Source organism: Miniopterus schreibersii, assembly GCF_964146895.1.
Source record: "Miniopterus schreibersii genome assembly, chromosome: X".
In the NCBI taxonomy this organism is placed as follows: domain Eukaryota; kingdom Metazoa; phylum Chordata; class Mammalia; order Chiroptera; family Miniopteridae; genus Miniopterus; species Miniopterus schreibersii.
In genome coordinates this window covers 84145295-84217383 of record NC_138104.1, presented here as the reverse complement: position 1 = coordinate 84217383, position 72089 = coordinate 84145295, and the positions used below count along the sequence as shown (strand labels likewise).

Genomic DNA, 72089 nt, shown 5'->3' with positions numbered 1-72089 from the left:
ATCTACTTGGAACTGCTTTATGGGTAAGGTATAATGAATCCAATTTAATTTTATTACCACATTTGGACAATGAATTTCATATAGATAAATAAGTTACACATTTTCCACTGATTAATCACTCTATCTTTGTCACATGCACGGATCCTATTTATTTCTCTGTATCTTTCTGTGCTTTGTATTCTTTGTTTTCTGCTTTTTTATCCCTTTGCCAAAACCTCACTTTCTTGACCACAATGAATTTTTGTAATATGTTGTGATAACTGAAAGCACAGGTCTCTGTCACTGTTCTTTTCCCCTCAGTTTGCCTTCATTATTATTAGTCACTTGCCTTTTCAAATAATTTTAGAATTATAATAGTAAGTTTTACAGAAACAGGGACTGGTGGAATTTTTGTTGTAACTGCCTTAAAATTATAGATTGAAGTATAGCTGATATCTTCACAATATGTGGCTTCTCATTCTAGAATATGATATATAATTCAAGTTATCAAACTCTTCTTAGAACCTTAAAAATGGTAATTTTATCCATTCAACTCTTATGCACCACTTGTTAAAGTTATTTATACCTTTTATATTTTTCTGATGTTGGTAGTTGAATCTTTCCTTCTGCTTTATCAGTAATAAAACTGTTACTTTGATTGTTTTCTGTATTAGAGTCCTTTGTCACTGAACAAGTTTCTGACTTGGGTGAAAGGAATAAGGGTGCCATTCATCCCTAACACCCCAACATCTTGGATCATTGGCTGGAAACCTTGACTTGACATTTGGAGAAGAAAGCATTCATGCTTCTGATAAGGCCTGGGTAGGAGGCATAAAGTTTCAATGCTTTCATAAGTCATGAGGTTTTTTGACATTGGTGGGTTATTAATTGGCTCAGGCAGGACAAGCCTCAGTAAGCATAAACAACAGAGCTTCAGGCTGACCTCACCCTAACCCACATTAGTGTAGCTTTTAACCAAACTGTCTCTGCTGACACAAGGGTTAAATGGTCAAGAAAGCTATTTAGTCCTAGTTAAAGCCTATATCAAAACAAGCTGAGCTTGCCAAGTGTTTGAACTTTCCAGGCATTTGTGCATAGGGGAAAAAGAAAAGAGAGAAAACTTTTGTTATTTTTCAAACCAAATATACATGCTGAAACTTTCCAACAGTAGAAAAAATCATGAAGAATAGAGACCAACAGTTTGTGTGGTTAGTGCCAGGTATAAATAGATAATGCTGGTTCAGAAGCCAAATTCAGTCCCTCTTAACGTAATTTTGGACTATAATCGGGGCGAATTGTTTATTGTAGTAGAATGAAGTGAATTTTAGCAAATGTTAGAGAGCAAGATCATGACCTTGATTTGTCTAATCAGATACTTTTCTTGATATATTGAATTTTTAGTGGATGATCAAGAATGTGGAGATAATATTCATTAGAACTATTTATGTAATATTCTGATTCTATTCTATTCTATTCTATTCTATTCTATTCTATTCTATTCTATTCTATTCTATTCTATTCTATTCTATTCTATTCTATTCCACTCCACTCCACTCCACCCCACCCCACCCCACCCCACCCCACCCCACCCCACCCCACCCCATCCCATCCCATCCCATCCCATCCCATCCCATCCCATCCCACCCCACCCCATCCCACCCCACCCCATCCCATCCCACCCCACCCCACCCCACCCCATCCCATCCCATCCCATCCCATCCCACCCCACCCCATCCCATCCCATCCCATCCCATCCCATCCCATCCCATCCCATCCCATCCCATCCCATCCTATCCCATCCCATCCCATCCCATCCCATCCCATTTTAAAATGCAGGCCAGGACTCACAAATTGATTTCACATCTCGCTATAAGCCCTGACCTGAAATGTGAAAATCATTGTATTAGGCTATTAGTGATACAGGATTTATGTAGGTTTCTCTCTTATTCCTCAGGAGTTACCTAGATTTCTGTTTCTTTTCTAATACTGATGCTGTCAATTTTGTGAGCTCTACATTGAATTCTACTGCATTATCTTTCTATCTCAGATAGCCCAACTCAATTTCTGCTTATAACACAACTCAAGATGTTTCATAACTTTAAACAGAATAATGCTTATGAGAATGGAAATGCAATCGGCACTTTGATGAATTTCCCCCCTAAAAATGAATGTTTAATAAGAACGTAAGTTGAAATTACATTTGCTAGCATGCAACTTTAAGAGAGGATCAGGTGATGAGGTATGGCAGTCTGGTTCAAGGTGTGCAATTCAAGAAGTGAAAGACACATTTTTTAATCTACAAAGTTACTACTATAATTATAATGAAAACAAAATCCTTGTGAAAATATCTTCAGAAAATAAATTTCAGTGAAAATCATTAAAATAACAAGCTTATTGTTCTGCCTTAAATATGAATATTTATATTTTATATATTTATATGTTTATTGATTTTTAGAGAAAGAGAAACATCCACGTCAGAGGGAAACATAGATCAGTTGCCTCTCATACATTCCCAAACAAGGATTGAACCCACAACCTACATATGTCCCCTGACCGGGAATTGAACCCAAAATCTTTTTGGTGAACAGGATGATGCTCCAACCAACTGAGCCACCTGGTTTCATAACTATTTATAAACTTTAATCTCTAATTCTTTAATGCCTACTGTACCAGTTATATGTGTATGTTATATACTTATATTCATATATATGTATATATATATTGCTTAATAGTAATTAAATGATGGCAGTGTTTCATTTATGTAACACACAAATATTATAACAAATCCTGACAACAACCTGAACATTCTCCTCTCCATTCCTACTTGATGCAATAGTGCATCAAAGATGTTAGACTCTCACAGCTAGTGAGCCAGGGTTTGCTTTCAGGTCTATTTAAATTTTTTAAAAAAGTATGTTTTTACTGATTTCAGAGAGAGGAAGGGAGAGGAAGAGAGAGAGATAGAAACATCAATGATGAAAGAGAGTTGTTGATTGACTGCCTTCTGCATGCCCTGCACTGGGGATGGAACACACAACCTGGGCATGTGCCCTGACCAGGAATTGAACCATGATCCCCTGGATCATAAGTTTGTGCTCAATCACTGAGCCACGCTGGCCAGGCATGGTCTATTTAGTTTTAAAGCCTGATTTTTTTCTATAAATTTACACTGTTTCTCTAGCAGTGAGATTGAAGATTAATAAAAAATAAGTTGATATATGTTAGCTCAATATTTTCAACTGCTTCCCAAATTTGCATTTGCACTTCTATATTCTTTTTCACAATAAGTAATGCAGAACTGTTTTTTTGTATGCCAACTCTCTCCACCTGTGCCTCTATAACTTCAGCTCCCTCTCATTCAAAGTAAAAGTTGCATTGCCTAGTTCAGAATTCCATCTAGCTTCAATTTTATTCATAGGTAGATTCATATTAAGAACTAAATATTTGAGAGTTTCTGACAAGTCCATGGCTGTTTTTTGGTATAAGCAGCTGCTGCTTCATAGTAAGTGAAGATGGCATGCTGAATAAATGTGGCAGAAACTCTGTTATATGGCCTCTAGTGAATATATAATAAGAAATCAATGTGAGGAAAGAACAGATCTGGAATGGATTAACTGTGATGGGCAGATTTAACATTACATTAATGAAGCTCAATCTTTAGGACCCTTAACTTGAGCAGGCCACTTCCAAGGCTCTCACTAGTTATGACAATATTAAATTCTTTTTCTTAAAGATTCCCTCACACCAAATTACATAAGCTTCATGTTCTACAACATTTAGATTTCCTCCTTGGAATTTTGTATAAATTATCAGTACCTTGGCTCAAAAGCAAGAACAAGGTCAAGAGTAAGAAAAAGAATAGTAAGGGAATGAACAGAAAAATAAGAGGAGCATTGAAGAACAAAATGACAGAGTAGAAAAGAAAAAAGACAGTTTGGGGGTAATTGAGAAATCTCTTGGTACTGTTAAGTGAAGCCCAAGGAACATGGGATTAAAAACAAAAGAAATATATGCCTTTTTTTTTTATGTGGGGACATTCTTTACCAGTAAAACTTCCACATCAATCCCCAACACAAGAGGCTTCAAATCTATTTAGTTTCAATTTATTAGAAATATTGTGCAAAATCTTTAAGCAGGATTTGCTTACCTTCCTATAATGATTGGAAACATATCCAGAAGCTAAAACTCTGTGTGTGAACTCAGGACACGTCATAGGTAAATAGCAAAGTAGCGCTAGAAAAATAGTCTTCCTTAGACAGATCCAGAACCTCTGATCTCCACTAAACAAAATGTTGACTCATCTCAGTTCTGTATTGCATTATTTGTGCCTTCTCCTTCTCCTTCTCCTTCTCCTTCTTCTTCTTCTTCTTTTAACTGTAGTTGAAATAACCAGAAATAAAAAAACAGCAAAATGACTGTATTTGACTGTCATTTTCTAAATATCTATATAGCTTACCAATATCTTATGTACTTCCAGGTTTTTAGAGCTACTAACCCTAAGTGGTACTAATAGCGATTCTTAATATTCCCTCCTATTGTTCTGAATAGGATACGACGACAATCTACTGGTGGATAAATTAATGTTTTTCAACTGCTCCCTGTTCTCATGTGTTACTTGTTTGCTGCTCTTCACAAATTTCAACTCCTTTTCATTAAACAAAAAGCTACTTTTCCCCATTTCATCTTTCTATAATCTGCACTGAATGTCTGATGTGAAATGGAATGACTGTCACAGAGTTCCTGAAAATGACCACAGTCAATGCTGGACTCATTTCAATGACAGCAGAGTACAGTGAAGATATTTTTCTTTTACAGAAGAATAATATCCACACTGAATTTAGAATAATTTACATTGTTATCTCTAATATGTGATTCTGATATTTAAATGCTATTAAATGATCAATCATTTAATTTTTTAACACTAGCTGGAAAAGTTTAACTTTTCCTTAAAACTGAAACAAACAAAAAAAATGTATATATTTGTGTACACACACACACTTTACATGTTTAAGCACTATTTAAGCACATTTTTTCCCCCACATTTTTTTAAACCTTCACTCGAGGATATGTTTCTACTGATCTTTAGAGAGAGGAAGGGAGAGGGGGGAGAGAGAGAGAAACATCAATGTGAGAGAGTAACATCGATCAGTTACCCTGACTGAGGATTGAACCCAATACCTTTTGATCTATGGTGCAACGCTCCAACCAACTGAGCCACACCAGCCACAGCAAAGCACATATTTAAGCAGTAGGCACTATAGGCAAAGAGGTTGGCACACTGTGTAGTTAGCTAATTAGATCAGTTTGTTTGGAATTAACTAGTGACCATCCTCTAAGCTAGGAGGTGAGTTGGAAAAACCAGAAATCCATTAGGATTAACTAGTCTTATGTAGTTTTGGCAAAACATTCTTGCAACTTTCAAATGAGAAAAAAGATAGAGTCAAGAAAGAAAAGAGTATCAAGGAATACAGTGCGATACTCATTTTGGCCTTGGTGATGTTTCTTGCTTGTTCATTTCAGTCCAATGAATGTTGCTTTCATGCTTGCTCAGCCCTTCTCTCCCTGATGAAACCTGGTTGTCTGGTATTGATGATGATTATGTAGTATTTCTGACTAATAGTCTCTAAAGCTGTCTCTGTTGTGTCAGAGATGACAAGAAACAGCAGGGAGACTTATCGAGGATGGAGTAGAGGGAATAAAGAAGATGGATTTGAGCACAAAACAGGAAAATGGAGAGAGCAGTGTGAAAAAGGACTCTCAGAATGTTAAAGATTGATGGTTTTCGCAGCTTATTGAGTTCTAGCCCTTTGTCTCCAGGGGGAAACTGAGACCCAAATGTATTATAGGGATTGCTCAAGGCCACAAGATTTCTCTGATTTGATATATTTTCATTATTCTAAGTTACCAATAAAACTGTAGTAGAGAACTGTAGTGGTGATCTCAGGATAGTTTCCATATAACCAACAATTCCTCCACTGAGAAAAAGTTTCACTCTTAAGAATATTTTTCCTGTGTTCACTCAAGTTTCTCTCTCTGACTTTCAATGTTCAATTTGGGGTAATTCTGCTACTATTCTAAAAGGCTACTTTTGCTTAAGGCACCAGAATGTTATAAAAATACCCCATTTCTTACCTTCATCTTACTTTTCTAGACTTCAGAAAAAGCCATTTGAAACAATATAGTTGTGACTTTTTGGTTGCTTTGGCTCTAAAAATTAGGCTGAAATTAATCTACTTAAAAAAAGAGAGAGCTCTACTGCAAAACCAAACCAGATCTGTGTGAACTTGTATCAGGGTTCCACTTCAGCCATCTGCATTACCACAATCATTTCTCTACACACAAATTGGGATTGCCCAGGAAAATCCCATTGTGTGTAACTTCCCAGTCTAGTTTGATGGAAACAATCAAACCTGTCTCTTTGTTTCTCTTATAGTAAATCCAGCCTTTCCATTATCTACTACTTAAACACTTTAATCCTTCCTAAAGATGACAATCCAATAAATTTCCTGTGTCCACTGGCTATGGAAGTCAAGTAGCACTCCTGGAGGATGTTCTATCTCTGGTTCTAACAGAGATTAAAAAAAAAATCTTGCTTGATTTTGATTCTGACACTGGCATTCCTGCCCTTGATATTGGCCCTTGTTGTCTTTTACCTATCTTGAGTAATGAAAATCTGTGAAAATGTCAATATGCTCTCTTTTACCAAGATCATTTAGCACTAACATATAAAAACTTCTTAAATTATGATGATGATATAATTTTTCACTTCAAAATTTGACCCCACTGCTCTCTCTCTAATTGGAAAGTGCAAGCTCCCCTATTTGCACTATAATTCTAGTTATTAAATTCTTGACAGATTTGTTAAATCATTGGGTTTAATTGGAATAATTTGTTCCTGGTCTTATAATCACGAATTATTCAGAGTGTTCTAAAACCGTATACTCACTAGCTGAAAAGGAAGAACAGAGGCATAGCTGTATTATCAGGATGAAATATGAGCTTCAAATAAAATAAGGATAAAATATTCACTAACTTCTAATTTCATTCTTTATTTCACTGAATAATTGTTTTAATAGAATCAACTTTTGAAGATTACCAGAGCACAAAACATTCTGGGGTTTTTTTCTGACAAATGGATTATCTAAAGTATAAATAATGATATTGTGTATACAGAATAACACCTACACTATATAATTACAATGGTTATAATTAAAACAAAGAGAGCCAAGATTTATCCTTCATATGTTTAGTTTCTTTGAGGGTAAGAAGAGAATATATTATTTGAAAACTTTTTTGCATTCATAAACTCTTTGTATGCAAAAAACATTTTTGCATTTTGATGACTAATCAGTTGGTTGAGATTTTTTGAAAGGTGTAAGTTTTTAGGTAATCTTCAAACATGAAGCCCAAAGATTTAATATTCTAATACAACTATTGGTATCTCAGTCTTACAGCATCCCAAGAGAAAATTGCAGTGCCCATAGCTCAATTTTGTAAAATATTCATGAAATTTTGATGATACTATAAGAAGGACACTTATTCTCTAAAACTGAATCCTGATTCCTCTTAAAGATAACTAAATTTTGGCTCTGCCAGCATGGCTCAGTGGTTGATCGTTGACCTGTGAACCAGGAGGTCACATGCCTTGGTTGTGGGCTCAGCCCCCCACCATGCGGGAAGCAGCCAATCAATGACTCTCTCATCATTGATGTTTCTCTCTACCCCTCTCCCTTCCTCTCTCTGAAATCAATGAAAACATATTTTTTTAAAAAGATAACTAAATTTTTCAAACAAAGGGCCACTATGGAAGTCCACATTTTTAAATTATAAAAAAAATATAGTTGGCTATGGAAACTACTAGAACCTGGAGTGGCTGACCCACAGGGAAAGCACTCTATTACCTATAGAGCAGTGAAAAACCAGTAACTGAAAGAAGCTTATTTTTTACTTTGGATCACTGTATTTACCCATTTGTTTAGCCCAGTGTTTTTCAAAATGTGACTTTGATCATTATATATCCATTCTATTATCAATTAATTTAAAAATTATTGAAACTTACAGTAGGTCAGGTCCCAGATTAGACAATATAAATATAAAAAATGAATATAGTCCAGCTGGTGTGGCTCAGTGGTTGAGCAACGACCTATGATCCAGGAGATCGAGGTTTGATTCCCAGTCAGGGCACATGCCAGGGTTGTGGGCTCGATCCTTGTTAGCTGGCATGCAGGAGGCAACCAGTCAATGACTTCCTCATCATTGATGTTTCTATCTCTTTCTCCCTCTCCCTTCCTCTCTCTGAAATCAATAGAGACATATTTTTAAAAAATGAATATAAATATAAAAATAATTTAAGAGAAGAGGCAACTATGTGAACAAATTTGCAATAAAATGGTAAGTGATATGGAAAGCTTCTGTGGCAAACACCATGGCTGCTTATCCAACAGATATTTCTCTTTATCTCTTCTTTGTGAATAAATTCTGACTCTGATCAGGTGTATTGAGTAGAGATGACTTGATCTTAGGTAAGTGTCAAATCTAGGATCTAGGGATGGCATGTGTATTAGTTTCCTATTAAATTACTACCAATTTAGTGGCTTAAAACAACACAGGGTTATTATCTTACAGTTCTGGAGGCTGGAAGTCTTACACAGATGTCATGGAGATACAGATTTCAATTGCTTTGGATAAATACCCAGAAGTGGAATTGCTGGATGATATGCTAGGTCTATTTTTAATTATTTGAGGAACCTCTATACTGTTCTCCATAAAGGCTGTACCAATTTAAATTCACACCAACAAAAGATCCCTCTTTTCCATATCTGCATCACTACTTGTTATCTTTTGTGTTTTTTATAATAGCCATTCTAAGAGATGTGAAGTGATATGTTATTGTGGTTTTGATTTGCATTTTTCCTGATGACAAGTTAAGTTGAGCATTTTTTTCTATACCTGTTGGCATTAACATGACTTCTATAGAGAAATATCTATTCAGGTCCTTTGCACATTTTTAAAATTTTTTTAAAAATATTTTTTGCTATTGAGTTACATGAATTCCTTATGTATTTTAGATATTAATCTCCTATTAGACATAGAATTTGCAAATATTTCCTCCCATTTCATAAGTTACCTTTTCATGATGTGCATATTTTTCTTTGCTGTACAGAAGCTTTTTAATTGATGCTATTCCATTTGTTTATTTTTGCTTTTGTTGCCGGTGCTTTTGGTGTCTTACCCAAAAAAATCATAGCCAAAGCCAATGTCAAGAAGCTTTTTCTCTACATATATATTTTCTTCCAACAGTTTCTTTCTCTACATATATATTTTTTCTTCCAACGGTTTTACTGTTTTGTGTCTACAATTAAGTCTTTAATTCATTTTGAGTTGAGTTTTGTATATGGTGTGAGATAAGGATCTGATTTCATTACTCTGCATGTGGATATCCAGTTTTCCCACCATCATTTATTGAAGAAACTATCCTTTCCCCATTGTGTGTTCTCCCCTCTCCCCCATTGTGTGTTCTTGACACCCTTTCAAAAATCAGTTGAACACAGATGTGTGGATTTATATCTGGGCTCTTTATTCTGTGACATTTGTTGACATGTTTGTTGTTGTTTTTTTGCCAGTGCAATACTGTTTTGGTTACGAAGCTTTGCAATATAGTTTGAAATCAAGGAGTGTGATGCCTCCAGCTTTGTTATTTCTCAGGACAAGTTTGGCTATGCAGAGTCTTTTGTGATTCCATATGACTTTTAGGATTGGTTTTTCTATTTCTCTGGAAAATGCCAGTGGAATTTTTATATGACTTGCATTGAATCTATACATGGCTTTGCATAGTAGGGACATTTTAACAATATTAACTCTTCCAATCCATGAACATGGAGTATCTTTCCATGTATTTGTTTCTTTTTAAATTTCTTTCATCACTGTTTCATAATTTTCAGTGGGTAGATTTTTCACCTCCTAGGTTAAATTTATTCCTAAGTATTTTATTGTTTTTTATGTTATTGTGAATAAGATTATTTTCTTTATTCCTTTATTAGATATTTCATTGGTAGTGTATAGAAACACAACTAATTTTTTGTGTGACAATTTTGTATCCTGCAACTTTACTCAATTAATTTATTAGTTCTAACATGTCTGTTTTGTTTTGTTTTGTTAAGTCTTTAGAGTTTTCAACATGTATGACAATACAATCTGCACAGAGATAAATTTACTTCTTCATTTCCAACTTGGGTTCTTAATAATATTGCTGAGTATCTCAGATAAGTATTAGCATGACCTTTACTGTCATCCCATAGCATCCTCACATACACAGCCATTGCCGTCCCAATTGAGTGTATTTGTTTAAATGTGTCTCTTCCTCTCTATATTGGAAATGTCCTGGACATATATTGTATCCTCATACCTGGGTCACTTTTTAAAAATACCAGGCAGCCCGGCCGGGTGTGGCTCAGTGGTTGAGTGCCGACCTAGGATCCAGGCGATCGGGGTTCGATTCCCAGTCAGGGCACATGCCCGGGTTGCAGGCTGCAGCCAATCAATGACTCTCATCACTGATGTTTCTATCTCTCTCTCCCTCTCCTTTCCTCTCTCTGAAATCAATAAAGATATATTTTAAAAAAATAAAAATAAAAATAAAAATACCAGGCATTCAATGAGTAATTCTGAGTAATTGAAGCAATGTACCTGTATAATTTCCAAGAACTTCTTCTATGGGCCCAGGAACATGGACTTGTGAAATACTTTATATGTTTTAATCTAAAATTCTCCTGCACTGATTATAGATTATTTTCATTTTGAAATTCTAACATCTTTAGCTTTTTACTAATCAAAGAGTAAATGTTTCCACAAATGTAACTTTGTAATCAGTTTTATGTTGAGAATAGATTCAGTTGTATACATTCTTATGAAAAGATGATTCTCCAAACTGAATTGATACAGTAACCTATTAAAACTCTGAGTCATGTGTAAGAAATGCTTATAACAAAACCTGTACTGCTTAAAATTAACTCCTGTAAGAATTGCTTAAGTACAATTTTTAGAGGCTCGGGGCACTGTTTAAATTGTAACCTATCAGTGTTCTTTGTGCTAAACCAAGTTCTGTATGGTAACTGTTCAAGAGAGTTGTCAAAAAGAACTACTATCTTCCCTCTTCCTTTCTTTATTTCCTGACACTAACTTAAAGAAATAAGTGAGGAATAAATTTTAAAAAAAAGAAGAGGAAAAGCAAAGAGCAGTGGGAAATTACTCTTGCAACGTGAGCAACTGCAACAATTCAGAGTCTCAGTTACTGAGATTTCAGAAGTGTATGGATTTGGGAAATAAAGATTTTATAGGAGAAATATTCAGATTCTTGAAAAGCAGAACTAAACTTTTATTATTTCAGTAATAAGTGGCATATGTCAGTCACCCCATCAGAATTTGGGAATATAAGACTAAGGCCAGTTACAAGGCTAAATAGCATATGAGATAAAAGCCACATTGATGAGTTTGTGAGAGCTGTGCCTCCCTGCTGCGTTTCCATGGAATACAAATCAATAGAAAATGGCATTTGAGCATTGCACTCTAGTGAATATTAAATATCCAGTGCTTCCTGATGCTGGCAGTAAGTGGGCCACATTGATTTTTCCCTTGACTCTACTGGCATCCTGCTAATGAAGCCTGTCTCGGTGGACTTTTAGTGTATATGTTAACACGCACCATGGGAAGGATGCATCATATCAGAGCCCCAACCCCGTGAGAGCACTGTGTGGATAGAAAACTTTGGCTCTTAGAACCACGGCCCATATTAAAACATCTGGCTTAGGAAAGTACGATTCCTGCCACAAATGTATGTCTTATCAAAATAAGTTTGCATCTTTGGAGGTCTGCATGATGTCAGATCTATGTCCGTTACAGGAACACAGACTGATGTGATAGAAGATTATGAAGGGATAATCCTCGACAAAGCTGCAAAGTGTAGCTCAGAGCACTGATTCTCAGACTTGGCTGCACATTGGAGTCACCAGGGGAGTTTATAAAATGATGGCTGACTGGTCCCAACCCCCAGGGATTCTGATTTAATGGTGTGGGCTGTGGCCTTAGCATCTGGATTTTTAACTGCCTTCCAAGTGATTCTAGGGAGCAAAGTTGAACACGGCTGATGTGAAAATTATGTCCTGTTGTTCAAGTTTAGGAAGGCATCCTTCCACCGGTTATGATTGTATCTGTTTATGCCTTGGCTCACTCACACTCACATTCACATGCTTGGTGTGCCCACTCAGCCTCTAGTAGTGATAGTGTGTGTGGGGGGGAGGGGGGGTGCACATTTGGGAAGAAGCTAGTCACTTAGAGTGTTTTGCTTTCTTCATACTTAACTTGCTAATATTTTTCTGGAAACGTAAAATGAGCATAGAATTTTTCAGAAAACTATTGGCAACAGATAGACATCTCTTTAGACTATTGGTATAAAACTGAACTTGATTGTCAGGGTGAACAATGAGTGGGCTGGTTATGTAAAGTGAATGGCTTAGTAGCATGAAGGGCTTAGTCTACTTGCTGGAATTCACAGTGTGGGGGGTCAGCAGACCACAGACGACAATGACCTGGAAGCGTGGAGAGGCCTTTCCACTTATTTCCAATGCTGTCTGGTCTTTTCCCAGAATCAAAATACAAGCTGACCCAAGTGAATCTGTAGGAGGGTCACAACTGAATCAGGTGATTATTCTAAAACCATATAGATCGGGGTGTGGTGCAGTGGGGGAAGGGATGCAGCAGTCTAGAAACACTCTTTGTACATACTGCCTGGATCATCGTGAGCCGTGGGTGGATGGGAGAGAAGGGGGAGGTCCTCCAGGGATACTCCTTAGGTCTTCTCCAGCATATGCGTGATCCTTATGGATGCTCCTACCTTGCTCATTCCAACTCCTTTCTCCAGTCCTCTCTCACTCAATAATTGGCTTCCTGTGCTTTCTTTTACTTGCCCCCAACCTAAAAGTATTACAATCAATGAGTGGAGTCAGCCATGGAACATGTTGACATTTGAGGACATTCCTGAACCACCTTTATTTAATTAAATTACTAACAAATTGCTTTCAATTGTATATGTGTATAGGAGGTAAAAGATGAAGAAAAAACATCGTATGAAATCAAAATGTTCAAAACCATTCACATGAATAATCTTTTCATAAATGAGGTCTTTATGGAGAAAATTTACTGATTTTGAAATAAACCAGTAGACATTTTATTAGCTATACTACATGCAGTGTACACTATAACCCCTTGTATGGAAAAAGAAATGGATATAAGAATGTTACTGATAAATTACTGATTAGTTGATACTATAAAAACTGGAAAAGAGTGAAGAACATACTAGGTTACCTATATTTATATAGTACTGACCAAGAAACCTGAATTTATGGTTCAATATTAATGGAAGGATAAGTTTAATTGAAATGTCCCTGTCTCAAAGTAACGCAAAGAACAGACCTAGCTGTATAAAATATCTGTTGCTATGTATGATTCCTGTCTTATGTCAGTTATTTGCAACATCTAACCAGATGCAACTATTTCTAAAAGGTGTCTGAATTTATCTACATTGAGATTAAGGGAATTGCTAATAAGAAACTTATCTGATTTGTGATTGCTGCAATTCATATCAACATGAATCATAACCCCCACACTCACACATGCACAGAATTTAGGCCAAAAGATAACAAATTATTAAGGGTGCTCTGACATAGATTGTTGGCCATTAACACTTGATTTCTCATTTTATTCTACCCTATGAATCAGTTCCAATAAACGGCAATGGGTCTCAAAGTTGGCCTCAATCATATGTTCCTAGTTTTACTTGAGGACTTATGTAATTACAAAAAGTAAATGTTATGAAAATTAATTTTTCTTTTTGACTAACTTAAATAATAAGAATTAAATCTTCTTTAAGAATTATGGAGCCAGGTAAGGTGATTCCTGACACTTTAATTTTTTAATGTTGAAGGGGGATAACCTGTAGGGAACATATGCAGAAAGGAGTATATTTGGGACCTGACCAAGGTGATATTACCTAGGGGTATTATGAATGTGTCAAACATTAATGGAAAGATGAACATATTCTTCACCCAGGAGATTTGGGAGTGTATATAGCAGGAGAAACAGTAATGAAAAGAAATGATGATATAATGAAAAACAATGAGTTATTTAGACAAAAGAAGTAAAAAACATAGAGTAAGGAGTGAGGTAGAAACAGATAAATAGTAGTTTGTTCATCTATTCTTTAAACTACTGCTCTGTATCAAGTTCTGTATTAGGTATTCAATAAAGTTAATGGAAAAGAAAGTAATGGTCTCTGTCCACAAATTCTTGGCTGAGTCTTTTATTTGGACTCCTGCTTAAAACATCTCTTAAAATCCAACCTGAAAATTCATTACAGTTACAAGACCTGTTTCTTTCTTTCTTTTTTTTTTTGTAAATATATTTTTATTGATTTCAGAGAGAGGAAAGGAGAGAGAGAGAGAGAGAGATAGAAACATCAATGATGAGAGAGTCATTGATCGGCTGCCTAACCCGCAACCCAGGCATGTGCCCTGACCTGGAATCGAACCCCGATCGCCTGGATCCTAGGTCGATGCTCAACCGCTGAGCCACGCCTGGCCGGGCAAGACCTGTTTCTTTCAAGAGACAAAGTTCCTATGGGTCACCATGCAAGAATTTCTCTAAAGGTGACTTGGCAACAGTGATCCCATTGGTAACATCCCTTTTAGAGTCATTAGACTTTTTTTTTTAACCCTCACCAGAGGATATTTTTCTCCATTGATTGAGAGAGAGAGAGAGAGAGAGAGAGAGAGAGAGAGAGAGAGAGAGAGAGAGAGAAACATCGACATGAGAGAGACACATCAATTAGTTGCCTCCCACATGCGCCCAACTGGGATCATGCCTGAAACCGAGGTAGGTTACCTTGACCGAGAATCGAACCCAGGAATCTTCGGTCCAAGGGTCAATGCTGTAACCACTGGCCAGGGCATTAGACTTCTTTTTTGTTGTGGTTCTTGCTGTTGATTTTATGTATCCATAGAGAATTCACCAGGCGAGAAATTAGAGGAAATAATTTTTCTTTACTACACTACAGCATCCAGGGAGAATTCCCCTGATACAATCTTGAGACAGCCTTGGAAAATGAATCTCTTTAGTTGGAAAAAAATATTATATTGAATAAGAAAAAGAGATAGTACATACATTCAAGGTTACAATGTTCATATCTTTCTAGAAGTTTAGGTGCTCATGAAGTGTCACTGTTGTTAATTTTAATAATTTTAGGAAGCTATATAAGGTATAAAGTAAGAATAAAATAGTGTGTTTTTGTCTTATTTTTTTCATCCACTTCTTTAAATTTTTTTCTTCTTCCAAGCAAATCAGAACATTGCTCTGCTTAAAAATAAATTCCAGTGATGAAGTGCACAGTTCTTGGGAAAATTCAGTAAATCTAGAGAATTAGTGATGTTGTCTGGGTAGTTGGTCAGTTATGCTTATGAAGTTTAGACTTAGATTGCATGCAGAGATAATACTAGATGGTCCAATTTCCCATCCGGCTAAAGCTACACAAATTATTTCCAAAGATGAACACTTAATATCCTCCAAAAGACAAAATGTGAAGTGAGTGTGAAAAAAAGAATAGAAAGTACCCTTAAGGGTGTACAGTATTTCTTAAGTAACCAGAAAATTGAGAGTTTGCATTGCAGTTAAATTGCTAGTATCCACTTGGGTTCCAATGAATAAATATTGACCAATCATCATTCTATTCATTGTGTGCTCCTCAGTTTAATAGTGAGTGCTTAGCCCTACCTTACAAGATCTTCACTCAGCCTCACGCACTGAGATTGCTCAAATTGTAGCCTCAGTCACATCTAGCTTCTGATCTTGATTAAGATCTTGACCAACGCTGGTGACATATTAGCCTCATACCCAGGTCTGTCAAATAAGGTGTCCCCCCCAAAATGTATATGCACTTTAACAGCTGATAGCTCAATTTTGAAAATAAAATGTATTTTAATAAACACTGCCTTTAAAATTATAAAAAGTGTGTATATACATTTTTGGGGACACCCTATATCTTACCTCTTTAATTTTTGTATCTTATGTGCCACAGATTTTCCAGTCCTTGAGATCCCTACTTTTGAGTTTTATAGACAAAAGTTGACTTCTCTTGCTTCCTATTTTGCATGCTAGTTGTTTTTGCTTGTTTGTTTAATAAGGCTAGTTTGCCTTTTTTCAGCTAAGCCCTAATGGACCTTAACTCTAATCCTTCACAGATAGCCATTCAGCCCCACTTCTCTTCACATCCTGCCTGCCTCAGTCATTAGGGAAGGGATGCTGAGGCACAGGAAGGGATGCTAAGGCAATTCTGGACTCCTGAGGTCTGCAATGTACCATGAAATGACAGCTTATAGCCATCCTCAAGCAGTCTTTTGATGGGCAGATCTGAAGAAACACTGAGGCAGAAACACTTCACAAAAGAGTCAGATAAAAGAACACCTGGGCAGTGTACATGATTGAAGATTTTCTACACTGTACATAATTTGCTTAATTTCCTCATTGCTCAGTCATTCCCTTCTCCTTTGCCCTGCCTCTGCTTAACTCTTCCCAGATATTTTCTTGATTTTTTTGTACCTCCAAACTTTTATTCTATTCTCCTGATTCCTCAATTTTGCTCATTTTTCCCCTCTGGTGCAGCACTTCAGGTATTGGAACTACTAATAGCAACATGCAGGCAGCAAGCCCTATTCCTCCTCATATTCTTACCATTGGAGGCAGTTTCCTTCACAGGAAACTGGTTTATAAATTGTGATTTAAAAAATTGAAGCTTCATTGAGAAAAGCTTCATGGAAAAATTATAAAAATTTAATGGTTGGACTAAACTACTATTAATTCTTCCAATGGATTCTAGATTCTGTAACTCTCAAGTACAGAATTGTATTCTTAAAATAAATGGATGAAGATGTTCTCTGCGAATAAATTGGTAATTGTATCCATAAATTTGTGATGATATTTATTCAGAGTTGAGTACAAATGTGTTATTAACACTGAATTTTAGGTGGAAGTGTTGAAACTTATATTTAACCCTGAGGTGCTCCTAAATTGCTGTGAGCAGCAGCAGAACCTATCTGAAATGGTAAGTGGAAAATGACTTAAAATTCAAGGCTCCTTATGCTTTGGCTTAGAGAAAGTCAGAGTCAAGACTTAGACAAGGGACTTGGCATAAAATCTAGCATTGTCACAAAGTAAGATGACAAGATATGGTAATTGGCTGTTCGTGTGGTTGGAAAGAAATTAATGTAAAGATGATCTCAGGGCTTTAGAACTTAGGATATCTTACTGTAGGTCATCCCTTAAAGATAGAGAGGCCCTGCTGGGCTTGGCTCAGCGGTTGAGCGTCGACCTAAGATCCAGGTAGTCAGGGTTCAGTTCCCGTTCAGGGCACATGCCTAGGTTGCGGGCTCAATCAATGACACTCTCATCATCGATGTTTCTATCTCTCTCTCTCTCCCTCTCCTTTCCTCTCTCTGAAATCAATAAAGATATATTAAAAAAAAAAAAAAAAAAAAGAGAGTGGGGCGTATAAAGTAGGAGATTATGAATCTGCTCTTTTTGTTAAAAAGTTTCCCTCTAAATACATTTAATGTGTTCTCTCTGTGTGGAAGTTATTAATGAATATCTTAAAATCTACATTCTATTAATAATAACTGAATTTACATAGCTTCTATTGTCTATTTGCTTATAAACACCTTTGGGTTAATGAGAGCGACAGATAGGCTCCTAGAAGAAGAGAAAGCCTTTCTCCAAAGGTTAAACTGACTATGATGGGATATCACCTCACACCCCTTAGTATGGCTACTATCAAAAAATAAATAAGTGTTGGTGAGGATGCGGATACATAGGAACCTTTGCATACTTTTAGAGGGAACATAATGGTAGTACAGCAGCTACAGAAAACAGTATGGCAGTTCCTCAAAGAATTAAAAGTAAATTACCATATGATCCAGCCATTCCATTTCTGGAAATACATTTTAAAAAGTGAATGCAGGATCTTGAAGAAATATTTGCACATCTGTGTTCACAGCCACACTATTTGCAGTAGCCAAGAGGTGGAGCAACCAAAGTGTCCATCATGTATGCATGAATAAACAAAATGTTTATCCAGTGACAAGGAAAGATTACTGCCACTAATCTTGCTCTTGACTGGGTTTTGAAACAGCTGTGAGCTACAAATCTTAAGTTGTATATTGATCACCTGCACAAGTTATATGTCAAACATGCACACACACACACACAAAACACACATACACAAACATACACACACACACATATTTAAGGCAGCCATAAGTGTTTAAATTCTGACTATATCTCTAACTATGGGATCTTAGCCATACTATCTAATCATTCAAGGCCTCCATTTCTCCACTTGTAAAATGCAGATAATGATGTATCTACACATGGGGTTGTACAAAGAATAAAACAGTTAATACATTCAATACTTAAAATTGATCTGGCACAACAAAAACCACTTAGCTATTATTAGTAATAGCAGTACTAGTGGTATTTATATGATTAAATGCATAAAATATTAATATTGGTTGATTCTGAGTAATGAAGTGATGAGGTTATAGGTACATCTTTTAATTTTGCTTTTATGCTTGTAGTTCATATAAATTCCTTAATAATATCATCTATAGAATCATAAACAAGTCAATGTGTTATGTTTTTTAATTCTGAGGAGCAACTCATTAAAAGGTGAGCCCCACCTTGGACCCAAACAAAGTTGTATCTATGATAACACCTAAAAGAGTCTGGATGGTAATTTTAAAAGTAATATTTGAATAATTTCCATATTGTGGAACAGCACAGAGAAAATGATAAAAATCACAAAATCCAAAGACAGACACCATTATATTTTTGTCATAATATAATTCCAGAAAGATCCTGTGAACCTTATGCACCTGGGGTAAGTGTAGTGGCTACTTGATGAAGGCAGTGTTGTCCCCTGAGGACTTGTCCAGCCCCATTTTCCCAGAATTCTCTCATAGAAAACTTTTTACCAGCAACAATGTGATATAGTCTCAGGCCAAAGAAGGAAATTCTTTCTTGCTACCGATTTCTCAGACCTTTTTTATTACCTTAAATAACTTTTTTATTTTTCAATTACAGTTGACATACAATATTATATTAGTTTCAGGTGTCCAACACAGTGATCAGACATTATATAACTTGCTAAGTGATCACCCTGATAAACCCAGTATCCATCTAACACCATACAGAATTATTATAATATTATTGACTATATTCTCTATGCTGTACTTTACATCCCTGTGACTACTCTGTAACTACCATATTTAAGGTTGCCAGATGGGAGGAAGGTTGGGGGGATGGGTAAAAAAGGTAAAGACTTTCTTTTTTTTAAGTCAACTTTTTCTCATTCCACTTTCCCTCCCTCCCTACTTCTCTCCCCCTCCTCCTTGATCTCTCCCTCTCTCTTTCTCTCTCTCTCTCTTTCTCACTTCTTGCCATTTTCTCCCTTCAAGCTAAAGAAATAAGAACTCATTATTAAATAACTAAACCTTCCCTTCCAGGCATTAAATTAAATTTGAAAAATGTTAATACAATATAGTATCTACAGAAGAGAGAGTGTGTATGTGTGTGTTGAGAGAGAGAGAGAATTCATTTCAGAGAATTTTAGGGAAACTACTGCTTATTGTTTGGAAAAACTATGGAAATAATTGAGATTGATACTGCTCAATTAGAGATTTCATAGTTCAGATTCTTTGAAAAAAAAAATCCATCCTCTATTATAGTGAAATAAAATTCTACCCTAGAAGTGTTGCACTACAGAACCTCAAAATATTGGAAGAGGGGATTGCTGCCGATCAGGTCAGAAAAGGGACAAGGATGCTGCTCTGCTTCTTGAAACTGGAGAGTGTGCTGCTCACTCTGAAGCCAGAGTCATATTTTCTCTATACCAGCAATAAAATGTGTGTAATGGGGATTCACATTTACAAAGAAGAAGAAGGGAAAATACATTAGTACTGTGCTGTTTTGAAAGGCAGAGAAGGCATTTGATCAGATGATTGATTCTCATCTGTCATAAAAAACTTTCTTATAATAAAAAAAAAAATCTATGTTTCTAATAGTAAAATGACTGATTCTTGTTTCCTGCCTAATGAATTATTTACATATTCCACCCAAGAGCATTTATGCTCAATCTACACTTAGGCAACATTCCAGAAGATGGACCACTCATTGATAAGAGAATCTCCTCTGGTTTCAATACATTCTCTTCATTTACTCTATGAAAATGTTGGTGTGCTCCATCTCAGAGATGAATGAAGACCCACGTTGTGAAACTTCTGCTCTTCTGTGATCACAGAGCATAATGGGCGAGTGAGTTTTTGTGAGGGTGCCATTATTTGATCAATGGAAATACAGAGAATAGATCATTCAGGACCAAGCAAGAAAGAGCCACTGTAACCCTAAGACATGGCCCAGCCCTTTAGTCAGGATGCTTGAGTCCTGTTGCCATTTTCTGACTCTCCCCCCACATTCCTGCTCTCTGACCAGCTCCTCCAGGGGCCAGCACTCCTTGACCTGGCAGGTGTTCAAGGGAACTTAGATGATTTGGATTCTTTAAACCGAGGGTGGTGCTTTAAATATCTGGGGGAACCTTCCAAGTGACAAATTGGCTGTTATGTTTAGGCTTCCTTCTTTCCAAAGACATGTACTAACAATTCCTAGCTCATTCATATACAGAGTAGCAGGTTTTCCCCTCACAAAAGAGCCTGTTTTTGCTCCACACGGTGTGGAGCAAGAAAGATGTATCTTGGAAGTTCTGCAGGCTGCTCCAGTCCTCTACTTTTTGATACAGAGATAGACTGGGAGCCATAGGGTAACAGAGGCAGTGACTGGTCCCCAGCCAGAGATCCTAGTGCAACAGGGTAACTACAAGTGAAATGGACACCAGCTGAGTCACAAAATGCTCAAAATACATTGTGTTTCCTATGTCATGTTGCTGGAGGGATTCATTTCCCCATTCACACATCAACTGAAAAATGTGTTTTTACCTCCTTGAGCAACAGTCTGTAGACAAATTTCCTAATTTTAGAGTAACATATCAGTTCCAATGATCAATTGGATATAGGTATTGAAATAAAATTCATCTCTCTGTGTGGAGCAAAGATGTGATTGTGAAACTAACAGAAATATGGCAGCAGCATGGATACTTAGCTGGATTAACACATTGCAGTAATGAGTTATAGTTCATTATAATTCGCTAAAAACCAGGCCCTCCTTACAGATAAAGTTGAGCACATTTTAATGTGTCTAAGAACGCTAGCTGCCTCTTCAGAACTTTATTTTAAAATTTAGCATTTCATTGTCAAAAATGAAATTTAAATTATTAAACCTGTGGCTTTATATCACTGGACATTTTTCTTCTTTTCACTAAACATTTTCTGAGTAATAATCTGAGTTTTGAGATGGTGTCTATAAAGTTTTGCTTTTTATTATCAATAGTGAGCTTAATAATTTTAAAAAAAATCTCATTCTTAGACTTCCTGGAATTTATGAGATAACTTTATAATTATTTCTAAAAATGTTTATTGAGATATATATTATTCATATAGAAAATGCATATATGTACAGTTTAAAGGTAGAAAATAGCGTGAACCTCATGTAAGTAAGAAACTAGGACACCGTTAATACATCAGAAGCTCTTTGTGAGTTCACTGCTTAGCGTATCTATTCTTTTTCCACTAGAGTTAAACTCTTACTCTTGAATTCTCTCCTTGCTTTTCCTTTTGGCTTTGTCGCATATGTATATATGAAACCATAAGAATAGACTGTTCTATTTAACCTGAACTTTATAAAACAGTACAGAGCTGGAAGTGTCTTGTAGACCATGAGAAAGAAAATACTAAGAAGTGTTCCTTATGAATAATTGGGCTAAAATGGAAAAAGCATAGCGTAGCAGCCATTTCTACACAGCAGCCTCAGGCAAACTGCACTTCAGGGAAAAACCTGCACTGAACTGCCTGCCTACAGTGCTTTAGTGTCGGGCCACCCAGCCCTTATAAAGGAGTTCCTGGAATCCTATTTCAGCCAATAGGACTGAGGCTTTCCCCACCCAATCAGAGCTGCGCAGCTATATCCCCATCAGTATCTTCACCAACCAATCAGAGTTGCTCCATTCTGACCGCTCAGGACAGTGCCTTCTAGACCAATCAAACTGCAAGGATTTGGAGTCCTCAATTGTCTGAGGACAAACCAATTAGGGACCTGGATAATGACTTCTGTCCCTATATCAGCTCTCCTCTGGGAGCTTTGGGAGCGCAATTTCCCTTTCCGCTGAGACTATAGACTACATTTCCCTGGCTGGAGCTGAAACACCAAAGATGCCTCACTGGAGCAAAGCAGACCGGTGAAGGGAAGAGCTAGCTGGAGAGGGGCCTGGCCCCAGGGCCTTCTAGCAGAGCTGTTTTCAGGGCCCTGCTGTGTCACAGTTGAGCTGTTTGCACTAAATAAAGTTTCCTTCTTCACTGCACCCCAAATTAGGGATTCTTGTTGGTGTTGAATTGATGCTAAGGACCTTTGGTTTACACTCCTTTTGTGTCTTGTTTCTTTATTTCAAAATTGAATAATTTCTAATTCCATATGTATATATATGTACATTGAGATAAAAAAAATACTGTGTGGAATATACTTATTCAAAAATTGTTTGCTGTTTACCTAAAATAAATTATATCAAAGTTATATGTCTCTTTTTTCGGGTGAGAAGGGCTTTTTCACTTTTATTTTTATTGTGTAATTCTAGATTGACTGCGGTTTTCTTTCATTACTATAAAAATGTCACTCCATTATCTTCTGGTTTACATAGTTTCTTTCTTTAAATTTTTGTTGAATTTATTGATGTGACATTGATTAATAAAATTATACGTTTCAAGTGTACAATTCTATAATACATCATCTGTATATTGTATTGTGTGTTTACTACCACCTACATCTCTTCCTTTAATTATACTTCCCTGATTATTTGCTGCTCTTTAGTAACAATTCCTTGTTTTGCAAAATTTGATTATAAAATGCCTTACAGTTACAACGGTCTACTTACATAGTAGCATAGCTTCTACACTAGTGACTGCCAACTTATTTCATTCTTTTGTTCCTTGAAGAATCATTAATGAGAACATACATCATTCAGTATTCACATCATCAGCCAGTATAGAAATACATATTGGCACAAAGTTAACACTGAAAATTTTTCTTCTAATTTAATTTAAACATGACATGACTTTTTTTCATTCTTCAAGATTGTGTTGTGCCTATTGATCAACAATATTTTATTGTCCACTGACAGAACAGAACATTGTCATCATTATTGTATCCCAGTCTTTTTAACAGCACACATGATGATTTCACTTGTTCCCAGGCTGGAAGAATCTGTAGTACTATGCATGTGAATGAATTAAATTCTTCAAGCAATAAAATCCATTTCAAAATGTAGTCATAGCAAGTGCCAGAATAATTATCCACTTCAAGTCAGAATTTCTTCCCATTCATAGGCAATGTTGTCCCCTTAAAGGAAAGTCTTGACATTAAAAGGAATAACTTTTTTCATCAATTATTTCTTTAACACGTTCAACAAATTCCTTTAAGCAATGGAGTATTTCAGTAACCCTGTTCATCTTTCAGTTTGCAAAATTCTATTGCTAAAGAGATATTGAAAAATATGAACAAGAAATAAGTAAGTATCACTCAATGGATTATTAAAAAGTCAAAAAGAATTTTGGGGGTCTTTTCTTCATGTCATATGAATTCAGTGTTTAAAAGAAAAACCCGAAGAGCCATTCAACTGTATTTGTTGAAGAGAGTCAGTGGGTTTTTGAATGAGAGAAAACTGAAGAATATTGGATGCTAATAAAATCCCCAAAATCATTTGTTAAGTTCAAACCATACAAATGCTGAAGTAAGAGAACAATTTTATGCCAATTACTTCAATGTCAATAGAAATGACATCAGATGTTATTTGAGTAGAATTGTGCAGGATATGAGAAGTATAGCCAACATTTTCAATAGAATAATTCATGTTCTGCTTCAACTTTGCATAAACTTTGCACTTGTGTATAAATGTCCACTAAACTACAAATAGCAGTACACTTTTCTTACTGCTAACTCAAAAAGTCTCTGCAAAAACTTTCTGTTTCAAGTTTCATCTGAAGGGATTTTACTCACAAAAGCAAACCTTTTTCATAAGGAAACTATTGCACACGCAAAGGAAAGATGTTTTCCTGCATTGTCATCACTTGCATCTATGGCCATGCTGTAAAAACTTGAGATATTTTAGCATGGATGATTCAGATATTACCATTTGGGTCTTTGATAATCTCTGTAATATTAAAGGGAACTATTAAATTTTTTATGCAAGCACTTTGAAATTTGCTTGCAATTTTGGAATCAGAAAATGCTTTTGATAGTAGTACATTCAAACAGTCATTTGAGCTGAAAGACTAATGCCTTTCATACATAGTGTAGAAGGGAGTTACGACTTTCACTATGGCTATTCTATCTTCTTTATGTAAATTTCTTAATAAAAAAGTGTTATTTTTTTTCAGTGTCTTTGGTACTCATTGAGGAAATAATACATCTCTCATGCTCAACTGTTAGTATATGTTGGTTTATATCTGACTTTCCATCATTTTCTATATTGAATAAAACACTGCAAATGGCACACAAAACTTTAAAAGGATTGGTTCTTCATTTAATAAATGTCCACTGTTTATAAAATTCATCACAACATTTACACTTGTGTTTGAGCATGTTGAGGTTCAACAATATATAAATAAAAATAGATTAAACAACCAATGCAAGAATTAAAAAGATTTATCTTGAAAATCTCATGACCACATCAGCCAGTATACCCATCACTCACAAGTCTGAACAAGTCTGTAAACAGGGGTAGTTGAATGGTTGAAAAGGTGAACTTGTGAACTAAGAATAACTTGAAGTCCATATTTGATGCAAAAAGAACTTCCCATTTCCTTGAGGGGAGAATTGTAATTGGAAGGCACATTCTTCCTGAACAAAGCCAGAGTTGATCTTATATGAGATTTTGGTTTGCTTGGGGATTCAAAGATGGGCAGACATTCAGAAGCAGAGTATTGGGGATGGGCTGTGTTCCTATGGTCATTACAGTAAGGCTGTGGGCCTTATTGTACTTACTATTTGTTTTAGGCAGCTGGTAGCTGTCTAGCAACTGGGGTTCTCACCACACACAGAGCAAGGGGCTGAAGGCAATCTTGAGCACAAGTCTGTAGAGGCCAGGACTCTATGTATCCTGTAACTAACTGCCATAAAACTGTCATGAAAATGTAAATGTGGAACCTCTTATTTCAGCTGAAGTCTTCCCCAGAAGTCCAATCCATGAACATAAGGAAGGCTGAGCAGGCAGGGTAAAGTGGGGAGTACAAGTCTAGAATCCTATCTACTCAGCCCCTTCTACCCCTGGGGCCAGTGGGCCCTGATACCCACAGAACTCTAGGGTATACACTGAACACTGCTGGGAAAGCTCAGTGCTAGAAGACCTTGCTTCAGATATGGACTTCATCTAGGGTTGCCAGCAGTCCTGAACACATAGGCCATGTCCTCTATGTGTTTTGTCCTGCATCCTATATTGGCTTTGTCAGAACACCCTAAATGTCCTGTGTTCAGCTTTTTACAATAAGTTACACAAATTTAGCAGTTAGAGCTATTTTCAACCATAGTGATTAGTGATTAAACCACTTGTGTGGAAAATCATACCCCCACAAATAAAGGTCTGGTCTCTCCAGAGGTTTGGCTGAGGAAAGATCAAGGGGTAGCAGGGGGTGGGGGTATTTAGAATTAAAGAAAGGAAATATTCAAGAAAGGAAAACCCTGTTTTTTTTGCCATAGTCCCAAGTCATGAACTAGATATATAATCAGTACAATCAGCCCGTCAATGACTGTCTTCAAAACCTAAGCTTCTGAAACTTAGACTTTCAGAAGTGCCAGGCTTCTGAAAGTTAACCAATCAGTGATGTTCCCACAAACACCTGTCCTGAAAGTCAACCAATCAGCAACAGCCTCACACTTCCAGGCAGCATCTTAATCAGCAAGTTCTGTTCAGGGGCCATGCTTCTGAAAATCAGCAGATCTAGTCCCAACTCTGCCACATAATAGCCATGTGTACTTGAGCATATTTCATGGCTCTCTGAGCCTTAGTTTCTTCATCTGTGAAGTGGGATTGATAAGCCCTATGGGGATGTATGTGTTGAATGTTAAATAACTAATACACTACATGGAATGCATTGGGTCTTTAATGATTGGCAGTTACTGCTATTATTATTTTGACCCTAGATAGGTAGGGACAACTCTCTTGTCTGGGATTTACTTATCTAGGAGATGTTAAAGAATATGAGTTTTCTAGGACACTGTACACCAAATCAGCTAAAAATGCTGATTAGTAAGAAAACCTAAGTAAATCTTTCCATCTTAGAGGATATATTATTTCATTTGAACTTGGGGGAGTTTTCTTCAGCTGGGTGCAACTCAGAGCTCCTAGACTTTGTGTAAAGCCAAACTTTTTCCATTCTTCCCAGCTGCCCATCTACCCAAACCACCCCTATATTCATTCATTTTATTCCCACCAAAAATCTAGATCTCACATAGAGTTTGAGCACTTAAACCCAACATAACCTCATAAAAACATCCTTTGAATTGAGTAGGTTCTGGCCCTCTAAGAACAAGACAAATAGTGTCAGACCAGTAGCAGCTGGCACCTTAAAAGAATACTACCCTTATTTCTCAGTAACTCCTTGGAGACAATGTGCAGAGAACAACTAGTTTGTGCAATATGTTCAATTGCACTGTGACAAGATCATGGGAAAGCTTCCATTTTTGCACTAAGTGCAGGTTTCTCTGGTTTACCCATGATCCTAAAGTAAAGCTAAGTCCTTTTTACATTCCATTTTATTGACTTTCAACTATGAGATACACTAGAAAGTCTGGCCCCTGCTAACCACTCCCACAGCCCCATCACTCAGCTTAATTTAAAATTACTGCCCACTGAAGGCTTTGTAGTTTCCCAAGGCCCCAGTATGCTTTGTCTCAGGGCATTCACAATTGACTGTTATCATATGGATCTCCCATCTTCTGACTCACTTTTATTGGTCCTTTAAGTCTTAGAGGACACCCATCATAATCCTTATATAATTGCTCTTCCTAGAAGCTAAAATACTGGAGATAAGGGATGGGTCTTTTTGATCCTAATGTCCCCAATTTTAGTGTGGTGTGTTCCAAAGAGTACCTGCCCAATAGATATTTGGAGAATGTTTGTGAAATTAATGTTCCTTCTACACTCTTTTTTTTTTTTTTTTTTTTTTTTTTTAGGTTTCACAAACATTTATTCATTCAGTTAACCTTTTAACAACTACTAAAATTTAATCGCTCGGTGTAAACATCTCCTTCTACTCTTGAATGAACTAAGCAAATACAGATATATATTTTATAGAACAGACTAACAGGGACAAGAGAAGCCAAGAATTGACTAAATTTTACATTTTTGTCTCTATTTATTGACGCCAACCATTTTACAGCTGAGTTCTTATAAATTTTCAAAGAGACCACTCTTTCAATTCCATGTTATTTAGTTCTAGATCACTAAAAATGATAAAATGGTTTCCAACTTGTATTACAAAATAACAAATCTCTTACTCTTAAATCTGATAAAGTAGATTGAAGACAACAGTGCATATGTGAACAATGTCTTTCATAACCTAGATTCTTAAGTTAATTAATCTTCCGAATAAAAGAAATAGCATTTGAAAAACACCAAAAAAGATAAATCTCCAAGTCACCCATATAGAATAAGAATACACAGATGTCACACACTGTTTTCCCTCTGATCTCACCCCACCCTTCCACTATTTCAAATGTTGACTCCCTTCTTTAAAATCAAAGGGAAGAATTTGCTTTAGTCATCATTTACTAAGAGTGGGAGAACCTGGAACTTGTGCTGGCCTTGGCAGTGGTATCTGCCTTGGCTACAATTCTGGCTTGGGTTCTTCATCTCTCAAAGCCACCTCATACTGGGATGGGAAGTATCTGGGGTTGGTCCCAGGGATCTTGGCCAAAAACTCCAGCAATTTCATCTTGGCTGGTTTCAGCATGGGCTTGGGCCACATAAGAATTCATAACATGAAGGATTACTATTGAGTATCTGCCATGCCAGTACTCCAGGTACTTTTCCTTCACCAAATCTCTAGTGATGGGCCTCTTAGGTTCCCTAAAGATGAAATTCTTCATGCCAGAATATAAATCCATAGCATTCAGCACTTCTCAGATCTCACTCCTCAGTGGTGTGGTTGCCCTTCATGAAGATCACACCCAGGATAATTATCAGGAGGCCAGTCTTGGTCATGCCCTCTTCACAACTCAGCCTTCCATAATAGGTGAGGTCCAGTTTGTTAACAAGGGCAAAGTTCAGTTCCATGCATTCAGAGGCTCTCCTGAAGATATCAGGGAACTCATCCCTGTACACTTTGATAACATCAGTCATGTCTGCCATTGTGATGGGCTCATTCATTTGATACTTGTGCAGCAGGAAATTGACTAACAATTCCACCTTTTCATCTAGAGAGCCTAAGGGCAAGTTCTCAGTGTCTGGCAGGGATTGTGAAGTGCTTGAATTTCCCATCTTGTCTTGGCTGCTGGAGACCTTATCTGATTTGCTCGATGAGGTAGCTGTGGTGACAAAGAGGAGTAGGCACTCTGAGAACCCTGGGGAATACTGGGTGCCCCAGGAATAGAAACCTCCTTTACAGTGCAGGATATCAGAGAAGAGGAAGCCTCATTCTCAGCCTCTAGAACCTGTGCACCCTCTAGGCCCTGAATCTCACTGTGGGCTTGAAAGCATTGCTCATGTGGGAAGCACGGACTCACCTTATCACTAGGCATGATGACTTGTTTGGGTGGCAGCAGACAGGAGTGTCAGCAGGAGGATGGGCAAAGAGAACCCACAATCTAAGGGAGAAAGGGAAAATATTAATGGTCTTAGCTGGTAAACTTAACCATAACAGCTCTGATGGAGGCTGCTTCCACAGGTCCTCTCCCAAGAGCAGTGCTTAGTGGCTCACAGGTTTCTTGTCCTGTAACACCTGTTCCATAATAACCTTAAGGAGAAAGTGAAAAAGCCCCTCCAGGCATGACCACCCTTCTCAGACTGAAAATTCTCAGGACTGACAGTAGGGCAGGTGAAGTTAAGATCTGTGGGGTTCCTTCTATTCTTAGTTGTGCCATCTCCTCAGCCTTCACTAACAGTCTTCACCTTTAGTTCTTTCATTGATTGGAACATTTCCCTCTTCTGAACTAGGGCTGCCCCCCTGAGACTAGCAATCACTTCTCTGAGACCGCTGAAGAGGAAGTCAGGGAGTGGCTGAGTTAACAGATTTACCCAGAGCTGTCCAGGTCTAACAGCAGAGGTGCAACCCCTTTTGTCCTGGGCTGGGTATTTCCCTCATTTCTCACTCAGGGACCTAATATTGACCCCTGCAAGATCCTAGGTTACATCTCCTCTGTTAATCTGAGACCAGGCCCCTCAGATCAGGCCTCACCTTGCTGCATCACCCAGAGCGAAAGTTGGGCTGCATCTGAAATAGTCTGAAAGCTATTCTGGGGCTTCCTAGGGATGATGGCAAGGGGTCCCTCCATTCTTAGATGAGTGGTCCCATAATTCCTCAATTAAATCCTCACCTGAACACCTACAGGGCCTGGGATTCTTCCCTCTGCTGACTTGAGACCAAGTCTTCAGACCAGGCCTCCACAACCCTGAGGTCTGAGGCTCCTAAAGAGGAACTCAGGGCACCACTTTGTCCACTTCTGTAATACCTTCCAAGTCTGACAGCAAGGGTGTTACTCTTTCTCTTTTCTGGGGTGGCTAATTGCCTTAATGCTTACTCAGAGTCTTCACCTGGAACCCTTGCAGGGTTAGGACTCCTCCCTCTGTTTCGCTAGGACCTCTCCTTACAGCAAGGTCCTCATTTCCCTGAGACTCCTTACCCTGCCCATGAGGAAATGAAGGGGCATCTCAATCTGACAGTTATTCCAGACCTCCCAGGGCTGAGAGCAGAGCAGGGCTTTGTGGGGTCCCTCTTTTTTGAGGTAGGTTGTCCTCATAGTACCCATTCAGACTTCTTCCTCTCCTGACTTGTGACTGCAACCCTCAGACCAAAACCCTCACTACTCTCACTCTCTCGAGTAGAAAGTTAAGGTCACTTCCGGCCACCCATGCTTGGGGCTTCCCAGAGCTGACAGAGGGCTGGGGCTCTGTGTGAGACACCATCCCTACCCCTCTGTTCTCATGCAAGATCCTCACCTGGAAACCTATAGAAACTAGGAGTCCTCCCTCTGCTTACCTGAGGCCACACTGTTCAGACCAAGGCACTTCCATGAAGCCCCTTAGCAGAAAGTCAGAGGCTGCAACATTTGGTCACTCTTTTCCGGAGCTTCCCAGTACTCACAGCTGGGCTCTGGCTTTATAGGGGTCCCTCTCTTCTGGGGTGAGTGGCATCTTCAACTCTTATCCTGGGTCCTTGGCTGGTCTTTTTGATTAATTACTTCCTTGATTAAGATTTCTTGATTGATTAAGGAAGTAATCAATCTGTGTGCACTTATAAAACTGCAACTGTCACAGAGATTAAGTCTGAATCCCAGATTTTAGTTGGGAAGGCTGCAATACAATGCATGTGTCCAGAATAACTACTGCTGGACTTGTCAGAGAAAACACACACGCCTTCCCATCAGAGGACTCTTTTCCAGCCAGACTTAAATACTTGGGAATCTTCTGTTCTAAAAGGTATGCATAACCCATGGACACAGACAATAGTGTGGAGAGGGCCTGGGGGGTGGTGGGGGGATAATGGGGGTGGAGGGGATCAATGGGGAAAAAAAGGGGACATCTGTAATACTTTCAAAGATAAAGATAAATTTTTAAAAAAGAAAGTATAAGCAGGCTCCATGATTAAGTAGAACACACTGATGATTTCAAAGTGAAAAAAAAAGTTTACTTTCTACAAGGTTGAGATTCATGTAGACACATTTTTTAGGTAGTTTTGTCCATATCCCTCGAATCGATGTATCACTTCCTGTAATCATGAAGTAAAGAGTTGTAAGAGCCAGCATAGGCCCACCGGGTGGATATATACCTCACTTCTGATTTCTAATCATTTGAGAAGTAATTGAAATAGTAAAGTAGGAAACAGCCTTAGAACTTATCATTTTATGGATGGAGAGTCTGGAGCACAGGGAGGTGGTGATTTGTCCAAGATCTCATACCTTGTACCAGAAGGAGGATTCACATTGACACCAGCTTTTCCATCCATGTACTCACAATGACTGGGGCATCAGAGTGAGGGGTGGAGTGTTTTGCTGACTAGTAAGCATTCAAAACATATAGTCATAGCAAAATTCTCTTTTGACTTATCTTCAATCCCCTCCCTCATCCCCACCACCATATAAGCTTATTATAAGTTTATTCTAAATGGATACAGATGCACTTATGGCTATTGCATAAATGTAATAATAAAGTACAATTTGTTTTTCAATTTTCTCTCCTCCCCCAACTAGTAATGTATCTGGAAGCATGTACTATATTAATCTTCAGAGTGGCCATAAAGTCTGGAAACTCAGATAACACTATTTTATTAATATTTTACAGATTGAACATGTTTTTGATAATATTTTATATATTTGTCTATATTTCCGGACATCATAGTCACTATACAGATTTAGCATTTTTCTTTCTTTAAAAAATTAAATATCATGGACATGGACAACAATGTTTTGATTGTGGGGGTGGGAGGGATGGGTGGAGGTGGTAGAGGCATAGAGAGGATAAGAGGTGATGGAAAAAATAAAATAAAATATTTTAAAATCCCCCAAATTAAATAAATGATGAAGCCTATAATTGAAACTCTAATGCATATTTATCTGAAAATATTGTCTTAAGGTAGCAAGAGTGTTGAGATATAGAATTGGTATTCTAAGTATTGCTTTTGAGAATTAGTTGGCCATCCTTTCCCTGGTTAATGAGAAAAATGAGAGAAACAATTAAATTGAAAGCTTGAATATTTCTCTACTATACCTTTCTGCCTTTTATAGACTTGCCGTTGCATCTCAGTTCTTGATCTGTAAGTTCAGCCCACAAAGTCCTGTTGATCACAGTGATTAAGTGCCAAGTAGCATATTGTGTAGCACAGACAAAGCTTACTCTCGAGCAGAAGTTCCAATGAGGAATTTTTCATTTGCTCTTTGAGAGATTATGCTGTGAAGCAATTTCATCACCTCTTCCATCTTGCCTTGGAATCATTTTAGAGCTCTTTTGATTTATTTTGTTTATTACTTGCATTCTTTTTTGAGACTGGGATATGAGAACAAAGAAGATTCAGGTTTTATGTCTTCATCCGGTTCTTTTAGTCAACTCTCATGTACTATATTATTAACATAGAATGTATTTTGTTCTTCTGTTTCCTACATGTTTGGGGATCTTTAGAGAGAGATTATTTGTTGAGTATGTAGAATTAATGTCATCTAGAATTTTAAAGTTTGCATCTTCATTTTATTCAGAATTTGCATGTACACCATACATTATTTTAAAACAAAAGTTCTTTAAAATGGGTAAAATTCTAAGTTACACTAATGTGGGGTATTTAAATAACACAATAGACACAATTGTCAATGGCCATGATATATGCTCAGTCAAAAAATTGAAATAAAAACATTTTTCTGTAAATGTAACAAGTGAACTTCCAATAATAGGTACTTTTTAAGTCTTGTATTTCTTTAATATTTTTTAATATTTTTATTTAATAAGTTTTAGATCTACAGAAAAGTTGTGAAGCTAGTACAGATATTCCATACATATATATATATATATATATATATTATATACAGTTCACTCTATCATTACTATGGTATATTTGTCACAATTAATGAACCATTACTATCTACAGTCCATACTTTTCCCAAGCTTCCTTAGTTTTTACCTAATGTTGTTTATATATTTCCAGGATTAAGTCCAGGATACCACGCTAGATATAGTCACCATGTCTCCTTAGGCTCTTCACTGGCTGTGATAGTTCGTTATACTTTTCTTGTTTTTGACAACTTTGACAGTTTTGAGGAATACCTGTTAAGTGTTTTTATAATGTCCCTCAATTGAGATTTGTCTGATGATTCTTACCAATTTTTTTTTCATCTTTTTAAAGAATCAGCACTGATTTTCAATTTCATTGATTTTCTCTGTTGTTTTCTCATTTTCAATTTAGTTGATTTTTGCTCAAATTTTTATTTCATTTCTTCTCCTTGCTTAAAGTTTAATTTGCTCTTCTTTCTTTTGTTTCCTAAGGTGGAAACTTACATTACTGATTTTAGAACTTTCTTCTGTTCTTATATGCATTTTATGTTCTAAATTACTCTATGCATTGCTTTAGCAGCAGCCAAAAAATTTTTGACAAGTTGTAGTTTCATTTTTATTTAATTCATAATACTCTAAAATTTGTCATAAGGTTTCTTCTTTGACTCATGGTTTATTTAGAAGTACATTGTTTAATTTCCAAATATTTTGTGATTTTCCAGCTATCTTTCTGTTCTTTATTTCTAGTATAATTTTATTGTGATCTAAAAACAGATTTTATATGGTTCATATTATTTTAAATTTGTTAAGATGTGTTTTATGACCCAGAATATGGTCTATCTTGGTGGCTCTCATGTAAACTTGAAAAGAATGTATACTCTGCTGTTGTTGGATGGAGTGTTCCTGAGAGCAAGTTGATTAATAGTGTTGTTCAGGTTATCTATATCCTTAATGATATTCTGCCTGAAGGATCTATAAATTACTGACAGAGGCACGTTGAAGTCTCCAAGTATAATGGTAAATTTCTCTATTTGTCCCTTCCTTTCTATCAGTTTTTTTCCTCATGAATTTTGATGCTCTGTTGTTAGGTACATACACGTTAGGGATTGCTATGTCTTCTTGATGAATTGACTCCTTTATCATTATATAAATTTTATCCCTGATAATTTTTCTTGTTCTGAAGTTTGCTTATCTGACATTAATATACTACTCTAGCTTTCTTTTGATTAATGTTAGCATGGTATCTTTATCTATCTCTTTATATTTAACTTATTTGATTCTTTAAATTGAATTTCTTATAGACAACAGATAGTTGGTCTAGCTTTTCTATACACTCTGACAATCTCTGTTTTTAGTTGGCATGTAAAGTATTAGGCCAGTCACATGTAAAACATAATTTATATAGTTGGATTAGTATCTACCATCTATGTAACTGATTTCTATTTGTTAAATTTCCACTTTGCTCTTTTTTGTTCTCATTTTCTGCCTTTTCTGATTTAATTGAGCACTTTACTGATTCCTTTTTATATCTTCTCTCAGCATATTATTTATACTTCTTTTTAAAAATTTTCAGTGCTTGTCTTAGGTTTAAAATATATATTTAAAATCAATCTCGCCCGACCAGGCGTGGCTCAGCGGTTGAGCGTCGACCTAGGATCCAGGCGATCAGGGTTCGATTCCAGATCAGGGCACAGGCCCGGGTTGCGGGCTCGATCAATGACTCATCATTGATGTTTCTATCTCTGTCTCTCCCTCTCCTTTCCTCTCTCTGAAATCAATAAAGATATATTTAAAAAAAAAATTTTTGGAAAAAAAAAATAAATAAAAAAAATAAAAAATAAAATCAGCCTCAGTTCATTTCAGATAACATTGTACTGTTTCACATGTATCCAAGTGTCTTATAGCAGAATATCTCAATTCCTGCCTCTCTTCCCTTGTGACCTTGCATTTATTTATTTTACTTACCTATATGCTTTAATCACCCAATACATCGTTACTATTAATGTTTTGAATAAACAGTTATATTTTAGGTCAATTAGTAATAAGAAGAAAAGATTTTATTTTAATTATTCATTTATTCCTTCTCGGATTCTTATTTTCTCAATGAAAATCAAAACTTCTGATATATGTATATGTGTATATATATATGTATGTGTGTGTGTGTGTGTGTGTGTGTGTGTGTGTGTGTGTGTGTATAATGTATATAAAATATTATTCGTTATACCAAAAGATTTTACTGGCAGGGCAGATCTACTGGCAATTGTTTTTCTCAGTTTTTTCTCCCTTAGAAAGTCTTTATTTCTACTTCACTTTTGAAAGATAATTTCACTGGATGTAGAATTCTAGATTGGAGGAGGTTTTTCCCAACACTTAAATACTTTATGCCACTCTTTTGTTGCTTACGTGTTTTCTGACAAGAAGTTCACACTGTAATTCTTCTCCTTATTCCTCTATAAATAAGGTACTTTCTTTTCCTGAATTCTTTCCAGATTTTTTCATTGTGTTTGTTTATGTGCTGATTGAATATAATATGTCTAGGTATAGCTTTTTAAAGATTTATCTTGGTTAGTGTTCTCTGAGATTCCTGAATCTGTGATGTATCTGTCATTAATTTGGAAAGTTCTTAGCAATAATTATTTCAAATATTTCTTCTGCTCCATTTTCTCTTTCTTCTTTCAGTATTCTAATTACATATATGTTATACCTTTTGATATTGTTCCACAGTTCTTGGATATTCTGTTCTGCTTTGTTTTTCTTCATTTTCTTTGTGTTTCACTTTGGGAAGTTTCTATTGACCTATCTTCAGTTTTTCCCTCAGATGTGTTGAGTCAACTAATGAGCCAATCAAAGCATTTTTCATTTCTGTTTCTGTGATTTTGATTTCTAGAATTTCTTTTTGATTCTTTCTTAGAGTTTCTATCTCTCGGCTTACAATACATATTCACACTTGTATGTTATCCACTTTTCCCATTAAAGACATATTTCTCATGGTTATATTAAATTCTTTGTCTGATAATTCCAACATCTGTATCATACCTGAGTATGATTCTGATGTTTGCTTTGTCTCCTAAGACTGTTTATTTCTTGCCTTCTGATATGCTTTGTAATTTTTGTTGTTGTTGAAAAGTAGTTGTATTGGATGATAAAATTGGGGTAAATAGTCTTTGAGTGTGAGGATTTATGTTAATCTGGCTAAGAGGTGGGCTGTGTTAAATATTTATTGTATGCATGAGTACTAGAAGTTTCAAATTCTTCTCATATCCTTATTTTCATATCCCATCTTGGCTTTGGGGCTTCTCTATGCACTACTCCTCAGAGGGAGTCTGTTTCTCAAAGTTATTTCATCTCTTTACCCACTGTTACTAGATTAGAGCCTTTTTGGCTTGGTTTTAGGGTATGGGGGACAGGAAGCATTCCACAACCTGAGTAAGTTTTAGTGTTTTACAGGGTCTGTGTCTCAGTGCTGTGGCCTTTACAAATGTTTCTGTACCTCCTCCAGTGACAGATTTTCCTCCTTTTCTGCTACTCCTTTCCTAGACTGCAACATTCCCAATCTATTTCCTTAAAGCCGTGTTCCATGACTATTATCCCCCCCCCCATTCCCAGTTAGGTGAGAGGCCAGGAAAACTATATAGGATAATTAGGGAGAAATTCTCCTTACTACCCAGGATTAGATTTCAGAATTATGCTCCAGAGAAGTATTTTACACTGGAGAGTAGACCTTTGTTATGGAGAAGATTATGAGGATGTTTAGTAATAGCTATTTTCCCTTCTTTCTGCCAGAGCCAGGAGGGACATATATTTTTAAAATTTTGGTTCTTTACCCTAAAAACTTAGTGGGGTTCCTGGAGAGAAAGTCCATAATCGTGTAAGCAGAAATTGGCAGCTTACACATTGCCTGTCTTTCCAGAAAACAAAGTAGCATTTTTAAAAGGTAAAACTAGAACTCACACTCAGGAAACCTGAAGTCAGAGACTCTGCTTCACCAGCCAAAAGAAAAGAAGAAGAAAGAAAAATGTTTTGAAATTCTACATCAGAGCTTGAGGTTCTCTTTGTGGAGCTCAATCTACTTACAGACAGGAAAGATGAAATTCAGAGAGAAAGCCCTGTTTCCCCAAATTAATATCACCGGTATCCTTCAGTTAGGTGAGTCAAATACTTTATCTTTCCATAACTTTCTCAAGATTCCCTACTGACCTATTATTTACTGCTAACAACCGTAGATCCAACTGTTGAGCAGAGAAATATGACAGGGATTTACCTGGTGAAAACAGGAATGCCCTGCTTGGATTCTTTAGGTATGAAAAAAGAGTTAACAATCAGAATAAATTGTTGGAGGATTGAGGTTCTTCTAGTAAAGAAAAAGGCTTTAATAAAAGCTTTGTTTGCTTTCAAATAGACACAAGGGTTACCAGATATGTGCAGTCCTTAGAGCTGTGCCTACGTACTCTTCTTGCATTTACTTTTCTAACCTTTCATGTTTTAAACAGCCTAGTTTCAGTTCTGCTTCTGAATTTAAATGAGAAAATTGAAAACTTGTTCCAAGTGTGCTTTAAATGCCTTTCAATACAAGTTGTACACGGCTCTTCTTCCTAATGGGAAAAATGAAATTTCAAGACCCTAGACTTCACTCCTTCCTGGTCCAAGGTTGTGGTTTTGCTGTGAATAGTCTCAAGGGATTTCACCAAAGCCCTATAAACCCAAAGTTCTGTGTTTAATATTGATCTAGCTCTCTGGCAGATTTTACTTTTCATTTACATTTGCTTTCATTTGTGTAACAATTTTTTAAAAATGAAGGCTGTTTGACTTTTAACCTGTAGTTAAAGTGAGTTGGGGCCCACTACAGACCTACTAGAGTGGTGAAAATTAAAAACAGTAGTACCAAATGCTGCAGAGGATGTGGAGCAACAGGAACCCTCTTCATTACTAGTGGGAATGCAAAATTGTACAGCCCCTTTGGCAGACCATATGGTTGTTTCTTGCAATACTAAACATATTCTTACCATACTAGCCAGCAGTCACACTCCTTGGTATTGACCCAAATGAGATGAAAATACATGTCTACACTAAAACTTACACATGGATGTTTATAGTAGGTTTATTCATAATTACTAAAATTTGGAAGTAACCAAGATGTCCTTCAGTAGGTGATGGGTGAATAAACTGTGGTATATCAGACAATGGAATATAATATTATTCAGTGCTAAAAAGAAAAGAGCTATAAAGCCGTGGAAAGACATGGAGGAAACTTAAATGCATATTACTAGGTGAAAGAAGCAAGTCTGAAAAGGCTACATACTGTATGATTCCAACTGTGTGACATTATGAAAAAAGCTAAACTATGGAGGCAGTAAAGAGATCAGTAGTTTACAGAAGGAGAGAAGGATGAATAGAGGGAGAACAAAGGTTTTTTAGGACAGTGAAATTGATTTCTGTGATATTATAATGGTAGATTCATGTCATTATACAACTGTCCAAACCCATACAATGCACAACATCAAGAGTGAAACCTAATGTAAACTTTGGATCTTAGGTGATAATGATGTGTCAGTGTAAGTTCATTGAATGTAACAAATGTACCACTCTGGTGGGGGATATTGATAGTGGCAGAGGCTGTACACATATGGGGACAGGGGCTATATGGGAACTCTTTACTTTCCCCTCAATTTTTCTGTGAACCTTTAACTGCTCTAAAAATAAAGTCTACCATTTTAAAAAAGTGAATGAAGACTTTTAGTCTGGACCAGATGGCATAGACCTGTTTTTCACTGGTCTTCCTTGCTAAAAACATCTACAAACCCTAGAAATGGTACAAGAGACAACCAAAGAGGAATTCTAAAAGGTAGTATGAAGAAGGCAAACTGGTTTGGGACCCCAAGACCGGAGGAACAACACAGTAGCAGAGTGTATTGTGTCCCCCCAACCAAAAGAGGAAGGCCTTCATGTTTTCTGACCCTTGACCTAGCAACAGAAGTTCTGGTAGATTCAGTCCTGCCCCAGATCAAATGAGAGTTCCTCAGACAACATTAAGGGAGCCTGACAGCATCAACAAGGGGGATCAATTGGGAGCCTCACCAGAAATAAGCAGCCAGGGGAAGTACTCTCTCTTTCTGCTGGGACTGGGGCCACTCCTTTACAAGGAGAACACTGAAGTGGGCAGGCAGAACCCAGTTGCAACAGGGGCCCAGTGCTGGAAGCTTCTTTATCCTGGAGGATCTGAGTCTCTTCCCCACCTAGAAACACCAAGATTGTCTGATCAGAGAGGAAAAAGGGACCTTATTACAGCAAGCAGTAGCATAGGGCAAACCTCTTTGTTCCTGGGGGCCTGAAATTCTTCTCTCCACCCAGAAACACTGGGACCTGTGGGGGTGGGAAAGTGGCAAGAGGGGAACAGAATAAAGGGGACTCAGTCACTGCCAGCACCTTGGTCCTATAAACCTCTTTGTCTGCATGAGACTCTTCTTACATAGAGACACCAGGGTGGCGGGCATATCAGCAAAACAGACCTAGTCACAACAAGCAGCCCAATCTAGGAAGTATCAATCTCCTTGAGAGTGAGACTCTCTTACCTTAGGGATGGGCAAGTGACCTACCTACAGCATCTCCTGCCTCAGGTGCTTGTGGGTAGCATTTGCCTTTATTTTATAATTTTTATTTTACAGTATAAGAAAATATTTATTAAGTGGACTTAGTATTTGCCTTTAAATTCTTCGAACAAATGCTACCCAGGAAGCTGCTCTAGCCCCGAGAGTTCTAAGGTGGGTGAACCAAAGGCAAGCCTCTGAGCTGATCCCTCAGAGAACCACAAAACAGATCAAAATGCACAACCACAATTCTTTGAGAATAAGGTCCATATTTCCCCCTCTGGCACTAGCAAGCTGAACCAGGAATACAGGCTATCATACCTATAGCCACTGCTTAGCTAGGAATGGGGCATCGTAGCAGGTAAGCAAAAATGCTACAGAGATCTCTTACCAAAATTAGGAGTCTCTTTATTCATAATCATTCTCTGATTAAGTTTTTAAATTAAATTCCAGAGTTCAAAAAAGTTGATTCTGATAGTTTCTGTCAGCTTAATCATTGCTTGCAGAAGGATGAGTTTTTGGAGTTCTCTACTCTGACATCCTCTGTGACTTCACCGTGATGACATGTCAATTGTTTAACAACAGTTATCAGTCACTGGCAAAATTGCCTGTGATTGAAATTTTGTTATAAACTTTTCTGAATTGTCTAAATTCTCTACAGTAGGATTTGTCAACCTTGACGCTAGTGACACCAATTCCAAGTTTTAGGATGCTGTCCTGTACATTGAAGAGGCCAGTAGCACCTGCATCTTCGCCAGTTGGTTGGGATAACAAAAAATATCTCCAGGCATTGCCAAATGTCCACTGGGAGACAAAATGCTCCTGGTTGAGAACCACTACTCCTTAGTGAGTGAGATCTTAATATATGTATACATCTAGGTAGGTATAAATATAGGTACATACATATATATACACACACACATATATATACATATAATCAATGAAACCTGTTAATGAAACATGTTAATCAATTAATGTCCAATCAATGAAACCTGTTAATATTCCCTTATACAGCAATAAATAAGTAAATAAATAATAAAATAAAAGACTTTGCAGATGAGATCAAGTTATAGACCTTGAGATGAAAAGATTATTCTGTATTATCCAGGTGAGCCCTAAATGCAATCACATACATTCTTATAAGAGAGAGGCAGAGGCAGATTTTGTACAAATACACAGAGGAGAAGACCACGTGAAGACCAAGGTAGAGATTGGGGTGATATGGCAATGAGCTAAGGAAGTCCTGCAGCCACTAAGAACCTGGAAGAGGCAAGGAACAGATTCTCCCCTAGAGCCTGCAGAGGCAGTGTAGGTCTGCCCATTTCTGGATTTTGGCCCAGTGATACTGAATTTGTACTTTTTGCCTCCAGGTTTGTGAAAGCATAAATTTCTGTTATTTTAAGCCACCAAATTTGTGGTAATTTTTTTATAGCAGCCAAAGTAAATTAAGATAGATAGATAGATGATAGATGATAGATGATAGATGATAGATGATAGATAGATGATAGATAGATAGATAGATAGATAGATAGATAGATAGATAGATAGATGATAGATAGATAGATAGATGATGATAGATAGATGATAGATGATAGATAGATAGATAGATAGATAGATAGATAGATAGATGATAGATAGATAGATAGATGATGATAGATAGATGATAGATGATAGATAGATAGATAGATAGATAGATAGATAGATAGATAGATAGATAGATAGATAGATGATAGATATAGATGATAGATAGATAGATAGGCAGGTAGATACATAGATAAATAGATGTAAATACTGATCAGTATATACAGTAACCATGTTTTTTACTTGTGTAATATCATAGCTATTTCCCATGGTATTAAAAGTCCTTCAGAAACATCATGTGGAAGCTACATAAGTTTATTCTATGAACATCCATTGTCTCTTGGAAAATAAGATTGTTTCAGATGTTTAAAAATAATTGACACTATAATAATCACCTTTGAACATATAGCTTTGTGGGTATATGAGTATTCCTTTAGAATGAATACTTAGAAAAGGAATTGTAGTGTCAGATGGATTTCATGGTTATAACTTTAAATATATATTGTCAAATTTCCATCTACCAATATGCTATAAATTTAAAACTTCATCTAGTAGTACATGAAATGGTGTGGCTTCTTACAACAGCTTAGAACTTAATTAAACATTTTAAATTTTATTTTTCTCAAAATTCAAATAGCTATGTTTTTTTCTGAATATGAGTAATGTATATCCATGGAAAACATTCAGAAAATTCAAGAATAAAGTGAAAAAATCATCCTTCAAGAATTTTCCTTTTCTTTGAATGCATAAATACATATATACTGTCTAAACAAGAACAGTGGAAAAGACAAAAAAGAGGGCATTGAAGAAGACACACCAATGGCATTAAAGAGAGGGTCTTCCTTAGAAAAAAGTTTGAGATCTTAGAGGTTAGCCCTCATTTAAAGAAATATATATGGAGAAATATATAATTTCCTTATTTACATATAGAAATATATGAGAAATTTTTATATAAAATATATTTTTATTTAAAATAGAAGAAAATATATTTTATTTTTAAAATGAAATTTTCTTTATATATAAATTTTATGTAAATATATATTCACATCAAAATCTATATAAAGAATATTTATACAAAGAAATATAAATAAGGGAAGTACATATAAAATTTCTATATTCAGCCCCGGCCAGGTGGCTCATATCGGTTGGAGCATTATCCCGTATACAAAAAGGTTGTAGGTTCGATTGCTGGTCAGGACACATACCTAGGTTTCATGTTCTATCCCCAGTCAGGGAGTGTTCGGGAGGCAACCAATTGATGTTTCTCTCTCAAATAGATTTCTCTCTCTCTCTCTCTTTCTCTCCCTTCCGCTCTCTCTCAAAATCAGTAAACATATCCTTTTGTAAGGATAAAATAAATTTCTATATTCATATATAGAAACATATATATTCTTTTAAGTGAGGGAAAGGATAAATTGAGGCATTTTAGTTATTAGTAAGTCAGAGATCATAACTAAGACTCAGAAAATGTCAAGAAAAGGGGAAAGGATAGATATCAGAGAGTAAACTGAAATGATCCCCAGAGGAATATTAGATCCATGAAACTGGTGAAAAGTTGGCCTCTAAGGTTAATTGAATGTTTATGAGGTAAGTTGGTGTTTATTCCCCTAAATAACTAGGACAACCACACAGGTTGTAGTGGTCAACATGGCCAGTACAGAATTTCTCTGGCTCTGCAATCTGTTCCTACTGAACGTTTTTGCTATTTCAGTGAGTGGGAACAGTAAATGAAACACACTCTATTAATTTATTTCTTATTTTAGTTCATCCTCTAATTCATCAATATTTTTTCCCTATTCCATTCCATTTTTATTCAATTTCCATTCCATCCTTCAAAACCTTGTATTCCATATCTCATTCCAAATTCCATTCCAGTTTTTCTAAGTCCATCAGCTATTTTTAAATCTATAGTGCATATTTCATAGTCCATTTCTTTCATGCCGTTGTATTTTCAGTTGAATTCTATATTACTTCCTATTTAATTTCAATTATCTTTTTCTTTAAAATTTTATCACTCTATATTCCATTCCATTCCTTCTCACATAACATTACATCTTTTATTTTGTATGCCATTATATATTTATTTCCATTCCCCTTTCCATTCCATTTTCCCATTGTATTTCATTCAATTTCCATCCTATTCAATTTTCCATTCCATATCCTATTCAAATCCATATTCTACTCTTCATTGCATCCATTTTCCTCTGCAACTAGTCTGTTTCATCCCATTCTGCATTACATTTCAAATCCATTTTCCATTCCATATTATTTAACATTCCAAATACCAATCCATTCTATTTTGTGTTGTGTTTCCAGTTGCTCATCCATTACATTGAACATCACATTCCATTTTGCCAAAATTGTTATAACAATGACTTTAAGGAGATTAGCTTGCCAATATTTTATCAAAGAATTATAAATGCGTCTGGCCTTATACTAAGAGTTTCCACTTCTTGGAATTTATCCATAATAAGGACAAACTTAAGATATGAACAAATTTTAGCAAGAAGGTTGTGTCTCACAGTGATGTGTTGGAGGGTGAAAAGTTGGGAACAACATAAGTGTTGGTGATATAAGATTGTTTGAAAATGTAGGCTTCCTCCATAAATGGAATACTTTCTAATTACAAAATGGCTTTGTGTAAATTTACGTATTGACATAAAAAGCATGTTTTCTGGATGCAAAACAGGTTACAAAAATATGTATGGATAAAGAATTCCATTTTTATAAAACAAGTCAAAACTATAAAATACCTCTGAATGGCTATTCTGCCAACGTACAATTAAACATCTCCAGCAGTTCCCTATGGGTGTGTGGAAATTAAGGTGCGAGTTTTCTTACATTTGCTTTTCTGTTTTGGAAAAGCTGAACATGCAACCCTTTTGTAATAATGACTAAAAAGAAATGTCTAAATATTAAACTTCAAGTCTGGACATCACAACATATTTATATTAACAGAAGCTAGGCATCTGTGGCCAAGAATGAAGACTAGGTCAAATAAATTAGCATACATTCACAAGTAGATTACTCTGTAGCTTATACAAACATTGATGTACATTTAAGCGCAGTACCACTCTTAATTCCTGGCAATCTTTGCCTGGGCCTCAGGGGGCCAGGCAGGCAGAAGCAGTTTTCTGGGAAAATGTCTAACCCCCTGTCTGGTGCTTGGGAACTACTGGAGGCAGAACTGCTGAACATTTTGAGCAGTGCTGGCCCTATCCTATTTCTCCCCTTTCAGCTCCTCCACCGCAGCCTCTATTTCAATAATTGTTGAGGGCCCTCACCTGCCTGCATAAAATTCAGGTTAATAGGTGTTCTGACCCCCGAAGCAGCTGGAGTTCCCATTCTGACTTTAGATGCATGGTGGCTGAGAAGGGCCAGGATACAGACCATGAATCTGGGCAGCAAGGCCGCCAGGGGACAACCCACAAAAGGTATTGCCTGGGTCATTGGATGTGCTCAGACCGATTTTGGGTTAGGGTGGGGGAGTGCCAAAGAGCAGCCCCACCTGGAAGAGCCTGCACAGACACAAAATCATCCCAGGTGCCGTCTGTTTCCTAGAGATTCTAGGGCTAAGGTTTGAGACTTTGCAGACATCTTCTCCAAAGTTTCAGCTGTGCAGCAGAGGCCATTCTCAGACTTCCATCTGGAGTCCAGCATCCTGGCCAGGCTCTGCTCTCTGAAGCCATAACAAGCAGCTTGTCCTTGCTCTCCATACCCACACCACCTGGCCAGGCTCTGCTCTCCATGGCCACACAGATCCCAGCCAGGCCCTCACTGTGGAAACTGCACCACTCAGGCAGGCCCTGCTTTTGGCAGTGGCACAGCAAAGCCAGGCCCTGCTCTTCAGAGCCATAACCCCACACCAGGCCTGATTTTCTTGAACTGCACTGCACAGGTAAGAACTGCACTCCGTAGCCACCCTATCCACCTGAGTCTGGTGACCTTGGGTCCTTTCTATCCCTAGGTTCACCTTAGGAAGGCTTCTCTTTAGGAGTCCCTCAAACTCTCTTGACCCTGAGAACCTATGTCTTGGTGGTAATGCCATCTGCATGAGTGCCTCCTCATACTGGTTTCCTAGCACATTCTCCTTTCATTTTGCTGGGCAACATGGTGAAAGCTTCTTCTCCTCCTTCCTTAGGTCTCTTGGCCTGAGCCCCTCTCCTTCCCTATTGGTTTTCTGTCCCGAGCTTCTCTTCCTCCCACCATAATGATGATTATTACTATTTTTAAAATCTGAGATCCAACTCCAAGCCTAGCCCGCCTACAAGTAGGCAGGCCTTGATGCCTGAGCTTGGTGCTCTGAGCCTTGCCTCTCCAGGAGAGCAGGACAAAAGAAAGAGTACCCCCACCCCATACCTCTGGTGCTGTGACACTCTAAGCCTCCTGCAAGAGGAAAAGTTGGAATGGACATCCATCCACTGCAATAAATGGGCTGCCTTCTTATGGTTACCTGTGAGGTTTCCAAGTTTTGCTAGCCACTAACCAACATTATGAGGAATTTTAAAGCCTCTCCTCCCTGAGACTCCGCCACTAAGTAGTTAATCTGCTGTTGACCCTTGGTTCCAGGTCCCCTGCTTCCTCAAAAGGGCTTGCCTTTGCTCCTGAGCTGAAATTTCCCTTTTCCAAGTTGCCTTTTATAGAATAAATGATTTTTAAAAATAATATCTCATTCTGGCTTTTCTATAATTAAAATAAGAGTGAACACTTTTTTGTTGTTTTGGGCATTGATGTTTTTGTAAAATTATTGTTTATACTTTTTGTTCATTTTTCTCATTGCCTTAAAAATATGCATTATGAATAATACCCCTTTTTCTGATTACTGTGGGCAAATGCTCCCCCTAGTATTTTGTCTTGTTCTTGAACCTTTTAAATACTCTTTTAATAACTGAAAGTTTAAAAATTATTATGCAATCAAACGACTATCCTTTACAATTTGTGCTTTTTATGTTTTAATTAAGAAATCCTTTTACTAACCCCAATTTATATAGGATAGTCTTTTGTTCTATGTGCTTTAAGCCCTGTTTTTTCACAGAATATAATCCACTTGAAATTTGTTTCCATGTGCAGTTTAGTGTAGAGAGTCCCATTTTATTCCCTTTTCCCATGTGGATCATCTATTGAGCAGTAGCATTTAGAATTTCCTCCTTTCTCTATGATCTACCATGATAGCACTGAAATGGAATAGGTTTTAATGTATGCATGGATCTAACTTTAGACTCTGTACAGTAGAGTCAATTGTCTATATCTATGCTATACCACACTGTATTATAAAAAGCCTCAATCTGTTTTAGGACTAGTATCTGACTTAATTCTTTTTCAGGAATGTTTTCATTCATACTTTTCATATTTCATGACCTTATATAGGTTGTCAAATTGCATGAAATATCCTATTGAGGTTTCGTTTGAAATTGCTTTGAATTTATAGGTTATTTGGTTAAGTCTGTATTATTGCAATAGTGAATCTTCTTGTCCATGGAAACAGTGTATCTTACCATTTATCTAGGGATTTTTTTAACCTATGTTTCACTGACATTTTTATAATTTTCTCAGTAGTTTTACTCTGATGTTTCTAGGTGTGGTTTTCTTTGGATCTATCTTGCTTGAGGTCTGTAGGGGTTCTTAATCCTGTAATTTGATATCTTCAGTCAATTTTGAAAAATTCTAAGTAATTATCTCTGCATAGTATTATTTTTTAATAAGTAAAATAGAAAACGTTGGTTTCATTTTTGTAAAATGTAAAAAATGTTCTTTATTGTCTCCAAAATCACTAATTTTATGTCATATTTGAGGATTTAAAAAAGTAGTATGCTAATGGACTCTTTAGAAGGTGCAGAGAGTAATCTTTTATTGCCTTTATTTGAAATGGTGTTATGACCATAAAATTCCCATTTAGACACTCCATACCCTTAGCATTGGTGATTTACAACAGAGAGTGCCTCCAGAGTGTGTAATGCCAGGGAATCAATCATTAAACCAAGATATTGATGTGTTGGTTAAAGAGCTGTCTGATCTTTAAATTGTTAATTTTGTCTTGTGGTTGTGGCTTGTTGTAGAACTAAACATAGTCTCCTCGATATGTCACTGGAAGGCACTCCTGAGGAACTCATTAAAGGCCGGGGACGCATAGTAGGTTGTTAAACCATGTCAGGTTAGTAGGTCTGTGTGGTCAGATGTTCATCTTAGTGCCCATGAAGTAGTCAATACCAGTGGTCACTGTGACAACTGTAGGGAGCCAAGCTTTCTAGTTTTTTCAGACTCTCCGTTTGATGCCCCAGGTGGAATTTGGAGGTTGAGCTCTAATGACTTCAGGCTGAGAAGCCCTCTGCAGAGTTACACAGACATGGGCAAATCAGGCAAAGCTATACTGCCATCCTTTTAAGAATTATGCTTAACTGTGCTGATGAATTTCACAGGAAACATAGGGGCCACGGCGAGCATAGCATCAGTCTAAATGCAACACCCTGTCAAATCCCCTTCTACAGGAGTACAGGAATCCTACTCTCAAGGAGGAAAGAAGGAAGAAAGTGAGAATTGTTGACCTTGGGAAGGAATGACGCACCCAAGTTTAGGGTTTTTGTGCATTTTGAAAAGGTGGGAGGGGTGGTAGTGAGGAAGAATTTGCTCTAGCTCAAACCCTGCGGAGAGGACACCATTGATGACCAGTGCCCTGCTTGGAGTGAGAAAAGTAAAACCAGAGTGAGTAGGAACAGGGGTTGGGGAGGATGTGGCTCCCAAACTAGGTCTGTGATCCAAAGCAGTGTCAGGGCAGGCCAGGGTCAGACGCCAGACACAGGTCAACATAGGAGAAATCATGTGTGAAGAGATGAACCTAAGAGGAGCTGAATGGAACTTGGAGAGTAATGTTGGCTTGGTGTTGGCATGAATACAAGGCCTGGGAACTAGGCTGATCTCCCACTGAACAACCTTTGGGAACAGATGCATTTTGAAGACCCAGGCTCTCCTGGTCGTTGTGTCTGACAGATTCTGTAGGATGTGGCCAGAGGGAGACCACTGGACTCTTTTTAGAAAGGGCCTTTGGAGCCATAAAGTAGAATTTAAGAAAGAGAGGTCCTTCCATGTATATCAGTACATCATTTCCTAAAGTATAAATTATAAAATGGTAGCTTACAGGCCTAATGTGGACAGCAGATGGGTTTTCTAGTCCTACACAGATGTTTCAAAAAAAATTAATTACCTGCTGACATTTAAAAAATCGATAACTTTTTTTTACCAGAATAAAGGTCTTGGCAGAGAAAGCATTTGTGGAAATGTAATAAACCTAGTTGAGAATCTAGCAGGAGGTGCATGGGTGCTAGAAGCATATAGTCTAGATGAGGATTCATCAGAAAGTTCCTGAATGGAAGATGCAGCCATTCTAGGGCAGGTATCAGAAGATGGTGCATGTGTGGAAGTTACAGCCACCCTAGGGGCTGATAGATTAGAAGGTGCATGGGAAAAAGGAGAAACCAGCTTAGAAAAGGCTTTTTCAGGAGTTACATGAGTGGAGGAAATGTCCAATCTCTGGTAAGACCTGGAAGACCATGCATGGTGGAAGGAGCATCTAGCCTTGAGGAGAACTTCTACGCTATGAATGGGTGAACAGATACCAGCCTAGTAAAGCACCCAACAACAGGTACAGTAGTGGGGGCTATAACCAACCTAAGAGATGACCCTGCAAGAAGCCCTTGAGTGGAGGGTGCAGATAATCTTGGGTTAAGCCTGACAGGATGTGCAAGGGAGGAAGGAGTATTCAAACTAGGGGAGGACTCAGTAGGATCTAAATAGTAGATGGAACACCCACCATAGAGGAAAATACAGAAGGAGGTGCATGGAAAAAAGTAGCATCTAGTCTGTGGGAGGACTAGACAGGAGGTGCATAGGTTAAATAAAGAACCATTCTAGGGGTAGATCATGTGAGATGATATAAGTGGAGGCTTCAGACAATCAAGGAGAGTATTCAGCAAGAAGTACAATGGTGGAAGGTACAGAGAGGCTAGGGGAGGACCTGACAGGAAGTGTATGGCTGGTAAAAGCATTCAGGCCTAGGGGAGCACTCAGCAGTTGGTCATGAGTAGTAGGCTCTAATAACTTAATAACTATTTTTGATTTTCTGTAATTGATGATTTGGCATCTTGGAGTCATTGAGCCATGCTAACAGCCCAACTTGTTTACATCTCCATCATTCCAGTCTTTTCTTAAGCATGAAGAAATGTTATAAACCCTCCAACAACAAGCTTCAAGATGTTTTGTTCCCTGCCCAGTAAGGGATGTCCTCACCTAGCTACTTCTCACGACTATAGTAATAAAGGTCCCTGTTCTTCTTTCTCTCTCTGCTTCTCCATGTGTAGCACACCATGCTTCCCATACTCTGAGGAACTGTGAGTAATAACTCTTCTTTGAAAGGCAATTGGCTCCATGCCTGTTATCTCACCATATGTGACTAAAATAAATCTTGAATACATTTTAAAACAATTGGTGCAGTGAATAGGGTAGTTTGGTAACAGACGGGAATGACATGCCTCTTGGTTTACTAAGTGAATGCAACAGAGAGCAAACACAGTGTGGGAAGGTACTTCTGGCTATTCGCCACCTTGTGCTTTAGTGGCTATTGTGTTATGGTGTGCTTGTGTTATGTTGCTTAGGTTCTCCAGTTTAAATTGTAGCAGAGCTCAAAAAGCTGAGTCCTCCGTGAGGGGCTGTCAGGCTTAGGGTGCTGTAGTGTGGGCAAAGTGGTTCCCAATTGGCTCCTTAAGTGTTTACAATGCATCTGATCTTGGCAAGGTCCCCAGGAAAACCTAGGGTAGTTGGCTATTGTACTATGTGAAGGTCCTCCCAAAGAAACAGGAGGTGGTTACCTCTCTCCTGATATAGGTGACTCTGATCCACTGAATGTCCACTAGGGCTGAAGTCCATAGGGTCTCCTCAGCTAAAAGCTTATACATGCTAAGCTCATTAGCTTGTCTCTTCTGGTAGCTGGAAACTGCCCACTTAGATATCCTTATACTGAAAGGACTTGTTAACCAGTGATGTGCTCTACTCCTCCCATGGAGACCATGGCTCCCTGCAAATATTACTGTGTTGGTCACAAACTCCAACACAGTTGTCTGCCTTGCTGCTATGTTGCACTTTGTCCTCGGATCCTGTGGGTTATGAGTGTGTATTATTAGAGGTCCTTGGCACAGTATTTAATGAAAAAATATATATAATGCTAAAAAACATTGAGTTCCAGCATCTCCAGAAACTCCTGGTGATGTGCTCAATTTAATTAATACCTGTAAAGTGCCATAATAATGCCCTTGAGTGTTCCTTAGCACTACAGTGTATCAGCACTCTAAGAGCTTTGATTTTAGAAACAAAGCATAAGAATAAATCAGGCAGTGCCACAATTGCCCTCTTGGAGGTGTAACCCAACCCCAGGGAGGTTGACACTAAACCACCCTCGCAGGTATTTCTGATAAATACGCAATGGGTAAAAACTGTGGAGAGTAAACAGAAAAGTGATGGGGTGGGGGGTAAGGGAAAGAGGGAAAGACTCAAAATTTCAGAAGCTGGAATAAAAACCATCTTAAAGGACATAGTACAGAGAGTTCAGGAAAACGAGGCATACTGACTTCTAAGGGTCTTTACTAGTAGCTCTGTGTTCTGGCCTATGGTCCAAACATAAAAAATAAAATAAAAAAATGAGTCAGTTAGTAGGAATAGCCTGAGACCCCTAAATACATGCTTTATTCAGGGATCCTCAAAGTTCTCTGAGATAAGTTTTTATGTAGGGTTGGGCTCCTTCCTGTATACTGGCTAGATTTGTACCTGTACTCAGCACACCTGTCAAACAGATGAAGGTGACACTGATGAGCCAGAACAGAGCATCCCCCTGAAAATTACTATGCCCTATGCCAAGTGAGCCCCTTTCATCATTATATTGGACTTTTATGACCCGGGAATGGGCTTAACCTAGCATATCCATGATCACTGCTAAGGTCAATGTTAAATGTCAAACAGTACAGGATGCCAGAACATCATTACACAAAATTGGCATGGTTAGGTGGGTTTATTATTTTGTAGTAAACCCTGACCCTGCAGATAATGAAGTGATTTTAAACCCCAAGTCTGACCTCCTTGACCGAGAATCTAAGGAACTTTCCTAAAGGGGGCCCTACCAAACTATAAACCTGTCGTTTTTTTCTCTGAACGGCTCAGCTACCCAGTGAGGGAAACTCTAGAGGAAACAGATGTTTAGTTGACTTGAGAGCAACTCACCCAACAATAAGGAGGTTTTAGTTGATCAGAGCCAGCCACTGGCTTGACCCTCTAATTGTTTTCCATTAGACAACCTCCTCTACCTCTTGAACCTCTCTCTCAGGGACCCCTACATAAACCTCTTTGAGGAACTCCAGGAAATGGAAGTTCCCACAGACCTCATAGCTGGGCAACTATTTCAAAAACTCAAATTGTGTTTCCAATTTCCTGGAGCTTGTCCCACCACCTGGGAAAAATTGCACATAGCCACTCCGATGGTTCATTGGAACCTGCAAAATAACCAACTTTTCCTGGCCCTTTTAGGTACTGGAGCATAGGTCACAGTTATTCTGGGTAACTCTTCCCTTTTCAAAAAATATGGTAACACATGTAAAATCTAAAGCATATTGGCTCACCCTATTCAGGGCTGGTATCCCTTCTGCCTCTTGTCCATTTAATCATAGGCATGGATATCATTTTGGGAAATCTCTTAAATTGGAGCAAGCCAAAATTGGTAGTATTTGCTGCGGGACTTGTTCAGTGGGAGCCTGTGGACTTCCCATTAAGGTTGTCAATGTTTCTCAATACAAGCTACAACAAGGTACAACACATTTCATGTCTCTTCAAAGCTGGTAGTGTGATTCCTACCATCTTGCCTTTTAATAGCCCTATATGGCCAGAGCTAAAGGCAAACAAGAATGTCACCTAACTGTAGATTATTGCCATTTCAGTGCAGTTGTGTCCATCAAGGCACTATTACCTAATATTATCAAGGTTATTAATGACATCCAGGCTGCACTTGGTGATTTCTTTGCAGGGCAAGGGGGAAGGACAATTTGTCATTGAAATGGAGGAACTGAGTAGGAAATGTGAAGGGGGCAAAGAAGAACCTTATACTATTAGTGCAGTGGAATAACTGGATAGGGTGTTAACAGAGCAAGGAGGATGAATGACCATCCATTAGTCCATTGATTTATCTTGGCAGTGAATATAAATGAGGATACCTGTCCCACGAGTGTAGTGGAGTAACAAAAAAGGGAATATTTATGAACACAGTGAAGAGAAGGAGTTTTGTGCTATCAGTGCCTTGGGGCATCTGGCAGAAAATGTGGGAAAAGAAATGGAGCTTGCACAATCAGTGTGCTGGTGTAACTGAACAGAGCATGTGAATGTAGCAAAGAAAGGAGCTCTGTCCAATATGTACAGTCCTGTAAGGGAGAAGGGCTGTGAACAAGAAAAAGAGGAGGAGTAGAGTGCTCTAGGAGTAGAGTGCTAGAACTGGACAAAGGATGTGGACAGTGAAAGAGAAGACCCATTCTTTAAGTCCAGTACAGTAACTGGGATTGTGTAGGGATTATAGATGTGTACCATCAGTCAGTATGGAGACTGCACATGGTATTTGATCTGTGTAAGGGTATCTCTGACCCATCAGTGAGGTAGTTTAACTAGAGAGGTAAAAAAAAAAAAAAGAGAGAGAGAATCCACACCCTAGCTGGTTTAGCTCAGTGGTTAGAGAATTGGCTTCAGACTTGAAGGGTCCCAGGTTTGATTCCAACCAAGGGCACATACCTCAGTTGCAGGCTTGATCCCCCGCCCCATTCAGGTGCATGTGGGAGGCAAGTAATCCATTTGTCTCTCTCACATTGATCTCTCTCTCTCTCTCTCTCTCTCTCCCTCCCTTCCCTCTTCTACTCTCTCTGAAAAGCAATGGAAAAAATATCCTTGCGTGAGAATTACAAAAAAAAAAAGAATTGTACAGTATTACTTTATCCCTACATTATTAATAGTGTTAAATGAAAAGGTAATATGAATGGTGCAAAGAGCAACCTGGCATCATCAGTGTAGTGGTGAAAGTTTGCAGAGGATATGAAAGAGGCAACCTGGAAGATCCTCTTTCCTTGAGTACCATGGTAGGACTGGGCATGGTATATGAACAAGGCAATGAAGAGGGAGACCACGCATCAACACAGTGGTTACCTGGGCAGGGTTGAAAATAAAGCCAATAGGAGTCATGCACTGTCAGTGGTGGTATCACAACAGAAAGGGAGAAATAAACTACACAAGCAGGAGCAGCTCCACTCCATCAGTTTGGTTGTAAGGGATGTAAAAGGAGCAAAGACAAACCCTACACATCACCTAATGGAATAACTGTATAGGGAAGTTGAGCAGGACCAAGAGTTGAAGTGCTTCCCCATCAGTGCATTAGTATAACTGGAAAGGTGATACGATTGTGGTAAAGGAAGGATTCCCATTGACGAGTGCAGTGGAGCAACCAGACAGTTGATACAAACTGGACAAATAATGGGGACCCCAAAACATCAGTGCATTGTTCTAACTGGACACACAATATAAAGAGGACAGTTAGGAGCAACCTCAAGCCACACATGTAGTGCTGTAACAGGAATGGAAATATGAACTTCTCTGTAGGAGTAGCCTGCATCACCTCTTGTGGTTATATAGAGAGGGAATGTGCAAAGGGCACAGAGGAGAAAAGTGCACCATCAGTGCTGTTTGTACCTGGGAATGGACTGTGAATGGGACAAAGAATAAGACCCTTGTACCACCACTGTAGTGGTGTAAATGGAAAGTTGATGAGGATACAGTGAGGTAGAACCTTCCCAAACCATGGGTAGAGTCATATAAGTGGACAGGGAGTATGAATGGGGCAAAGAGAAAGAACTCTGTTTCAACATCTCAGTGATGTAACTGGATGGGGGAATTTTTCAGCACCAGGAGGATTATTCCCACACCATCAGTTCAAAGCTGTTATTGAGACATGTATGTGAATGGACAAAGAGCAGGAGCCCTTCTTCATCACTAGAGTGGTGTGACTGGATAGTGACTCCTGAACAATAATGTAGTCGTGTGTTGGGCTGAAGGAGTGAACAAAGAGGAGGAAGCTTGCTCCATCATTGGAATGGTGCCTGGACAGGGAACATGAACATGGCAATCAGGAGTATACTAATTCCGGCAGCGCAGTGGTATTGGTGGGCAGGGTTTGTGAATGGGACAAAGACAGGAGTCCTTCACTATCAGTACAGATCAGTATAGTAGGGTCATCAGATAGTGGATATAGACGTGACAGAGAAAAAGAACACCAAACCAACAGTGCAGTAGGAAAACTGGACAGGGGATATGAAAGGAGCAAAAGCAATAACCCCACCCCATTAGTGCAGTTGAGTAACTGGACAGGAGAATGTGAATGGAGCAAATACAGAGAGCTCCAAATCTTTCAGGTATTGGTGAAATTGGAAAGAGTAGTTTATGGATACAAAAAAGGAGCCCTGCAAGTTATTTAGCTGGACAAGAGATGCAAACAGAGCAAAGAAGATGCAGTAAGTGCAGTGGAGTAAGTAGACAGTGTATGTGAATGGAGAAATTATCAGGAGCCTTACCACAGAAGTGCAGTGGAATAACTGTCTAGCGTATGTCAATGAGGCAATCAGGAAGAGTTCACAACATCAGTGCAGTGGAGTACCTATAGATAGTATGTGAATGGGACAGTTGGGAGGAACCCTGCCACATCAGTGCAATGGAGTAACTAGACAGTGTGTGTTAAAGCAGTAGTTGGGTGGGGCCCTGCCCATCACTAGTGGAATAACTGGATAGGTGATGTGACTGGGTCAATTAGAAGGAGTCCTGCCACATCAGAGCCCTGGAGTAACCAGAAATGTATGTGAACAGGGCAGTTAGGAGGAGCCCTACCACATTTGTGCAATGGAGTAACTGGGCTGGATATGAAAACAGGCAGCTGGGAGGAGCCCTGCCCCTGCAGCACAGTGGAGTAACTGGGCAGGGGATGTGATTGGAGCACCTACTGAGAGCTCCATCCCATGAGCACGTTGGAGTAACTGGGAAGACACTTACCTATGCCCGGCTCTGACTGGCTCAGCATTCCTGCCTCTGTACAATTAGGGGGAAGGCAGGGGTGGCTTTGATGCAGATAACAACTTTCCCTCCCGAAGTCAGTAGGAATTATAGGGTCGTTCTTCAGTGCCCCAGGAGAATTACAAGTTTGCCTTCGAGATAGCATGATTTCCAGTCACAGTATCCTAAAATATTCCATCTACAACAGACTGCTCTGCTTTCCAGAGCTTGAGGCGACCTTCCAGATGCTACTGAGCTAGTTAGCTGAAAACCAGTTCCCCTGCCATCCTGCTCAGAGCCTGTCATGTATCTCGTAATACATCTCACTCAACACTGAAAGCAGAGGCCCTAAATCTTGAGACAATGTAATTGTCCAGACATACACCTTGATAGAAATATGCATAATGGTTGCACTTTGGAATATTGTGTAACTGATGTGGAAATCAAGTCAGTGACCCAAATCCAGCCCAGGCTAGAGTAACTAAAAGTTGGCACGGCTATGTTATCTGGCAGCCTTGACAGGGTTTCTGCAGAAAAGAGAATGGATCACAAAGCAACCCCTGCCAAAGTTGGCACCTTATTGACATTTCTGCAGCCATGGCTGGGAAATCAATGGGCTATGAACGCTGAATTATCCTCTTACCATGGAAATGATCCCCGCAGGCCAAGCTGCAGGAAGTTAGCAGAATGACTTGCAGGAGCACACACCATTCCTGGCTGCTGCTTCTGCTCTGGGAATGCGGAGGCCACCTTGAGTTCAGGGCTGTGGACCTGACATTGGAAAGAAGTACTGTGTTCACCACGGAGCCATCTATTTAGCCAGCTGTCTCTCTCCGTATACGGCCGTGCTACTTTAAATGTGCCAGGGTTAAAACAGATTGACCAAGATAAGCCAAATCACTTTTAATGGGTAGAAACTCTAAACTTTGGATAATATTTAACAGGTAGGGGTGTTGTGCTCAAGGAAGAAAGGAGAGGAAATAAGTTTGGGAGGTGGAGTGGGAAGGTAAGTTAGAGAAGTGTAACCAGGTTCAGCAGGGCCACCTTGACCAGTTGTGCAGCACTCCTTTCCTCTGCTGAGGTATCACTACCCTGCTGAGTCTCACTGAGGGGGTCCCTCTGCCCTCCAAGGACCTGATACCTGCATATCGCTGCTGACCCCAGGCCATTCTTGCATAGTGCTATGGTCTGGATATGTCCACCCCCCCCCCCAATTCATACACTAAAAATTTAATGCTCAAGGTGATAGAATTAGAAGTTATAACCTTTAAGAGGTGATTAGGTCATGTGATACTTCCCAGTGTGGAAGGTCATTTATACTCTGAGACTTTTTCAAAAGGTTGCTCCTTCCAGCCCTGATATTCATATACAAATCCATCCTCACAGACATTTGTCTCATCAGTACTTTTCAGTACCATTTTTCAGGCCTGAAAGACTTCTGGAACCTAAACAAAGTCCAGACCATGAAACACTACTTCATTAGAAAGAAGTTTATCTTCACACCTGTCTATGTTTCATAATGGCTCCCCTTTCTCCCTTTCAGTAATTTATGTTGCTTCTTCCCCACACTCTCACCCTAGAATTTAGTTCCATTATATGTCTAATTACAGATACAAACTGTTCATACTGCAGAACCATTTCCAGAGGACTTTGGGCTTTATTAGAGGAACTATCAAAGATTGAGACCTATTAGGAAACCTATAATTTCCCAGGTAAGATTCATTTGTGTATACATTCTACAAACTTTTTGCTAGTATTTACTATGCACCAAGCACTGTTTGAGGTAAAGGTGATTTACAGACTTCACCTGCTTTGAGAAGTGTATATTGTAGGAAGGGAATTAGACATTAAAAAATAACTCAATGATTCCATCGTAACCATTGCCATAATTTAGAGAAAGTTAAAAAAAACTCAACAAAATATTTTTCTGGACAAACCCAATCACCCTTTTCAAATGTATATTGTTAGTGGACATTTTGAGGGAGGAACTATTTAACCAAATTATTTTGATTAAAAAGGTACTTTTTAAACAAAATAGGTTAAAATTTGAATTATTAACATTTACAGGGGTTTTAAACCATATACAGGAATTATTCAGACTTAATTTCTATATTTATTTGATTTCCACACTCACTTTCAGAACTTCTACCATGTACTTCTACTTCAGAGGTTTAGTTTTTGATTATTTTTTAAAATTTTGATTATTTTTTTTTAGATAGGGTGGAGTCTTCCACATCCATATATAATAGACAAGATTTCTATGGCTTTCACATGTGACTTGAGATTGAATGATTTAGTCACACAGAGCTTTTTGCCTTTAATATATTACATACTGTTCCTTTGTAGCCTGTTATTCTGTGACACTCAGGAAAAGTCTGATTTTGTACCTTTGTGAAAAATATGTTTTTCTTCCCTGAAAATCTGTAGCATTCTTTATCGTTGAAATTCAAAAATTAGCCATTTACATTCAGATATTGGACACTTTTTGTTAATTGTGTTTTGACCATCACAAGACCTTTTCACCTGGTATTAATATTTTTCTTCAGCTCAAGAAGACTTTATTCCCTTTTCTAAATATTACTTTTTTCCATTTGATCAGGAATTTTCTTTTAAGCGTCCCTGTAATCTACATATTGGACTCCATTCTCTGTCTTTAGTATCTATCTGTTTTTCTTAGGCTGCTACTGCACAGATTTTAGGATAAAAGTGCTTATATTTTGAAAAGTCATGAGCATACTATAAAATTAGAGCCATGGTACATTACTACTCAGTGGAATTTTCTGCCTGCCTTCATGATTTTTTCAGTGGATAAATGATTTTCTCAAAAGTATGACTCTTCCAAATACAGTTTATGTCCTGGTAAAAGCCAGAGCACCCATCAGCAGTTACTGTGATTGGCAGCCATCTTTCCCTCCTTTCTAATGTACTATTCCAGCAAAATTATGCAAGTCATTAAAAAGGGCAAAGTTTTCCAGTCTTCTTATTTCACAGAACTGTGGGGGTGCCAATCATGTTTCTTTTGATATGAAGCTTTAAGTTGTCTCTGATGGAGATGACCACTCATAAAGCTGCTAGGGGATTAGAGTTAATACAAGTAAAATGCTTAGGACAGAGCTTGACACCTGATCAGTGCTTTGCATTCCGAGACTGGGTTCTCCACCCTGCCCTGATGGCAAACTTTGTGGGATGCCCTTGATGACTGTGAAGCCAGGAAAATCAGGAGTGCTTCACAGAAGTCATGACTTTGGCTTTTAGGGTGAAGGCCAAACCTCCTAAGCCTCATCCCCATGAAGTCACTTACTCTCTGTATGGCCCTGGGGAAGTTGGTTCACCTGCCTGGGCTTTTCACATCTGGAGTTACAGGTGGATCTCCTCTGTAAGCCAGAGTTGTCATTCTTAAGTTCCTGTGGTTCCCCACTCCCAGCCACAGATACTACTACATACCCATCAAAATGGCTGAAATCCAGAATACTGATGACAGTCCTACCCCACAGTCCAGTACTTTGACCCCATCCAGGCAGATGAACAGTAGCTCTTTCAGGGAACCCAGGAAGAAAGCCCTGTTGAAGCCATGACCCCTTGGGTCATAAACTATGTGAATGGTGCAGCACTCAGATATCAGTTGTGCAGTCCAGTTATGCACATAAGCACAGTAGTGGGGCGAGTTTTGTCATATGCAGGCTTGCAGGGAATCCAGGCCTGGTGGTGGAGCAAGAACCCAGGGGCCATCTGACTGCTATGGGGACACAGCAGCAGTATCCCCACCTCATCTAAGGCCTTTCCTCATACTTTAAAAAAAATTAATAGACTTTATATTTGAACACTTGGAGGTTCACAGATAAATTGAGCAGAAAGTAGAGTTTCTATATACCTGCCTCACACATTTCCTAGTTTTCCTTATTATTAACATCACACATTAGTGTGGTACAATTGTTCAAAATGATGAGTCAATATTGATACATTATTATTAGCTAAATCCGTACTTTACATTAGGATTCACTCTGTGTTGTAAATTTTATGGGTTTGACAAATGTATAGTGACATGTATCCACCATTATAGTATCATACAGAATAGTTTCACTGCCCTAAAATTCCTCACTGCTTTGCCAATCCATCCATTCCCTTCACCACCGCTGGCTGAACTTTTCACTATCTCCATAGTTTTGTCTTTTCCACAGTGTCATGTAATTGGAATCATACAGCATGTAGCCTTTTCAGATTGTTTTTTCCCCCACTTATTAATTCTGGGTCTTTTTCTTATCTCTCTCTATATATTAGTTGGTCAATATCCACCAAATAACTTGCTGTGATCTTGATTGGACTGCATTGAACCTATACATCAAGTTGGGAAAAACTGACATCTTGAGTCTTCTTATCCATAAACATGGACTATCTCTCCATTTATTTAGTTCTTCTTTGATTTCATTTTTCAGAGTTTTATAGTTTTCTGAATATAAATCTTATATATATTGTTATATTTATACTTAAGTATTTTAATTTTGGGAGTGCTAATATAGTGTTTTCAATTTCAAATTCTATTTCATTGCTGGTATATAAGAACACAGTTGACTTTGTATACAATCATTCACCACATAACAATGTTTCTGTCAACAATGGAACTACATACACGATAGTAGTACCATAAGATTATAATGGAGTTTGAAAATTCCTATCGCTTAGTGACGTTATATGCAACCTAAGGTCATAGTGCAATGCATTACTCATGTGTTCATAGGGATGCTCGTGTAAACAAACCTACTACATTGCTAGTCATATAAAAGTATAGCACATACAATTATGTACAGAGTACAGTACTTGATAATAACAAATGACTGTTACTGGTTTATGTATTTCCTATACTATACTTTTTATTGTTATTTTAGAGTGCACTCTTTCTACTTATTAAAAAAAATGTGCTATAAAACAGTATGCTGCGTTATGCTGACAAGAGCTTCATACACCTCATGTCTACCAAGTCTCTTGATCGCATCATTTTTTCTTAGGCTTGGTTTAATCTCTGTTGTCTTAGACAGTAGCATGCTGTATTCCCTTGTAGCCTAGGAGTAACGGGCTATATCACAGTGATTTTCAAGCCTTTTCGTCTCATGGCACACAAACTAATTACTAAAATTCTGTGACACACCAAAAATATTTTTTGCTGATCTGGAAAAAGGGTATCGTTTTGATTCATTCATACCAGATGGCTGTTGTCATTTTTTAATATTACAATCTAAGGGAAAAGAGGTTAGAGCCCCTGACTAAATAGTCAGGTATTGCATGTTTTAAAAATTCTTGCAGCACACCGGTTGAAAAGAGCTGCTATATCATATAGCCTTGGTGTGTAGCAGGCTATACCATCTAGATTTGTGTAATTACACTCTATGACGTTCACACAGCAAGATTACTTAACAACACGTTTCTCAGAATGTATCGTCATTGTTAAGTGGCTCATAACTGCATTAACTTTGTCTCCTGCAACCTTGATATAATTGCTTATTGGTTCCAGGATTTTTTAGGTTAATTCTTTGGTACTTTCTACATAGACAATCACGTCATCTGCAAACAGAGATAATATTATTTCTTCTTTTTCAATCTATAGACAATTTGTTTCTATTCCTTGTTTTAATGCAGTAGGTAGGACTTCCAGTACAATGTTGAAAAGCAGTGATGAGAGGAAAGAGGATATTTTTGCCTTGTTCCTGATCTTAGTGGGAAAGTTTTAAGTTTCTCACCAAAAGTATGATGTTATCTGTAGGTGTTTTGTGCATATACTTTATTAAGTTGAGGAAGTTCCCGTTTATTCCTAGTTTATTGAGAGTTTTATCATGAACAGGTGTTGGATTTTGTCATATGCCTTTTCTGCACCTATTGGTTGTGAGCATATGATTTTTCTTCTTTAACCTGTTGATGTGATGGATTACATTAATTGATTTTCTAATGGTGGACCAGCCTTGCTTTTCTGTGATAAATCCCACTTGGTTGTGATGTCAAATTCTATTTGTAGATTGTTGGATTTAGTTTACCAATAGTATGTTGAGAAATTTTTGTATCAACATTCATGAGAGATATTGGTCAATAGTTTTATTTTTTTGTAATGTCTTTGCCTGGTTTGGCATTAGGGTAATGCTTCACTACGGAATAATTTAGGTAGTATTCTTTCTGCTTCTATCATCTTCCTTGTGTGTTTGGTAGAATTCACCAGTGAACACATGTGGGTCTAGCACTTTCTGTTTTTAAAATATGTTAAATATTGATTCAATTTCTTCAATTGATTAAAGGCCTATTCAGATTGTCTATTTCTTTTTGTGTGAGTTTTTGCAGATTCTGTCTTTCAAGGAATTGGTCCCTTTCACCTAGGTTATCAAATTTGTGGGAGAAAGTTGTTTATAATATTCTTTATTATCCTTTTAATGTGCAGGAGATGAACAGACGACTCCTTTTTTATTTCTGATGTTAGTAATTTGTGTCCTCTGTTGTTGTTTTTTTTAAGTTAGCCTGGCTACAGGCTTATCTATTTTATCGATCATTTCAAGGAACTAGCTTTTGATTTCACTGATTATCTCTATTGATTTCATGTTTTCAATTTCATTGATTTCTGCTCTGATTTTTAAATTTTGTTATTTCTTCTCTTTTGCCTAATTTAGATACAATTTTCTCTTCTTTTTCTAGGTGGAAATGAAGAAAAAGGTAAAAACTTAGATTACTGATTTTTCATTTCTTCTTTCCTAGATATGCATTCAATGCCATAAATTTTCCCCTAAGCACTGTTATTGCTGAATCCTACATATTTGGAAAATTTGTTCTTTCTTTTTCATTTACTCTAAAATATTTTCTGATTTCTCTTGCAATTTCTTCTTTGGCCAATATGTTATTTAGAAGTGTGTTGTTTTTATCCATATATTTGGGATTTCTAGCTATCTTTCTCTTGTTGATTCTAGTTTAATTTCATTTTGGTCTGAGAGCTGACATTGTATCATTTATATTTTTTAAACTTGTTAAGGTGTGTTTTATGGCCCAGAATGTGATCTATCTTGGTAAATGTCCCCTGTGAGCTTGGGAAGAATGTTAGATGAAATAGTCTATAGATGTTATTCCCATCCAGTTGATTGATAGTGTTGTTGAGTTTAACTATGTCCTTATTGTTTTCCTGCCTGCTGAATCTTTTCTTTTCTGATGGAGGGGTTTTGAAGTTTCTGATTATAATAATAGATTCATGTATTTCTCCTTGAAGTTCTATCATTTTTTCCTTCATGTAGTTTGATGCTCTGTTGTTAGGGCTTACACATTAAGGATTGTCATGTCTTCTTGGAGAATAGACCCCTTTATCATTATCAATGTCCCTCTTTATTTGCGATAATTTACCGTGGTCTGATGTCTGCCCTTTCTGAAATTAATATAGCTATTCTTACTTTGTTTTGATTAATATTATCATGGCATATCTTTCTCCATCCATTTCTTTTTACCGTGGTTTTATTAAGATATAATCAACAAATAAAAATATAAAAATTGTATATATTTAAGGTATATAGAGGGTTGTCAACAAGATGATGGAATAGGAGGTGCTCTGCTCATATTCTCACAAAGCAATAATTTGGCAGCTGTCCATGGACAAAAGCGCCTCTTGTAGCGTTCTCAGATCCAGGTAGTAATTTGTGGAACCCAAGACCAAGGAGGATCATTTGGAAAAGGCAGGCCCACATGCAGGTGGCAGGCTTGCTGACTGTGGTCCTGGTTACAGACCCGGAAATAGCCCTGTCCCCCTGTGAACTTTGTCCTGCCTCTAGCACAGTCTTCCAAGGGACCCAGGAGGAATCAAGACTGCTCATTCCTCAAGTAACAGGCCCACAGACCTTGGTACTGGCTGTGGACCTGGAAACAGCATGTTAGCCAGCACTATGCCTCATCAACCATAGTATGGGAGCAGACCTAGTGAGAGACATGCCCTTCTGAGTGCCTGGGAGCAGGTCCACTGACTTTGTCTGACTGTAGAATCTGAAGGAGCTTTGTGACTTGGCTCCAGCCACTTCCAATCATGGTCTGGGAACACTCCTGTCCACCTAGGAACCTGGTAGGAGACATGCCCCTGGTGGCAAACTCACTGACCTAAGTCCAATTGTGGAACCTGAAGTGGCCTTGTGACTGAGCTTCAGCACTATTCAGGTATGAAATCAATATTTTGAACAAAAATCGAAATAGTAGTAGAGAATGTTTTTCTTGTTTATTTAAGAGGTGAATTAATATTTGTAATGATATAATAAGGCCCTTTAGAATGATAAAGCAACTATAAGCTATGTGTTAAATAACCCACTTCTAAGACAGTATTGTAGTCAAGATACAGTTCTATCTCTTAGGGAAAATCTTTAAGTAATAACTTTAAGTAATTTTTAAGTAATAAATTTTAAAAATTGTATTAAAGGAAATTGATGTGAAGTAGATCAAAACTGAGCTTGTTCAAAAAAACAAAAAAAAACAATGTGCAATGAAGAATGTCTGAGATGTTGTTGCCTAGGTTTTCTTCTAGGATTTTTATGGTTTCACAGCTTACATTTAAGTCTTGTATCCATTTTGAGTTTATTCTTGTATATGGTGTAAGTTGGTGGCCTAGTTTCATTTTTTTGCATGTACCTAATTTTCCCACCATCATTTATTGAAGAGACGGTCTTTACTCCGTTGTACTCTCTTGTCTCCTTTGTCAAATATTGAATCTAATGGCTTGGTTCAGTTTCTGGGTTCTCTGTTCTGTTCCATTGATCTAAATGTCTGTTCTTGTAACAGCCAGTACCAAGCTGTTTTGATTACAGTGGCTTTGTAGTATAATTTAATATCTGGTATTGTGATCCCTCCAACTTTGTTTTTCTTTCTCAAGATTGCTGCAGCTATTCAGGATCTTTTTTGGTTCCATATAAATTTTTGGATTATTTGTTCTAGATCTGTGAAATATGTAACTAGAATTTATCTCTCTCTCCATTTCTTCAGCCTCACTCCAGTCCAACTCCCATTGTCTCTCACCTGGACCAGCTACAATATGTCCTAACTGATCTCCCCACTTTAACTCTCCCCCACCCTCTACATTTTTCAAAGCAGCCAGTCACTGACAACTTTCAGTGAGATTTATTTTACTTAATATTCAATATCAGAAATTTGACCTCCATCCCTGATTTTATATTCTTCAGCCTTCTCACTGAGGTAAGTGTTTTTGGTGCCATGTTGCTTTATTGCTAGAAATGGTGCAGCTGAAGAAATCACACCTGGATGTAATGCAAGGGCAGTGTGCATGCCCAGCACTGGTGGCACAGGAAGTCATTGCCATGTCTAAAGGAAAGCCAGCCCAATTGCCAGATGCATTATCACTGTAGCCGGGGGTGAACTTGTCCAGTGGCCCCCAACTAGCTACCTAGAATGAACCATTAAGATTTCAGATAGAATGAAGACCCTTTTATTTTAATCCCTGCCCAATCCCATTCCCCTCTCTTCTTCCCCAGAGGCAACTGCAATCCTGATGTTCAGGCCACCTTTCTCTACTTCTACCCTGCACATGCACCCGGATTCACCAGGGCCCCGCCTCACCCCGACCCCATACACCACGTTGTTTATAGGAGGAAGATTAATTCTGTGTTTTCCAGGGCCTGGTGGAATACCTCCTCCCTCTCTCCGTGGCGATCCCAAGCTGCATGTGGGTGGGGCATGGGTGGGTGGAGAGACTCCTGGATACCTGTTCTAAAACTTAAAAGGTCAGGGTTTTTGCTCACACCAATCAACCAGACACCTTTATTTAGGAAGCAACAAGTTTATTGCAAGGAGGCAATACAGCAACTGCATTCTCAGCATGGTGGCCAGGGAAGTCACCCCATGGCTCCCAGGAAGGCAGGCTCGATTCTAAGTGCTCTCGCCAACGAGGTCGGATTCCTCCGGGGCACCCGCCTTGCGCAGGTTGGTGACGTGAACCTCCAACGCTCTGATGAACTCCTGCCCCTGCAGGTAGTGACCCTCCAGGAAATGGCCCAGCTGGGGGTCCTGCTTCTCGGCGGCCAGCCTGCTCAGGTCGCTTAGGCCCCGGCTCACCGTCATCGCCAGGTTCAAGGTGCGCTCGAGGGCCGTCAGGCTGTTGCCCCGGTAGCCGTGGTCGAGCCAGAAGATTTTCCGCGAGTGGGGGCGGCCCCCGCGCGGGCCGTGGACCCTGATGAGCATCTCGGCGTGCTCCTTCTCGTCGCGGGCCTGCTGCAGGAGGAGGTCGGCCAGGGGCCTCCAGGCCGCGCCCCGAAAGTACGAGGCCACCGCGCTGTACACGTAGGAGGCGTGGAGCTCCAGGTGGATCTGCTCCTGCGCCGCGGCCGCGCAGTCGGGGTGGTAGTTCCGGCGCAGCTGCGAGGCCGGCGGGGTCCCCATGGCCGGAGGCCCAGGCAGGGGCCCCGGGCCCAAGATGGCGCGGAAGCGGGGGCTGCGAGGCGGGGGCAGGGGAGGCGGGGTCTCAGTGTCCCAGGGGGAGGCGACCAGGGCGGCAGGAGGCTGGGTCAGCGGCGCTGGCGGAGGGGTTCCGGGTCCCCGGCAGGCGGACAGGAGGCCACCCGCTGACGGGCTCGGTGGCGGGCAGGAGCTCCGGTTGCCAAGGGAAACGGGGTCCGTTAGTGCGGGGGCGGGGCGGCGTCGGTCACGCGGGGGAGGGGCGGGGGCGCCGCGCTCCACGTTCCGTCAGGGCCCGGCCGAGCCCGGGGCTTGTGCCGAGCGCCTGCTCTGTTACGTTTGTAATTTGGCAATATCTGTAGGGTCAGGTACTTTCTGTTGTTTTCTAGGTACTCCCTTTAATAGCACCCTGTTCTCATCTTACCAACCCACTTTCTTCCTTAAAATTTTGAGAATATTAATTTGGATTTTTGGTATATGTAGCTTTCTTTCTTTCCAGAAATAGCTGTGTGCTCATCATGATCTTCTCTTTCTCTTTCCCATAATACACCCGTGTGCATTCATCTTTAGGAATAAAGGCACATTGGATTAGCCCAGTGATTAGTGTGCTTCTGACCTACAGCTGTGCTGTCATTTCACTAACAGGTTATCTTCTGGGAGGGCAGACCCGCCAATTAGGAAATGGTATCGTCTCACTGAAATGCGTGGCGTGGAGTTTGCAGATAAGGTAGGACCATGACAAATGCCAAAAACTTGGCATTTTTCTTACATTGGACGACTTCTCTATGTCTTCCAGGAAGATGTGTCCATTGGTTTTGTTTCCCTTCTATTGTGCAGGTGTGCAGTTTTCTCAGATCTCTCTAACGTGGGTCCCCTTCATGAATCTTTGAATGACATAAGGAGACTCTCCCCCATCACCTCTACCTCCAATGTGCCCTGGAGCTTGGTAAGAACAAAAAATCAAAATTTACTGTATTAGGCCAGTAAGACTCAAACATTTGTTGCAGTCAGGTATGGTGAGGGAGATGTGGGTCATGTGCAAACAGGGATATGCCCCCTGGAACCACATAATTGGAGTACGTGTTGGTGTGGGGCAGTTCCCCAGAAAAGGAGGATGCTAGTCCAGAACTGGTAGCAGGGCTAAGAAGATGGTACAAGGGACAGTACCATTTAGTGCCATAAATAGGGTGAGTCCCATATCTGTTTGCGTCCCCCATGTCACACAGCATGCCAGGCACTTAGCGCGTAATTCCCTGAGCAGTTCTTCAGCCTTGGAAAGAGTACAGACAGAAAGGAGCCACAGAAGTGGGCACAGAAAGCAGAGGAACAGCCTGTTTGAGATGTCTGGGGAATGGAAAATGGTTTCAGTTCCCAAATACAGGCACCAAATGCCTTTAGGCAGAGTTGTCTGGCAATACTCTCCAGGGTTCAGGAGCCTGGCCACTGTGAGCAACGGTGAAAAAAGGTGACCAGGGAGCCAGTCCCGGTTCTGTCACCAGATGATAAATGAAAGTTCATAAGGCCTTACCAGACTAGGTGATTTCCTGTATTATCACTAATCCTCACAATTCCATGAGATAGGTATTGCTTTTATCACCTCCTACATGAGGAAACTGAAGTCCAGAATATAAATTACTTTCCCAGGATGATATGGAAACTGGATTAAAGTTAGGCCTGACTCTCAACCATACCCTTAGTGACCTCAGTTACCTCTTTTATAAAATGGCTTACAAACAGGACACTGGGACATGTAATTTCTTCAGGTCTCTCCCAGTTTTAAGTAATGTGAGAACAAGAGGTGCAGACACAACAGCACATAGCTGTTAGGATTCTATAGCAGCACAGTAACCCTCCTTCCCCCAGCCTTGCCTTCTTGGCATGGTCCTAAACTTTGGCAAGGCCAAATTTTCCCTACTCAACTACACCAAACAGTCTTTCCTGCCTCAGTTTCTACTAGGAAATGAGTTTAAGCAAATTTTTAAAAATCACAAAGTGCCACAGTTTGAGATTGAACAAAACTCTTCCTCAGTGGACTGTCAAGCATGGCTGGGATGAGGGAGTGTACGTTCTGTGTCACTCGTCTAATGGGCTGGCTAAACCCTCCAGTTGAGTTGTTTTTTATTTACATTCTGCTGGTCTGGTTTACAAGTGACATTTCCTCATAAGCTTGTGGTTTGTCATCCTTTATCAATGGAGGTAAACAATAGAACAGATACTTGGATTACCTTTCCTCATAGGATTAAAATAAGTTTTCTAGAAAGTTCTTTAGCACCCCTCTCTCTTCCAAACTATTGTCCCTTGGTCAGTTTTCCAAATAACCATTGATATTTCTTTATGCTTATTTCCAACTAGACTGTATTTTGTGAGGTCTTATAAAGATGGTCTCCCCACTCCATCTCTCAACAGTTCAGTGCAAAGAAGTCCCAGATAACTGCTTATTGGTTATATTTACCTCTTTGGCTTAAGTAAAGTGACACTTCTCAAATGTAGACCCTAATTCTTCACACCAGATTTTTTAAATCTGGGGTAAAGAGTGGGGTGGAATGTCAGATAGTTTTCAGGGTTCATGTTCTGCATTTAGTGATCAACAACAGACCACACCCATTTGTTGTACTAATGCAGAAAGCATTGTGGATTGTCACTGGTCCATGCTCTCCAGACAGTTATTTTATGATTGAGCACGTGTGGTTTAAAAATCCAATAAAATGGGGGACATCTGCCATAGTGTCAACAATAAAAAAAAATTAAATAAAAAAAATCCAGTACCTCAGTTGTACTTTTCATTCTAGAAGGAGTTGAAGTGATCTCTGTCACATGTAGCCAGAGACTATGACTCTCTTGTGGAGAGTTCTAGTCTAGCAGTCGCCCCAGAGACCACTTTCTCCTTATCAAATGGCCAGTTTCACCCAAGGAGGAGTGTGGAAGAACCACTACAGGAGGAAGATGAATAGCAGAAGCCTTGGTGTTGGGGGCTGTCCTACTGTTTTCTGTGGGTCTCAGCTTATAGATAGTGATGCTATTGCCTAGAAATGCCGGGGGTACTCAGCATATACTACTTGTAGCAGCCCCCAAAGACATTTCCCCTTTCAGAGCTATTGTTGTGTCTGGATTGGCCCTTGTGGTGCTTGTTGTGACAGAAAGATGCATCTCAGCAACAACCATCAAGGCACTTTGAAAAAAACCTGAAGTTTATTACTCTCAGGTCCTGGAGGGTATGTGGCATGCTTAAGGACACACAGGGAGATTGTGGGTAGAAGGAGAGAGAGTAGGTGCCCATGTGCCTGGGATTCTGCCATTATTGGCTGAGGTCTAAGGTGGGGTGCCTAGGATTTCACGGATTCCCTCTTTATTGGAGAATTTAAAACATAAGAGTGGGAATTAAAATGCAGGAAGGAAAAAACAGTGGTCAAATGATTAGTTTTTTAGGTCAACCAGAGGTCTTTAAAACAAAGGAAATTTCAGGGGTGAGGCGTCCTGGCTCTTTATCTAATCTTATAACTGGCCCTGTGTTTATTCAAGATAGCTGTCTTTGAAGTAGGTCCCTTAGCAAGCAAAAGCTAAATGTCAGGCATTTGTATTATAATTAAAAAAAAAGCCATCAGGTGCTTACACTATAATCCACCCTGTGATGCTGAGGCATCAGAGTTAATGGTGACATTAACAACCTGCAGTATTTGTAGGCAGGGGAGTTGTATAGTTCCCAGTGCACATTTTGGTCTGCCACAATGGGGAAATAGGACACAATGCTGCCCTGCAGCCAGCAGGGAACAGACTCACAGTCTGACAGGTTAAGGATCAGCCAGCAAGCACCCAGCAAATTCTACAAAATAATATCTCATCAGGGTAGTATGTATATTCAGTCCATTGTTCCCAGAAAGTCTTAGTGCCCCTTATGGCATTCTGCCACATTTTGCTATAAACTGGGGAGTGAGGCTATATGGGCAAGTGGTGAGGTCTTTGGCATGGTGATATGTCTCTGGGGTATCATCTCTGGTGTAGGAGGTGTAGGCATCTCCAGTGGCAAACTCTTGGGCTGAAGCAATGTTGTTTGAGATGGTGTCCTCTCCAGCGTTGGGTCTATACGACTCAGGAATGAGGTCCTTTGGAGTCGCGGGCACCCAGGGGCCATGTAAACCTGCCATGTCACTTTTCATTTGGGGTTTTGGTCACTGACTGGGCGAAGGCTAGCCTAATATATCTTGAAGGCTTCCCTAAGGACTGAGCTGCATATCTGATGCCTGCTAGTACTGGAATTGTTGAACGCTCTCTGGGGTCATCAAGGGGCATGTTTAGCCAAAGAACAAGCAGCTTCCCTTTCATTCCCCAAGGAGCTCATCCAAGCACATAAAGATTCTGGATGCATTTGTATCCCAGACTAAGGGAGAGCTTATGGATGCTATTTAGGCATTCCTGGGACTGACCCGTGAGGACAATGGACAACTCATAGAAGTACAGTCCCTGTAACAGGTGGGCCTTATATATGAGCGATCACAAGGCCAGATAGCTTGTAGTAATATTTCATGTGCGGAAATTGGGAGACAAGTGTCACTCAGAGTGCCCATTGGCTATAAAGGAATTTGATCCCTTTACCTCCCAGACTTAGTGGCCTAAGCCCTTCTAACAGGACTCTCCAACATTTCCCGCTTTTCCACACTGTGGTGCAATTGCAGGCTGTAGCAGTATTGTTCCAACATTGTATCTGTGTGATGATTAGGCCCAAGGGGTATACCAGTAACCCTATCACCCAGGCCATTCAAAGCAATAAGAATAGCCATAGCCATACATTGACATCTCAGTAAACTTAGATCAAGTTCCTTCTGGCTGAGCTCTTTGTATATTGATTAATGGCTGCATTTCCCCTTTCATGGTGCCATTGCTTTTCTATTCCAAGTTAATTTCATTCTCTGGGTTAGGACACATAGTCCAGGCACTACCCACTCACTCAGTGTTCACAGGCAGAAGTCTCTTGTCCTCCTTACCTATGAGACTACAGTGAATTCAAGATTGCTGTACCTATTTGGGGTCTTTTTTGGTTCCATATAAATTTTTGAAGTGTTTGTTCTCCATCTGTGAAATATGCCATTGGTATTTTAATAGTAATTGCATTGAATGTATAGATTGCTTTGGGTATTATGGACATTTTAATGATGTTAATTCTTCCAATCAATGAACACAGCATATTATTCCATTTGTTTATTTTTTATTTTTTTATTTTTAAATATGTCTTTATTGATTTCATAGAGAGGAAGGGAGAGAGAGAGAGAGAGATAGGAAGATCCATGATGAGAGAGTCACTGATCGGCTGCCCCTGACTGAGGATTGAGCCCGCAACCCAGGCATGTGCCCTGACAGGGAATTGAACCTCAATTTCCTGGATCATAGGTTGATGCTCAACTGCTGAGCCACACCTCTATTTCTTCTTGCAACATCCTGTAGTTTTCTGAGTACAGGTCTTTTACCTTCTTGGTTAAGTTTATTCCTAAGTATCTTAATTTTTATTGCAATGGTAAACAGTATTGTTTTTTTTCAATTCTCTTTCTGTGAGTTCGTTATTGCTGTATAAAGATGCCATCAATTTCTGGGTGTTAATTTTGTATCCTGCTACCTTGACGAATTTATTTATTAAATCTAGTAGTTTTTTGGTGGAGTCTTTAGGATTTTCTATGTACAATATCATGTCATCTGCAAATAATGACAGTTTTACTTCCTCCTTTCCAATTTTGATGCCTTTTATGCTTCTTCTTGTCTGATTGCTGTGGCTAGAACTTCCACTACTATGTTGAATGAGAGTGGTGAAAGTGGACATCAGTAGATGAATTTAAAAAGCTGTTGTACATTTACACCACGGAATCCTATGCAGCTGTAAAAAAGAAGGATCTCTTACCCTTTGGGACAGCATGATGGAACTGGAGAGTATTATGCTAAATGAAATAAGCCAGTCAGAGAAAGACAAGTATCACATGGTCTTACTCATATGTGGAATATAATGAACAAAATAAACTGATGGACAAAATACATCCAGAGACAGAAACATGGAACAGACTGAGGAATCTCAGAAGGGAAGCAGGGGTGGGGGACTGGGTGGGGAGAGATTAATCAAAGAACTTATATGCTTATATTCATAACCCATGGACACGGACAATAGTGTGGTGAAGGCCTGGGAGTGGGACGGATGCAGAATGGAAGGAATCAATGGGGGGGAGGAACATCTGTAATACTTTCAACAGTAAAGATAAATTTTAAAAAATTACATGTATACTTCACTTTTTAAAGTCTAAAAATAATACATTTCCCTCCCTCCTAAATATAAACAAAAACAAACAAAAAAACCAACATGTGTCCCAAACTGCTGTTCAAACTACCCAGCATCTAATAGCTCACAGCCTGGACCCCAGCTCACCTGCTATTTATGTCTTTCCTCAAATTAAACACTGCCCCCCCCAAAAAAAAAACTACAAATAAAAATTGTCAAGATAGCTATTCCAGTAGCA

General features: G+C 38.7%; 2 pseudogenes across 2 annotated transcripts; both read right to left on the bottom strand.

Annotated features, from left to right (window-relative positions):
* Nucleotides 1-28058: 28058 nt before the first annotated feature.
* LOC308551047 (melanoma-associated antigen B16 pseudogene) lies at nucleotides 28059-28711 on the bottom strand (annotated as a pseudogene). The gene has a single exon. The product of its transcript is annotated as a melanoma-associated antigen B16 pseudogene (transcript).
* Nucleotides 28712-65073: 36362 nt separating this feature from the next.
* LOC308551046 (ferritin heavy chain pseudogene) lies at nucleotides 65074-65583 on the bottom strand (annotated as a pseudogene). The gene has a single exon. The product of its transcript is annotated as a ferritin heavy chain pseudogene (transcript).
* Between the last annotated feature and the right edge of the window lie 6506 nt (nucleotides 65584-72089).